We start from the raw sequence: 72089 nt of genomic DNA on the forward strand, positions 1-72089 counted from the left end.
CATCACGCACAAACTGAACCATCAACCCAAACTCACCCATCACACTCAAACTGATCCATCATTCAAACTGACCCATCACCCACAAACTGACCCATCACCCAAAACTGTCTCATCATCCCAAATTGACCCATCACCCCAAAATGAGCCATCACCCCAAACTGACTCATCACCCCAAACTGACCCATCACGCCAAACTGACTCATCACCCCAAATCGACCTATCACGCAAACTGACCCATCACCCTCAAACTGACGCAGCACCCCCAAACTGATCCATCACCCCCAAAATGACCCATCACCCCAAATTGAACCCTCACCCCAAACTGACTCATCACCCCAAACAGACCCATCGCCCGAAACTGACCCATCACATCAAACTGACTCATCACCCAAACCGAACTATCACCCCCAAACTGACCCATCACCCTAAAGTGACCCATCACCCACAAACTGACCCATCACCAACAAACAGACTCATCACCCCAATCTGAACCATTGCACAAACTGAACGATCACCTCCAAACTGACCGATCAGCCACAAACTGACCCATCACGCACAAACTGACCCATCACCCCAAACTCACCCACCACACACAAACTGAACCATTACTCAAACTGATCCATCAACCACAAACTGACCCATCACCCCAAACTGTACATCATCCCAAATTGACCCATCACCCCAAACTGACCCATCACCCCAAACTGATACACCACCCAAAACTGACTCATCACTCGAAACTGACTTTCATGCCAAACTGACCAATCATGCCAAACTGACCCAACACTCCAAACTGACCCATCACTCCTAAACTGACGCATCACCCCAAGCTGACCCACTACCCCAAACTGACCAATTACCACCAACTAACCCATCACCCCAAACTGACCCATCACCCCAAACTGACCCATCACCCCAAACTGACCCATCACCCCAAACTGACTCATCACGCCAAACTGACCCATCACCCCAAACTGAACCACCACTCCAAACTGACAGATCACCCCCAAACTGACCCATCTCCCGAAACTGATCCATCACCCCAAACTGATTCATCACAGCAAACTGACTCCACCAAAAACTGACCCATCACCACATGATGACTCATCACCCAAAACTGACATCATCACCCCATACTGACTCATCTCCCAAAACTGACCCATCAGCCCAAACTGACTCATCATCCCTAACTGACCCATCACCCCAAAACTGAAACATCACCCACAAACTGAGGCATCGCCCCAAACTGATTCATCACCGTAAACTGACTCATCACCCCAAACTGACTGATCACCCCAAACTGACCCATCACCAAAATCCGAACCAGCACCCTAAACTGACCCATCACCCCAAATTGACCCTTCACCCGAAACAAATCCATCACACCATGCAGACTCATCACCCCAAACTGACCCATCACCCCATACTGACCAATCACCGCAAACTGACTCATCACGACAAACTGACCCATTACCCGAAACTGACCCATCACCCCAAACTGACTCAACACCCCAAACTGAATCGTCACCAAAAACTAACCCATAACCCCAAACTGACTCATCACCCATAACTGACCCATCACACCAAACTGACTCATCACCGCAAACTAAGCCATCACACACAAACTGATGCATCACCACAAACTGATTCATCAAGTAAATCTGAGCCATCGCCGCAAGCTGACTCATCACCCCAAACAGACCAATCAACCCAAACCGATACAGCACCCTAAACTGACTCATTACTCCAAACTAAGCCATCACCACCAAACTGACCTATCTCCCACAAACTGATGCTTCACCCCAAACTGATTAATCAGCAAAAACTGATTCATCATCCCAAACTGACCCATAACCCCAAACTGACCCATTACGCCCAAACTGACCCATCACTTCAAACTGATCCATCACGCACTCATTGAGCCATCACCAACAAACTGTCCCATCACCCCAAATCGACCCATCACCCAAACTGACCCATCACGCTCAAACTGACGCATCACCGGCAAACTGATCCATCACCCCTAAAATGACCAATCACCACAAACTGAACCATCACCCCAAACTGACTCATCAGCCCAAACTGACCCTTCACCCCAAACTGACTCATCAGCCCAAACTGACCCATCACCCCAACCTGACCCATCACACCAAACTGACCCATTACCCAAACTGAACGATCACCTCCAAACTGACGGATCAGCTACAAACTGACCCATCACGCACAAACTGACCCATCACCCCAAACTCACCCACCAGACCCAAGCTGAACCATTACTAAAACTGACCCATCACCCACAAACTGACCCATCACCCCAAAGTGTACCATCATCCCAAATTGACCCATCACCCCAAACTGACCCATCACCCCAAACTGACACACCACCAAAAACTGACTCATCACCGCAAACTGATTCATCACCCCAAATCGACCCATCACGCAAACTGACCCATTACCCTCAAACTGACGCATCACCCCCAAACTGATCCATCACCCCTAAAATGACCCATCACCCCAAACTGAGCCCTCACCCCAAACTGACTCATCACCCCAAACTGACCCATCAACCGAAACTGACCCATCACATCAAACTGACTCACCGCCCAAACCGAACTATCACTCCCAAACTGACCCATCACCCTAAAGTGACCCATCACCCACAAACTGACCCATCACCAACAAACAGACTCATCACCCCAATCTGACCCATTGTACAAACTGAACGATCACCTCCAAACTGGCCGATCAGCCACAAACTGACCCATCACGCAAAAACTGACCCATCACCCAAAACTCACCCATCGCACCCAAACTGACCCATCACTCAAACTGACCCATCACCGACAAAGTGACCCATCACCCCACACTGTACCATCATCCTAAATTGAACCACCACCCCAAAATGACCCATCAACCGAAACTGAACCATCACCCCAAACTGAACCATCACCGAAAACTGACCCATCACCCCAAACTGACTCATCACCAAAAACTGACCCATCATCCAAAACTTACCCATCACCCCCAACTTACCAATCACCCAAAATGACTCATCACCCCAAATTAACCCATCACCCCAAACAGATCCATGACACACAAACTGACCCATTATCAAAAAACTGACCCATCACCCCAAACTGACTCAGCACGCAAACTACCCATCTCCCTCAAACTGACCCACCACCACAAACTGACCCATCACCACAAACTGACTCATCATGCCAAACTGACCCTTCACTCTCAAACTGACGCATCACCCCCAAACTGTTCCATCACCCCCAAACTGACCCATCGCACCAATCTGAACCATCACCCCAAACTGACTCATCACCCCAAACTGAGCCATTACCCCAAATGGATCCATCACAGAAAACTGATCCATCACCCAAACCGACGTATCACCCCAAACTGACCCATCACCCTAAAGTGACCCATCACGCACAAACTGACCCATCAACCCAAACTCACCCATCACACCCAAACTGATCCATCACTCAAACTGACCCATCACCCACAAACTGACCCATTACCCCAAACTGTACCATCATCCAAAATTGACCCATCACTCCAAAATGAGCCATCACCCCAAACTGACTCATCACGCCAAACTGACTCATCACGCCAAACTGACCCATCACCACAAATTGACTCATCACCCAAAACTGACCCATCACCCCAAACTGACTCATCACCCAAAACTGACTCATCTCCACAAACTGACTCATCACTCCAAACTGATCCATCACCCTCAAACTGATCCATCACCCCCAAAATGACCCATCACCCCAAACTGACTCATCACCCCAAACAGACCCATCACCCCAAACTGTACCATCATCCCAAATTGAACCATCACCCAAAATGACCCATCACGCCAAACTGAACCATCACCCCAAACTGAACCATCACCCAAAACTGACCCATTACCCCAAACTGAATCATCACCAAAAACTGACCCATCATCCAAAACTTACCCATCAGCCCAAACTTACCAATCACCCAAAATGACTTATCACACCAAACTAAACCATCACCCCAAAGAGATCCATGACACACAAACTGACCCATCATCAACAAACTGACCCATCACCCCAAACTGACCCAGCACGCAAACTACCCATCACCTTCAAGCTGACCCACCACCCGAGACTGGCCCATCACCGCAAACTGACTGATCATGCCAAACTGATCCATCACCCTCAAACTGACGCATCACCCCCAAACTGATCCATCACCCCCAAACTGACTCATCAACCCAAACTAAATCATCACTCCAAACTGACCCATTACCCCAAACATACCCAGCACCCTAAACTGACTCATTACCGCAAACTGACCCATCACCCCAAAACTGACCCATCTCCCACAAACTGATGCTTCACCCCAATCGGATTCATCAGCAAAAACTGATTCATCACCCCAAACTGACTCATCATCAAAAACTGACCCATCATCCAAAACTTACCCATCACCCCAAACTTACCAATCACCCAAAATGACTTATCACCCCAAACTAACCCATCACCCCAAACTGATCCATGACACACAAACTGACCCATAATCTACAAACTGACACATCACCCCAAACTGAGGCAGCACGCAAACTACCCATCACCCTCAAATTGACCCACCATCGTAAACTGACTCATCACCCCAAACTGACTCATCATGCCAACTAACCCATACATGCCAAACTGACCCAACACTCCAAACTGACCCATCACCCCGAATATGACATAAAACCCCAAACTAACCCATCACCCCAACCAGATCCATGGCACACAAACCGGCCCATCATCAACAAACTGACCCATCATCCCAAACTGACCCAGTACACAAACTACCCATCATCCTCAAACTGACCCACCACCCCAATCTGACCCATCACCCCAAACTGACTCATCATGCCAAACTGACCCATCACCCTCAAACTGATGCATCACCCCTAAACTGATCCATCACCCCCAAAGTGACCCATCACCCCAAACTGAACCATCAAACCAAACTGACTCATCACCCCAAACTGACCCATCACCCCAAACTGACCCATCACACCATATTGACCCATCACCCAAACCGACCTATCACCCCCAAACTGACCCATCACCCTAAAGTAAACCATCACCCAAAAACTGACCCATCACCCACAAACAGACCCATCACCCCAAACTGACCCATTACACAAACTGAACGATCACGTCCAAACTGACCGATCCGCCACAAACTGACCCATCACGCACAAACTGACCCATCACCCCATACTCACCCATCACACCCAAACTCACCCATCACTCAAACTGACCCATCACCCACAAACTGACCCAGCACCCCAAACTGTACCATAATCCCAAATTGACCCAGCACCCCAAAATGACCCATCACCCAAAACTGACTCATCATCCCAAACTGACTCATCACCCCAAACTGACCCATTACCCCAAACTGACAGATCACTGCAAACTGACCTATTACCCCAAACTAACCAATCACCCCGAACTGACTCAACTTCATAAACTGACCCATCACCCCAAACTGACCCATCACCCCAAACTGACCCACCACTATAAACAGACCCATCACGCCAAACAAACAATTCCCTCAAAATGACTCATCACCCAAAACTAACCCACAACCTCAAACTGACCCATTACGCCCAAACTGACCCATCACTCGAAACTGATCCATCACACACAAACTGAGCCATCACCCTCAAACTGACGCATCACCCCCAAACTGATCCATCACCCCCAAAATGACCCATCACCTAAAACTAAACCATCAGCCCAAACTGACTCATCACACAAACCGAGCTATCACCTCCAAACTGACCCATCACCCTAAAGTGACCCATCACCCACAAACTGAACCATCACCCACGAACATACCCATCACCCCAAACTGACCCATTACACAAACTGAACGATCACCTCCAAACTGACCGATCAGCCACAAACTGACCAATCACGCACAAACAGACCCATCACCCCAAACTCACCCATCACACCCAAACTGACCCATGACTCAAACTGACCCATCACCCACAAACCGACCCATCAGCCAAAACTGTACCATCATCCCAAGTTGAACCATCACCCCAAAATGTCCCTTCACCCCAAACTGAACCATCACCCCAAACAGAACCATCACCCAAAACTGACCCATCACCCCAAACTGACCCTTCATCCAAAACTTACCCATCGCCCCAAACTTACCAATCACCCAAAATGACTTATCACCCCAAACTAACCCATCACCCCAACAGATCCATGACACACAAACTGAACCATAATCAACAAAATGACCCATCATCGCAAAGTGACCCAGCACGCAAATTACCCATCACCCTCAAACTGACCCACCACTGCAAACTGACTCATCACTCCAAACTGACTCATCATGCCAAACTGACTCACATTCTAAACTGACCCAACACTCCAAACTGACCCATCACTCCTAAACTGACGCATCAGCCCAAGCAGACCCACTACCCCAAACTGACCCATCACCCTAAAGTGACCCATCTCCGATAAACTGACCCATCACCCACAAATAGACCCATCACCCCAAACTGACCCATTACACAAACTGAACGATCACCTCCAAACTGACCGATCCGCCATAAACTGACCCATCTCGCACAAACTGACCCATCACTCAAACTGAGCCATCACCCACAAACTGACCCAGCACCCAAACTGTACCATCATCCCAAATTGACCCATCACCCCAAAATGACCCATCACCCCAAACTGACTCATCACCCCAAACTGACCCATTACCCCAAACTGACAGATCACTGCAAACTGACCTATTACCCCAAACTAACCCATCACCCCAAACTGACTAAACTTCATAAACTGACCCATCACCCCAAGCTGACAAATCATCCCAAACTGACCCACCACCATAAACAGACCCTTCACGCGAAACTAACAAATCCCCCAAAATGACTCATCACCCCAAACTATCCCATAACCCCAAACTGACCCATTACGCCCAAACTGACCCATCACTCGAAACTGATCCATCACACACAAACTGAGCCATCACCAACAAACTGACCCATCACCTCAAATCGACCCATCACCCAAACTGACCCATCACCCTCAAACTGACGGATCACCCCCAAACTGATCCATCACCCTCAAAATGACCCATCACCCAAAACTGGATCATCAGCCCAAACTGACTCATCACCCAAACCGAGCTATCACGCCCAAACTGACCCATCACTCTAAAGTGACCCATCATCACAAACTGAACCATCACCCACAAACATACCCATCACCCCAAACTCACCCATCACACCCAAACTGACCCATCACTCAAACTGACCCATCACCCACAAACTGACCCATCACCCCAAACTGTACCATCATCCCAAATTGAACCATCACCGCAAAATGACCCATTACACAAACTGAACGATCACCTCCAAACTGACCGATCAGCCACAAACTGACCCATCACGCACAAACAGACCCATCACCCCAAATTCATCCATCACACCCAAACTGACCCATCACTCAAACTGACCCATCACCCACAAACTGACCCATCACCCCAAACTGTACCAACATCCCAAATTGAACCATCACCCCAAAATGACCCTTCACCCAAAACTGCACCATCACCCCAAACTGAACCATCATCCAAAACTGACCCATCACCCCAAACTGACTCATCACCAAAAACTGACCCATCATCCAAAACTTGCCCATCACCCCAAACTTAACAATCACCCAAAATGACTTATCACCCCAAACTAACCCATCACCCCAAACAGACCCATGACACACAAACTGAACCATAATCAACAAACTGACCCATCATCCCAAAGTGACCCAGCACGCAAATTACCCATCACCCTCAAACTGACCCACCACTCCAAACTGACTCATCACTCCAAACTGACTCATCATGGCAAACTGACTCACATTCCAAACTGACCCAACACTCCAAACTGACCCATCACTCCTAAACTGACGCATCACCCCAAGCTGACCCACTACCCCAAACTGACTCATCACCAAAATTGACCCATTACCTCAAACTGACCCATCACCGCAAACTGACCCATTACAACAAACTAACCCATCACCCCAAACTGACCCATCACCCCAAACTGACCCATCACCCCAATCTGACCCATCACCCCAAACTGACTCATCACGCCATACAGACCCATCACCACAAACTGAACCACCACTCCTAAACTGACCGATCACCCCAAACTGACCCATCTCCCGAAACTGATCCATCACCCCAAACTGCTTCATCACGGCAAACTGACTCATCACCAAAAACTGGCCCATCCCCCCATGCTGACTCATCACCCAAAACTGACACATCACCCCAAACTGATTCATCACCAAAAACTGACTCATCACCCCAAATTGACTCATCACCCAGAGCTGACCCATTACCCCAAACTGACCCATCACCGTAAGCTGACTCATCACCCCAAACTGATTGATCACCCCAAACTGACCCATCACCAAAATCCGAACCAGCACCCTAAACTGACCCTTCACCCAAAACTGACCCATCACCAAAAATTGCCCCATCACACCAAACTATCCCACCACTCCAAACTGACCCAGCACCCACAACCTAACCCATCACCCCAACGTGACTCATCACCCCATACTGGCCCATCACCCCAAACAAATCCATCACACAAAACTGATTCATCACCCCAAACTGACCCATTACACAAACTGAACGATCACCTCCAAACTGACCGATCAGCCACAAACTGACCCATCACGCACAAACAGACCCATCACCCCAAACTCACCCATCACACCCAAACTGACCCATCACTCAAACTGACCCATCACCCACAAACTGACCTATCACCCCAAACTGTAACATCATCCCAAATTGAACCATCACCCCAAAATGACCCTTCACCCCAAACTGAACCATCACCCCAAACTGAACCATCACCCTAAACTGACCCATCACCCCAAACTGACTCATCACCAAAAACTGACCCATCATCCAAAACTTACCCATCACCCCAAACTTACCAATCACCCAAAATGTCTTATCACCCCAAACTAACCCATCACCCCAAACAGATCCATGACACACAAACTGAACCATAATCAACAAACTGACCCATCGTCCCAAAGTGACCCAGCACGCAAATTACCCATCACCCTCAAACTGACCCACCACTCCAAACTGACTCATCATGGCAAACGGACTCACATTCCAAACTGACCCAAAACTCCAAACTGACCCATCACTCCTAAACTGACGCATCACCCCAAGCTGACCCACTACCCCAAACTGACTCATCAGCAAAACTGACCCATTACCGAAAACTGACCCATCACCGCAAACTGACCCATTACCACAAACTAACCCATCACCCCAAACTGACCCATCACCCCAAACTGACCCATCACGCCAAACTGACTCATCATCCCTAACTGACCCATCACCCCAAAACTGACACATCACCCACAAACTGAGGCATCACCCCAAACTGATTCATCACCAAAAACTGACACATAACCCCAAATTGACTCATCACTCCAAACTGACCCATTACCCCAAACTGACCCATCACCGTAAACTGACTCATCACCCCAAACTGACTGATCACCCCAAACTGACCCATCACCAAAATCCTAACCAGCACCCTAAACTGTCCCTTCACCCAAAACTGACCCATCACCAAAAATTGCCCCATCACACCAAACTATCCCACCACTCCAAACTGACCCAGCACCAACAACCTAACCCATCACCCCAACGTGACACATCACCCCATACTGGCTCATCACCCCAAACAAATCCATCACACCAAACTGAATCATCACCCCAAACTGACCCATCACCCCATACTGACCCATCACCGCAAACTGACTCATCCGAAACTGACCCATCACCCCAAACTGACTCATCACACCAATCTGAATTATCACCAAAAATTGACCCATTACCCCAAACTGACTCATCACCCAAAACTGACCCATCACACCAAACTGACTCATCACCCAAACTGACCCATCACACAAAAACTTACGAATCACCCCAAACTCATTCATCAAGAAATTCTGAGCCATCTCCGCAAGCTGACTCATCACCCCAAACTGAACCATCATCCCAAACCGATAAAGCACCCTAAACTGACTCAATACTGCAAACTGACCCATCACCACGAAACTGACCCATCTCCCACAAACTGATGCTTCACCCCAAACTGATTAATCAGCAAAAACTGATTCATCACCACAAACTGATTCATTACCCCAAACTGACCCAGTCATCCAAACTGACACATCACTGCAAACTGACAAATTACCCCAAACTAACCCATCACCCCAAACTGACTCAACTTCATAAACTGACCCATCGCCCCAAACTGACCCATCACCCCAAACAGACCCACCACTATAAACAGACCCATCACCCCAAACTAACCAATTCCCCAAAATGACTCATCATCCCAAACTGACCCATAACCCCAAACTGATCCATTACGCCCAAACTGACCCATCACTCCAAACTGATCCATCACACACAAACTAAGCCATCACCAACAAACTGACCCATCACCCCAAATCGACCCATCACGCAACCTGACCCATCACCCTCAAACTGACGCATCATCCCCAAACTGATCCTTCACCCCTAAAACGACCCATCACCCCAAATTGAACCATCACTCAAACTGACCCATCACCCACAACCTGACCCATCACCCCAAACTGTACCATCATCCCAAATTGACCCATCACACCAAAATGACCCATCACCCCAAACTGACACACCACCCAAAACTGACTCATCACCGCAAACTGACTCATCACCCCAAATCGACCCATCACGCAACCTGACGCATCACCCTCAAACTGACGCATCATCCCCAAACTGATCCTTCACCCCAAAATGACCCATCACCCCAAATTGAACCCTCACCCCAAACTGACTCATCACCCAAACCGACCTATCTCCCCCAAACTTACCCCATCACTCTAAAGTGACCCATCACCCACAAACTGACCCATCACCCACAAAGTGACCCATCAAGCCAAACTGAACCATCACCCCAAACTGAACGATCACCCAAAACTGACCCATTACCCCAAACTGACTCATCACCAAAAACTGACCCATCAACCAAAACTTACCCATCACCCCAAACTTACCAATCACCCAAAATGACTTATCACCCCAAATTAACCCATCACCCCAAACAGATCCATTACATACAAACTGACCCATCATCAACAAACTGACCCATCACCCTAAAATGACACAGCACGCAAACTACCCATCACCCTCAAACTGACCCACCACCCCAAACTGACTCATCGCCCCAAACTGACCCAGCACGCAAAGTACCCATCACATTCAAGCTGACCCACCACCCCAAACTGACCCATCACCCCAAACTGATTGATCATGCCAAACTGACCCATCACCCTGAAACTGACGCATCACCCCCAAACTGATCCATCCCCGCCAAACTGACCCATCACCCCAAACTAAAACATCTCCCCAAACAGACCCATCACCCCAAACTGACTCCACACCCAAAACTGACTCATCACTGTAAACTGACTCATCACTCCAAACTGACCCATCAGCCAAAACTGGCCCATTACCCCAAACTGACTCATCACCAAAAACTGACCCATCATCCAAAACTTACCCATCACCCCAAACTTACCAATCACCCAAAATGTCTTATCACCCCAAACTAACCCATCACCCCAAACAGATCCATGACACACAAACTGACCCATCATCAACAAGCTGACCCATCACCCTAAAATGACACAGCACGCAAACTACCCATCACCCTCAAACTGACCCACCACCCCAAACTGACTCATCACCCCAAACTGACCCAGCACGCAAAGTACCCATCACATTCAAGCTGACCCACCACCCCAAACTGACCCATCACCCTAAACTGATTGATCATGCCAAACTGACCCATCACCCTGAAACTGACGCATCACCCCCAAACTGATCCATCCCCGCCAAACTGACCCATCACCCCAAACTAAAACATCTCCCCAAACAGACCCATCACCCCAAACTGACACCACACCCAAAACTGACTCATCACTGTAAACTGACTCATCACTCCAAACTGACCCATCAGCCAAAACTGACCCATTACACCAAATGACTCATCACCAAAAACTGACCCATCATCCAAAACTTACCCATCACCCCAAACTTACCAATCACCCAAAATGACTTATCACACCAAACTAACCCCTCCCCCCAAACAGATCCATGACACACAAACTGACCCATCATCAACAAACTGACCCAACACCCCAAACTGACCCAGCACGCAAACTACCCATAACCTTCAAGCTGACCCACCACCCCAAACTGACCCATCACTGCAAACTGACTGATCATGCCAAACTGACACATCACCCTCAAACTGACGCACAACCCCCAAACTGATCCATCACCCCCAAACTGACCCATCACCCCAAACTAAATTATCACTCCAATCTGACCCATCACCCCAAACCGACCCAGCACCCTAAACTGACTCATTACCGCAAACTGACCCATCACCCCAAAACTGACCCATCTCCCACAAACTGATGCTTCACCCCAAACTGATTCATCAGCAAAAACTGATCCATCACCCCAAACTGACTCATCATCAAAAACTGACCCATCATCCAAAACTTACCCATCAAACCAAACTTACCAATCGCCCAAAATGACTTATCACCCCAAACTAACCCATGACCCCTAACTGCTCCGTGACACTCAAACTGACCCATCATCAACAAACTGACTCATCACCGCAAACTGACCCATCACGCAAACTACCCATCACCCTCAAACGGACCCACCAGCCCAAACTGACTCATCACCCCATACTGACTCATCATGCCAAATGACCCATACCTGCCAAACTGACCCAACACTCCAAACTAACCCATCACCTCAACCAGATCCATGACACACAAACCGTCCCATCATCAACAAACTGACCCATCACCCCAAACTGACCCAGCACGCAAACTACCCATCACCCTCAAACTGACCCACCACCCCAAACTGACCCATCACACCAAAGTGACTCATCATGCCAAACTGACTCATCACCCTCAAACTGACGCATCACCCCCAAATTGATCCATCTCCCCCAAACTGACCCATCACCCCAAACTGAACCATCACCCCAAACTGACTCATCGCACCAAACTGACCCATCACCCCAAACTGACCCATCACACCAAACTGAGACATCATCCAAACCGACCTATCACCCGTAAACTGACCATTCAGCCTAAAGTGACCCATCACCCACAAACTGACTTATCACCCACAAACAGACCCATCACCCAAAACTGACCCATTACACAAACTGAACGATCACCTCCAAACTGACCGATCAGCCACAAACTGACCCATCACGCACAAACTGACCCATCACCCCAAACTCACCCATCACACCCAAACTGACCCATCACTCAAACTGACCCATCACCCACAAACTGACGCAGCACCCCAAATTGTACCATCACCCCAAACTGACCCATCACCCCAAACTGACTCATCACCCAAAACTGACTCATTACCGCAAACTGACCTATCACCCCAAAACTGACCCATCTCCCACAAACTGATGCTTCAACCCAAAGTAATTTATCAGCAAAAACTGATCCATCACCCCAAAATGATTCATCATCAAAAACTGACCCATCATCCAAAACTTACCCATCACCCCAAACTTAACAATCACCCAAAATGACTTATCACCCCAAACTAACACATCACCCCTAAATAATGCATGAAACACGAACTGACCCATCATCAACAAACTGACCCATCACCCCAAATTGACCCATCGCCCCACACTGACCTTGCACCCCAAACTGACTCATCACCGCAAACTGACTCATCACCCACAAACTGACTCATCACCAAAGACTGACCCATCACCACAAACTGACTCATCGCCCCATACTGACCCATCACCCCAAACTGACCCTTCATCCAAAACTGACTCATCACCCCATACTGACACTTCACCAATAACTGACCCATTACACCAAACTGATTCATCACGACAAACTGACCCATTACCACAACTCACCCATCACTCCAAACTGACTCATTGCCCCAAACTGACACATCACTCCAAATTGACTCATCACCCCAAACAGAACCATCACCCCAAACTGAACCATCACCCTAAATTAACTCATCACCAAAAACAGACCCATCATCCCAAACTGAACCATCAGCCCAAATTAAGCCATCACCCCTAAGTAACTCTCCTCACAAACCGACCCATCACCCCAAACTGACGCAACACGCTAAACTGACCCATCAACATAAACTGAACCATGTCCCCACTCTGACTTCACCTCAATCTGACTCATCACCCCAAACTGACACATCAACACAAACTGACTCATCACCCCAAACTGACTCATCACCCCAAACTAACCCATCACCCCAAACATAACCATCACCGCAAACTGACCCATCACCCCAATTGACACATCACAAAAACAGGCCCAGCATCCAAAACTAACCCATCACCGCAAACTGACCCATCACCCGAAACTGAATCATCACACACAAACTCACTCATCACCAAAAACTGACACATCGCCCCAAACTGACTCATCGCCCCAAACTGACACATCACCACAAACTGACCCATTACCCCAAACTGACACTTCACCCCAAACTGACCCTTCAGCCCAAACTGATCCATCACCCCAAAATAAACCATCATTCAAAACTGACTCATCACCCCAAATTGAGTCATCATCTCAAACCAAACCATCACCCCAAACCAAACCATCAGCCCAAACTGACGCATCACCACAAACTGACCCATCACCACAAACAGACTCATCGCCCCAAACTGACTCATCACCACAAACTGAATCATCACGCCTAACTGACCAAACACCCCAAACTGACTCATGACGCGAAACTAAACCAACACTCCAAATTGACCCATCACCCCACACTGACCTTGCACCCCAAACTGACACATCACCACAAACTGACTCATCACCCCAAACTGGCTCATCACCCACAAACTGACTCATCACCAAAAACTGACACATCACCCCAAACTGACTCATCGCCCCAAACTGACTCATCACCAGAAACTGACTCATCACGCCTAACTGACCAAACACCCCAAACTGAAACATCATCCCAAACTGACTCATCACCCCAAATTGGCTCATCACCCCAAACTGACCCATTACCCCAAACTGACCCTTCACCCCAAACTGACCCTTCACCCCAAACTGATCCATCACCCCAAAATGAACCATCATTCAAAACTGACTCATCACCCGAAATTGAGTCATCATCCCAAACCAAACCATCATCCCAAACCAAACCATCAGCCCAAACTGACGCATCACCACAAACTGACCCATCACCCCAAACTGACTCATCGCCCCAAACTGACTCATCACCACAAACGGACTCATCACGCCTAACTGACTAAACACCCCAAACTGACTCATGACGCGAAACTAAACCAAGACTCCAAATTGACCCATCACCCCACACTGACCTTTCACCCCAAACTGACACATCACCACAAACTGACTCATCACCCCAAACTGGCTCATCACCCACAAACTGACTCATCACCAAAAACTGACACATCACCCCAAACTGACTCATCGCCCCAAACTGACTCATCACCACAAACTGACTCATCACGCCTAACTGACCAAACACCCCAACTGAAACATCATCCCAAACTGACTCATCACCCCAAATTGGCTCATCACCCCAAACTGACGCATCAACCAACTAACCCATCACCCCAAACTGACACATCACCACAAACTGACTCATCACCCCAAACTGACTCATCACCCCCAAACTGACTCATCAGCCCAAACTAACCCATTACCCCAAACAAACCCATCACCCCAAACTGACCCATCACCCCAAATTGACTCATCACTAAAAACAGGCCCATCATCAAAAACTGACCCATCACCCCAAACTGACCCATCACCCCAAACTGACTCATCACCCCAAATTGAACCATCATCCCAAACTGATTCATCACCCCAAGTTGACTCATCACCCTAAACTGACGCAGCTCCACAATTAACCCATCACCCAACTGAGGCATCACCCCAAACTGACTTATCATCCCAAACTGAATCATCACGCAAAACTGACCCATGACCCCAAACTGATTCATCAATCCAAACTGACTTATCACCGGCAACTGACCCATGGTCCCAAAATGACCCATCTCCCCAAACTGACTCATCACCCCAAACTGACCCTTCAGCCCAAACTGATCCATCACCCCAAAATGAACCATCATTCAAAACTGACTCATCACACCAAATTGAGTCATCATCCCAAACCAAACCATCACCCCAAACTGACTCATCACACAAAACTGACTCATCCCGCCAAAATGACTCATCGAACCAAACTAATTTATCACCCCAAACTGACACATCACCCCAAACTGCCGCATCACCCACAAACTGACAAATCACCAGAAACTGACCTACCACCCCAAACTGTCTCATCACCCCAAACAGACCCATAACCCCAAACTGACTCATCACCACAAACTGACTCATCACCCCAAACTGAAACATCGCCCCAAAATGACACATCACCCCAAACTGACTCATCACCAAAAACTGAACCCATCACCCCAAACTGACTCATCGCCCCAAACTGACTCATCACCCCAAACTGACTCATCACCCCAAACTTTCAAATCACCCCAAACTGACCCCGCATCCCAAACTGACCTTTCACCCCAAACTGATTCATCATCCGAAACTGCCCATGACCCCTAAATGAACCATCAACTCAAACTGACTCATCACCCGAAACTGACTCATCGCCCCAAACTGACTCATCACCAAAACAGACCCATCATACCAAACTGACTAATCACCCCAAACTGACTCATCACTAAAACTGACCCATCATCCCAAACTGAACCATCACCCCATACTGAAGCATCACCCCATTCTGACCCATCACCCAAAACTGACCCATCATCGCAAAGTGACCCATCACCCCAAACTGACCCATCACCCCCAACTGACTGATCACCCACAAACTGACTAATCACCAAAAATTCAACTACCAGCCCAAACTGACTCATCTCCCCAAACTAACCCATCACCCCGAACTGACCCATCACCCACAAACTGGCCCATCACCCGCAACTGAACCATCACCCCCAACTGAACCGTCACCCCAAACTGACTCATCTTCCCAAACTGAACCATCATCCCAAACTGACTCCTCACCTCAAATTGATTCATCACCCTAAACTGACGCATCACCCCAACTAACCCATCACCCAAACAGATTATCATCCCAAACTGACTCATCATGCAAAACTGACCCATGACCCCAAATTGACCCATCGCCCCACACTGACCTTGCACCCCAAACTGACTCATCACCAAAAACAGACCCATCGTCCCAAATTGACTCATCAACCCAATCTGACTCATCACCCGCAACTGATCCATGATCGCAAAATGATCCATCACCCCAAACTGACTCATCACCCCAAACTGACTCATCGCCCAAAACTGACTCATCGCCCCAAACTGACTCATTGAACCCAACTAATACATCACCCCAAACTGACGCATCACCCTAAACATACTTATCATCTCAAACTGACTCATCACGTGAAACTGACCCATGGCCCCAAATTGACCCATCACCCCACACTGACCTTGCATTCCAAACTGACTCATCACCAAAAACAGAACCATCATCCGAAACTGACTCATCGCGCCAAACTGACTCATCGAACCAAACTAATTCATCACCCCAAACTGACACATCACCCCAAACTGAAGCATCACCCACAAACTGACTCATCACCCACAAACTGACTCATCACCCCAAACTGACCCATAACCCCAACTGAGGCATCACCCACAAACTGAGTCATCACCCCAAACTGAGTCATCACCCCAAACTGAATCATCACCCCAAACTGTGTCATCACCCCAAACTGACCCATCACCCCAAACTGACCCAATACCCCAAACAAACCCATCACCCCAACTGAACCATCACCACTAACTGACTCATCACCACAAACTGACTCATCACCCCAAACAGACCCATCACCCCAAACAGACCCATCACCCCAAACTGACTCATCACCCCAAATTGAAACATCACCCTAAACTGACGCATCACCCCAACTAACCCATCACCCAAACTGACGCATCATCCCAAACTGACTCATCAAACGAAACTGACCCATGACCCCAAATTGACCCATCACCCCACACTGACCATGCACCCCAAACTGACTCATCACCAAAAGCAGACCCATCATACCAAACTGATTCTTCAATCCAAACTGACTCATCACCCGCAACTGAACCATTATCCCAAAATGACCCATCAACCCAAACTGACTCATCACCCAAAACTGACTCATCGCCCCAAACTGACTCAATGAACCAAACTAATTCATCACCCCAAACTGACCCATCACCCCAAACTGAACGTTCACCCTAAACTGACCCATAACCCGCACACTGAACAATCATCCCAAACTGACTCATCACCCCAAATTGACTCATCACCATTAACTGACGCATCACCCCAACTAAACCATCACCCCAAACTGACGCATCACCCCAAACATACTTATCATCCCAAACTGACTCATCAACCCAAACTGACTCATCATCCGCAACTGACCCATGACCCCAAAATGGCCCATCACCCCAAACTGATTCAACACCCACGAACTGACTCATCACCAAAAACTGACCCATCACGCAAAACTGACTTATCGCCCCAAACTAACTCATCGCCCCAAACTGACTCATCACCCCAAACTAACTCATCGCCCCAAACTGACTCATCACCCCAAACTGACCCATCACCCAAAACTGACTCATCACCCCAAACTGACTCTTGACCAATAACTGACACATTACACCAAACTGATTCATCACGACAAACTGACCCATTTCCCCAAACTCACCCATCACTCCAAACTGACTCATTGCCCCAATCTGACACATCACCCCAAATTGACTCATCACCCCAAACAGAACCATCACCCCAAACTGACGCAACACGCTAAACCGACCCATCAACACAAACTGAACCATGTCCCCACTCTGAATCATCACCTCAATCTGACTCATCACCCCAAACTGACACATCAACACAAACTGACACATCACCCCAAACTGACCCATCACCCCAAACTAACCCATCACCCCAAACATAACCATCACCCCAAACTGACCCATCACCCCAATTGACACATTACAAAAACAGGCCCATCATCTCAAACTAACCCATCACCACAAACTGAATCATCACACACAAACTGACTCATCACCAATAATTGACCCATCGCCCCAAACTGCCTCATCGCCCCAAACTGACTCATCACCACAAACTGAACATCAGCCCCAACTGACCATTCAACCGAAACTGATCCATCACCCCAAAATGAACCATCATTCCAAACTGACTCATCACCCCAAATTGAGTCATCATCCCAAACTAACACATCACCCCAAACCAAACCATTACCCCAAACTGACGCATCACCACAAACTGACATATCACCCCAAACTGACTCATGACGCGAAACTAACCCAAGACCCCTATTTGACCCATCACCCCACACTGACGTTGCACCCCAAACTGACTCATCAACAAAAACAGACCCATCATCACAAACTGACTCATCAACCCAAACTGACTCATCATCCGCAACTGACTCATGTCCCCAAAGTGACCCATCACCGCAAACTGACTCATCACCCACAAACTGACTCATCACCAAAAACTGACCCATCACCACAAACTGACTCATCGCCCCATACTGACCAATCACCCCAAACTGACCCTTCATCCAAAACTGACTCATCACCCCATACTGACACTTGACCAATAACTGACCCATTACACCAAACTGATTCATCACGACAAACTGACCCATTACCCCAAACTCACCCATCACCCCAAACTGACTCATTGCCCCAAACTGACACATCACCCCAAATTGACTCATCACCCCAAACAGAACCATCAGCCCAAACTGAACCATCACCCTAAATTAACTCATCACCAAAAACAGACCCATCATCCCAAACTGAACCATCACCCCAAATTAAGCCATCACCCCTAAGTAACTCTCCTCACAAACAGACCCATCACCCCAAACTGACGCAACACGCTAAATTGACCCATCAACACAAACTGAACCATGTCCCCACTCTGACTCATCACCTCAATCTGACTCATCTCCAAACTGACACATCAACGCAAACTGACTCATCGCCCCAAACTGACTCATCACCCCAAACTAACCCATCACCCCAAACATAACCATCACCGCAAACTGACCCATCACCCCAATTGACACATCACAAAAACAGGCCCAGCATCCAAAACTAACCCATCACCGCAAACTGACCCATCACCCGAAACTGAATCATCACACACAAACTCACTCATCACCAAAAACTGACACATCGCCCCAAACTGACTCATCGCCCCAAACTGACACATCACCACAAACTGACCCATTACCCCAAACTGACCCTTCACCCCAAACTGACCCTTCAGCCCAAACTGATCCATCACCCCAAAATGAACCATCATTCAAAACTGACTCATCACACCAAATTGAGTCATCATCCCAAACCAAACCATCACCCCAAACCAAACCATCAGCCCAAACTGACGCATCACCACAAACTGACCCATCACCCCAAACTGACTCATCGCCCCAAACTGACTCATCACCACAACTGACTCATCACGCCTAACTGACCAAACACCCCAAACTGACTCATGACGCGAAACTAAACCAAGACTCAAATTGACCCATCACCCCACACTGACCTTGCACCCCAAACTGACTCATCAACAAAAACAGACCCATCATCTCAAACTGACCCACCAACCCAAACTGACTCATCACCCGCAACTGACCCATGACCCCAAAATGACCCATCGCCCCAAACTGACTCATCAACCACAAACTGACTCATCACCAAAATTTGACCCATCACCCCAAACTGACTCATCGCCCCAAACTGACTCAACACCCCAAACTGACCCATCACCCAAAACTGACTCATCACCCTAAACTGACACTTGACCAAAACTGACCTATTACTCCAAACCGATTCATCACCCCAGCTGACCCATCACCCCAAATTGGTTCATCAACAAAAACAGGCCCATCATCCCAAATTAACGCATCACCCCAAACTGACCCGTCACCCCAAACTGGCTCATCACCCACAAACTGACTCATCACCAAAAACTGACACATCACCTCAAACTGACTCATCGCCCCAAACTGACTCATCACCACAAACTGACTCATCACGCCGAACTGACCAAACACGCCAAACTGAACCATCATCCCAAACTGACTCATCACCCCAAATTGGCTCATCACCCCAAACTGACGCATCACCCCAACTAACCTATCACCCCAAACTGACACATCACCACAAACTGACTCATCACCCCAAACTGGCTCATCACCCACAAACTGACTCATCACCAAAAACTGACACATCACCCCAAACTGACTCATCGCCCCAAACTGACTCATCACCACAAACTGACTCATCACGCCTAACTGACCAAACACCCCAAACTGAAACATCATCCCAAACTGACTCATCACCCAAATTGGCTCTTCACCCCAAACTGACGCATCAATCAACTAATCCATCACCCCAAACTGACACATCACCACAAACTGACTCATCACCCCAAACTGACTCATCACCCCAAACTGACTCATCAGCACAAACTAACCCATCACCCCAAAAAAACCCATCACCTCAAACTGACCCATCAGCCCAAATTGACTCATCACCAAAAACAGGCCCATCATCACAAACTGACCCGTCACCCCAAACTGACCCATCACCCCAAACTTTCCCATCACCCGAAATTGAACCATCATCCCAAACTGACTCATCACCCCAAGTTGACTCATCACCCTAAACTGACGCAGCACCACAACTAACCCATCACCCAAACTGAGGCATCACCCCAAACTGACTTATCATCCCAAACTGAATCATCACGCAAAACTGACCCATGACCCCAAACTGACTCATCAATCCAAACTGACTTATCACCGGCAACTGACCCATGGTCTCAAAATGACTCATCTCCCCAAACTGACTCATCACCCAAAACTGACTCATCCCGCCAAAATGACTCATCGAACCAAACTAATTTATCACCCCAAACTGACACATCACCCCAAACTGACGCATCACCCACAAACTGACAAATCACCAGAAACTGACCTACCACCCCAAACTGTCTCATCACCCCAAACTGACCCATAACCCCAAACTGACACATCACCACAAACTGACTCATCACCCCAAATTAAGCCATCACCCCTAAGTAACTCTCCTCACAAACAGACCCATCACCCCAAACTGACGCAACACGCTAAACTGACCCATCAACACAAACTGAACTATGTCCCCACTCTGACTCATCACCTCAATCGGACTCATCAGCCCAAACTGACACATCAACACAAACTGACTCATCACCCCAAACTAACTCATCACCCCAAACTAACCCATCACGTCAAACATAACCATCACCGCAAACTGACCCATCACCCCAATTGACACATCACAAAAACAGGCCCAGCATCCAAAACTAACCCATCACCGCAAACTGACCCATCACTCCAAACTGAATCATCACACACAAACTCACTCATCACCAAAAACTGACACATCGCCCCAAACTAACCCATCACCCCAAACTGACCCATCGCCCCAAACTGACTCATCACCATAAACTGACCCATTACCCCGAACTGACCCTTCACCCCAAACTGACCCTTCAGCCCAAACTGATCCATCACCCCAAAATGAACCATCATTCAAAACTGACTCATCACACCAAATTGAGTCATCATCCCAAACCAAACCATCACCCCAAACTGACTCATCACACAAAACTGACTCATCCCGCCAAAATGACTCATCGAACCAAACTAATTTATCACCCCAAACTGACACATCACCCCAAACTGACGCATCACCCACAAACTGACAAATCACCAGAAACTGACCAACCACCCCAAACTGTCTCATCACCCCAAACTGACCCATAACCCCAAACTGACTCATCACCACAAACTGACTCATCACCCCAAACTGAAACATCACCCCAAACTGACACATCACCCCAAACTGACTCATCACCAAAAACTGAACCCATCACCCCAAACTGACTCATCGCCCCAAACTGACTCATCACCCCAAACTGACTCATCACCCCAAACTTTCACATCACCCCAAACTGACCCCTCATCCCAAACTGACCTTTCACCCCAAACTGATTCATCACCCGAAACTGCCCATGACCCTTAAATGAACCATCAACTCAAACTGACTCATCACCCGAAACTGACTCATCGCCCCAAACTGACTCATCACCAAAACAGGCCCATCATCCCAAAATGACTAATCACCCCAAACTGACTCATCACTAAAACTGACCCATCATCCCAAACTGAACCATCACCCCATACTGAAGCATCACCCCATTCTGACCCATCACTCAAAACTGACCCATCATCGCAAAGTGACCCATCACCCCAAACTGACCCATCACCCCCAACTGACTGATCACCCACAAACTGACTAATCACCAAAAATTCAACTACCAGCTCAAACTGACTCATCTCCCCAAACTAACCCATCACCCCAAACTGACCCATCACCCACAAACTGGCCCATCACCCGCAACTGAACCATCACCCCCAACTGAACCATCACCCCAAACTGACTCATCACCCCTAACTGACTGAACACCCCTAAATGACGCATCACCCACAAACTGACTCATCACCACAAACTGAACATCACCCCAAACTGACCCATCACTCCATACTGACCTTTCACCCCAAACTGACCCATCACCGCAAAATGAACCATTATCCCAAACTGACTCATCACCGCAAATTGACTCATAACCCTAAACTGACACATTCACCCCAAACTGACTCATCACCCCAAACTGAATCATCACCCCAAACTGACACATCACCACAAACTGACTCATCACCCCAAACTGACTCATTACCCCAAATTAACCCATCACCCCAAATTGAATCATCGCCAAAAACAGGCCCATCATCCCAAACTCACCCATCATCCACAAACTGACTCAACACCAAAAATGACACATCACCGCAAACTGACTCATCGCCCCAAACTGACTCATCGCCACAAACTGACTCATCACCCCGAACTGACCAAACACCCCAAAATGACGCATCACCCACAAACTGACTCATCACCACAAACTGAACATCACCCCAAACTGACCCTTCACCCCAAACTGACCCATCACCGCAAAATGAACCATTATCCCAAACTGACTCATCACCGCAAATTGACTCATCACCACAAACTGACGCATCACCCCAAACTGACTCATCACGCGAAACTGACTCATCACCCCAAACTGACTCATCACGCGAAACTGACCCATGAACCGAAATTGAACCATCACCCCACACTGACTTAGCACCACAAACTGACTCATCACCAAAAACAGACCCATCATCCCAAACTGACTCATCAACCCAAACTGATTCATTATCCTCAACTGACCCATGACCCCACAATGACGCATCATTCCACACATCATTGCACACTTCATTCCACACATCATTCCACACATCATTCCACACATCATTCCACAAATCATTCCACACCTCATTTCACACATCATTCCACACATCACTGCACACTTCATTCCTCACATCATTCCACACATCATTCCACACATCATTCCACACATCATTCCACACATCATTCCACACATCATTCCAAACCTCATTCCAAACCTCATTCCACACATCATACCACACATCTTTCCACACATCATTCCACACATCATTCCATACATCATTCCACACGTCATTCCACACGTCATTCCACACGTCATTCGACACCGCCCTCCACACCTCATTCCATACCTCATTCCACACCTCATTCCACACCTCATTCCACAACTCATTCCACAACTCATTCCACACATCATTCCACACATCATTCCACACATCATTTCACACATCATTCCACACATCATTCCACACATCATTCCACACATCATTCCACACATCATTGCACACATCATTCCAAATATCATTCCACACATCATTGCACACATCATTCCAAATATTATTCCACACATCATTCCACACATCATTCCACACATCATTCCACACACCATTACACACATCATTCCATACATCATTCCACACATCATTCCACACAACATACCACACATCATTCCACACATCATTCCACACATCATTCCACACATCATTCCACACATCATTCCGCACTTCTTTCCGCACGTCATTCCGCGCGTCATTTCGCACGACATTCCTCACATCATTCCTCACCTCATTCCACACCTCATTCCACACCTCATTCCACACCGCATTCCACACCTCATTCCACACCTCATTCCACACCTCATTCCACACCTCATTCCACACATCATTCCACACATCAATCCACACATTATTCTACACTTCATTCCACACATCATTCCGCACAATATTCCAAACATCATTCCATACATCATTCCACACATCATTCAATGCATCATTCCACATATCATTCCACACAACATGCCACACCTCGTTCCACACATCATTCCATAATATTCCACACATCATGACACACATCAATCCACACACCATGCCACTCACCATTCCACGCATCATTCCACATCTCAGTCCACACCACGTTCCACACATCATTCCTCACATTTTCCACACTTCATTCCTCACCTCATTCAACACATCATTCCACACATCATTCCACACATCATTCAATGCATCATTCCACTTCTCATTCCACATCTCATTCCACATCTCATTCCACACATCATTCCACACATCATTCCATACCTCATTCCACAGCTCGTTCCACACATCATTCCTCACATCCTTCCACACACCATTCCACACATCATTCCACACTTCATTCCACACTTCATTACACACATCATTCCACACATCTTTCGACAATTCATTCCACACATCATTCCACACATCATTCCACACATCATTCAACACACCAATCCACACATTATTCTGCACTTCATTCCACACATACTTCCGCACATCATTCCAAACATCATTCCATATCTCATTCCACACATCATTCAATGCATGATTCCACATATCATTCCACACAACATGCCACACCTCATTGCACACATCATTACATAACATTCCACACATCATGACACACATCAATCCACACATCATGCCATACATCATTCCACGCATCATTTCACATCTCAGTCCACACGTCGTTCCACACACCATTCCTCACATCTGTCCACAATTCATTCCTCACCTCATTCCACACATCATTCCACACATCATTCAATACATCATTCAATACATCATTCCACATAACATTCCACATATCATTCCACACATCATTCCACATCTCATTCCACACATTATTACACACATCATTCCAGACCTCATTCCACAACTCGTTCCACACATCATTCCTCACATCCGTCAACGCACCATTCCTCACATCTTTCCACACATCATTCCACACAGCATTCCATACACCATTCCACATTTGATTCCACGCGTCCTTGCATACATCATTCAATACATCATTCCACATAACATTCCACATATCATTCCACACATCAATCCACACCTCATTCCTCATATCATTCCATGCATCATTCCACAAAAATTGCACACATCATTCCAAACCACATTCCAAAGAACATTCCACACCTCATTCCACATAACATTCTACAACTCAGTCCACAATTCATTCCACACATCATTCCACACATCATTCAATGCATCATTCCACATTTCATTCCACACATCATTCCACACATCAATAAACACATCATTCCACACCTCATACTACATAACATTCCACACCTCATACTACATAACATTCCACACATCGTTCCACACATCATTCCACACATCCTTCCACACATCATTCCACACATAATTCCACACATCATTCCACACATCATTCCACACATCATTTCACACATCATTCCACAACATTTCACACATTATTCCACACTTCATTCCACACCATATTCCACACCTCATTCCACACCTCATTCCAGACCTCATTCCACACCTCATTCCACACATCATTCCACACATCATTCCACACATCATTCCACACATCATTCCACAATTCATTCCACACCTCATTCCACACCTCATTCCACACCTCATTCCACATCTCATTCCACACATCATTCCACACAGCATTCCACACATCATTCCGAACATCATTCCACACCTCATTCCACACATCATTCCACACATCAATAAACACATCATTCCACACCTCATACTACATAACATTCCACACATCAGTCCACACATCAATCCACACATCATTCCACACATCATTCCACATATCATTCCACACATCATTCCACACGTCATTCCACACATCATTCATCACATCATTCCACTCATCATTCCACATCACATTCCACAACTCATTCCACACCTCATTCCACACCTCATTCCATACGTCATTCCACACCTCATTCCACAACGCATTCCACAACTCATTCCACATATCATTCCACACATCATTCCACACATCATTCCACACAACATTCCAAACTTCATTCCACACTTCATTCCACATGTCATTCCAAACCTCATTCCACACATTATTCCAAACGTCATTCCACACATCATTCCACAACACATTCCACACATCATTCCTCACGTCATTCTATACATCATTTCACACATGCTTCCACGCATCATTCCACACATCATTCCACACATCATTCCACACATCATTCCACACATCATTCCACACATCATTCCACACATCATTCCACACATCATTCCACACATCATTCCACAATTCATTCCACACCTCATTCCACACCTCATTCCACACCTCATTCCACACCTCATTCCACACATCATTCCACACATCATTCCACACATCATTCCGAACATCATTCCACACCTCATTCCACACATCATTCCACACATCATTCCACACATCAATAAACACATCATTCCACACCTCATACTACATAACATTCCACACATCAGTCCACACATCAATCCACACATCATTCCACACATCAATCCACACCTCATTCCACATATCATTTCTCACCTCATTCCACATATCATTCCATGCATCATTCCACAAAAATTCCACACATCATTCCACACATCATTCCTCACCTCATTACACATATCATTCCACACATCATTCAATGCATCATTCCACATTTCATTCCACACATCATTCCACACATCAATAAACACATCATTCCACACCTCATACTACATAACATTCCACACCTCATACTACATAACATTCCACACATCATTCCACACATCATTCCACACATCCTTCCACACATCATTCCACACATAATTCCACACATCATTCCACACATCATTCCACACATCATTTCACACATCATTCCACAACATTTCACACGTTATTCCACACTTCATTCCACACCTTATTCCACACCTCATTCCACACCTCATTCCAGACCTCATTCCACACCTCATTCCACACCTCATTCCACTACTCATTCCACACATCATTCCAAACATCATTCCACACATCATTCCACACATCATTCCACACATCATTCCACACATCATTCCACACATCATTCCACACATCATTCCACAATTCATTCCACACCTCATTCCACACCTCATTCCACACCTCATTCCACACCTCATTCCACACATCATTCCACACATCATTCCACACATCATTCCGAACATCATTCCACACCTCATTCCACACATCATTCCACACATCAATAAACACATCATTCCACACCTCATACTACATAATATTCCACACATCAGTCCACACATCATTCCACACATCATTCCTCACATCATTCCACATATCATTCCACACATCATTCCACACGTCATTCCACACATCATTCATCACATAATTCCACACATCATTCCACATCACATTCCACAACTCATTCCACACCTCATTCCACACCTCATTCCACACGTCATTCCACACCTCATTCCACAACTCATTCCACAACTCATTCCACATATCATTCCACACATCATTCCACACATCATTCCACACAACATTCCAAACTTCATTCCACACTTCATTCCACATTTCATTCCAAACCTCATTCCACACATTATTCCAAACGTCATTCCACACATCATTCCACATCACATTCCACAACTCATTCCACACCTCATTCCACACCTCATTCCACACGTCATTCCACACCTCATTCCACAACTCATTCCACAACTCAATCCACACATCATTCCACACATCATTCCACACATCATTCCACACAACATTCCAAACTTCATTCCACATGTCATTCCAAACCTCATTCCACACATTATTCCAAACGTCATTCCACACATCATTCCACAACACATTCCACACATCATTCCTCACGTCATTCTAAACATCACTTCACACATGATTCCACGCATCATTCCACACATCATTCCACACATCATTCCACACATCATTCCACACATCATTCCACACATCATTCCACACAGCATTCCACACATCATTGCACACAACATTCCACACACCATTCCACACCACATTCCACACATCATTTACATTTCATTCCACACATCATTCCACAGATCTTTCCACACATCATTCAACACAACATTCCACACATCATTCCACACCTCATTACACACATCATTCCATATCTTCATTCCACACATCATTCCACACATCTTCCCGCACATCATTTACACCTCATTCCACACCTCATTCCACACATGATTCGACACGTCATTCTCCACAACATTCCACACATGATTCCACACATCATTCCACACATCATTCCACAACTCATTCCACACATCATTCCACACATCATTCCACACATAATTCCACACATCATTCCACACATCATTCCACACATCATTCCACACATCATTCCACACACCATTCCACACATCATTCCACACATCATTCCACACATCATTCCTCACGTCATTCCTCACATCATTCCACACATCATTCCACACATCATTCCTCACATCATTCCACACATCATTCCACATATCATTCCACACATCATTCCACACATCATTCCACACATCATTCCACACATCATTCCACACATCGTTCCACTCATCATTCCACACATCATTCCACACATCATTCCACACATCATTCCACACATCATTCCACACAGCATTCCACACATCATTCCACACCTCATTCCACATCTCATTCCACACCTCATTCCAGACATCATTCCATAACATTCCACACATCATTACACACATCGATCCACACATCATTCCAAACAACATTCCAAATTTAATCCACTCATTATTCCACAATTCATTCCACCCATCATTCCACATCTCATTCCACAGATCATTCCACACAGAATTTCAAACATCATTGCACACATCATTCGACACATCATTCCACACATCATTCCTCACCTCATTCCACACATCATTCCACACATCATTCAATACATCATTCCATATTTCATTCCACAAATCATTCAACACATCATTCCACACATGCCACACATCATTCCACACAGCATTCCACACATCATTGCACACATCATTCCACACATCATTCCACACATCTTTCCACGCATCATTCCACACATCGTTCCACACAGCATTCCAGACCTCAGTCCACACCTCATTCCACACCTCATTCCACATGTCATTCCACGTTTCATTCCACGCATCATTCCACGCATCATTCCAAGCATCATTCCACACATCATTCCAAACCTCATTCCAAAGATCATTCCACACCTCATTTCATCATAACATTCCACAACTCATTCCACGCATCATTCCACGCATCATTCCACGCATCATTCCAAACCTCATTCCAAAGATCATTCCACACCTCATTCCACATAACATTCCACACATCATTCCACACCTCATTCCACACCTCATTCCACACCTCATTCCACACCTCATTCCAAACCTCATTCCACACATCATTCCACACATCATTCCACGCATCATTCCACACATCATACCACACATCATTCCTCACATCATTTCACATCTCATTCCACACAGCATTCCACACATCATTGCACACAACATTCCACACATCATTTCACATCTCATTCCACACATCTTTCCACACATGATTCAATACATCATTCAACACCACATTCCACACCACATTCCACTCATAATTCCAAACATCATTACATACATCATTCCACACATCATTCCACACATCATTCCACACATCATTCCACACCTCATTCCACACTTCATTCCACATCTCATTCGATAGCTAATTCCATAGCTCATTGGACAGCTCATTCGAAAGCTCATTCCACACAACATTCTACACATCATTACACACATCATTCCACACATCATTCCACAAATCATTCCACAAATCATTGCACACATCATTGCACACATCATTGCCCACATCATTGCACACATCATTGCACACATAATTGCACACATCATTGCACACATCATTCCACACATCATTCCACACATCATTCCACACATCATTCCACACGTCATTTCACACATCATTCCATACGTCATTCCACACAGCATTCCACACAGCATTCCACACATCATTCCACACATCATTCCACACATCATGCCACACATCATTCCACACCTCATTCCACACATCATTCCACATATCATTCCACGCATCATTCCACACCTCATTCCACATCTCATTCCACATTTCATTCCGCACCTCATTCCACACATCATTCCACGCATCATTCCACAACATTCCACACATCATTCCGAACCTCATTCCACATCTCATTCCACATTTCATTCCACACCTCATTCCACACATCATTCCACGCATCATTCCACGCATCATTCCACACATCATTCCGAACCTCATTCCAAAGATCATTCCATACCTCATTCCACACAACATTCCACAACACATTCCACAACTCATTCCACAACTCATTCCACAACTCATTCCACAAATCATTCCACAAATCATTCCACACATCATTCCACACATCGTTCTACACCACATTCCACACATAATTCCAAACATCATTACATATATCATTCCACACATCATTCCACACTTCATTCCACACATCATTCCACACCTCATTCCACACATCATTCCACACATCATTCCACACATCATTCCACACATCATTCCACAACATTTCACACATCATTCCACACATCATTCCACACTTCATTCCACACTTCATTCCACGCATCATTCCAGACATTCCACACATCAGTCCACACATCAGTCCACACCTCATTTCACACCTCATTCCACCCCTCATTCCACACCTCATTCCACACCTCATTCCACACCTCATTCCACACCTCATTCCACACATCATTCCACACATCCTACCACACATCATTCCACAATTCATTCCACACATCATTTCACACAACATTGCATACATCATTGCATACATCATAACACACATCATTCCACACATCATTCCAAATATCATTCCAAAACTCATTCCACACATCATTCCACAACTCATTCCACAACTCATTCCACAACTCATTCCACACATCATTCAACACATCATTCCAAACCTCATTCCACACATCATTAAACAACATTCCACACATCATTCCACACATCAATCCACACGTTAGTCCACACCTCATTCCACACCTCATTCCACAACTCATTCCACACATCATTCCACACAGCATTCCACACATCATTGCACACATCATTCCACACCTCATTCAACACCACATTCCACACATCATTCCACACAGCATTCCACACATCATTCCACACATCATTGCAAACATTAGTCCACATCTGATTCCACAACTCATTCCACAAATAATTCCAAATATCATTCCACACATCATTCCACACATCATTCCACACAGCATTCCACACATCATTGACACATCATTCCACACGTCATTCCACACGTCAATCCACACATCATTCCACATATCATTCCACACATCATTCCACACATCATTCCACACAGCATTCCACATATCATTCCACACCTCATTCCACATAACATTCCACGCATCATTCCACATTCTCACTCTAAACCTCATTCCACACATATTTCCACACATCATTGCACACAACATTGCACACATCATTGCACATATCATTCCACACGTCATTCCACACCTCATTCCACACCACATTCCACACAACATTCCACACATCAATCCACACATCATTCCACACATCATTCCACACATCATTCCACACATCATTCCACACATCATTCCACACATCATTCCACACATCATTCCACACATCATTCCACACATCATTCCAAACTTCATTCCACACATCATTCCACACATCATTCCACACATCATTGCACACCACATTCCAAACCTCATTCCACACCTCATTCCGCACCTCATTCCACACCTCATTCCACACCTCATTCCACCCATCATTCCACACATCAATCCACACATCATTCAATACATAATTCCACATATCATTCTACACATGTGTCCACACATCATTGCACACCTCATTCCACATGTCATTCCACACGTCATTCCACACATCATTCCACACATCATTTCACACAGCATTCCACACATAATTACACACATCATTCCATACCTCATTCCACATCTGATCCAACACCTCATTCCACACCTCATTCCACACATCATTCCACACATCATTGCAAACATCATTGCAAACATCATTCCACACATCATTCCACACCTCATTCCACACCTCATTCCACAACATTCCACACATCATTCCACACATCAATCCACACATCACTCCACACATTAGTCCACACCTCATTCCACACCTCATTCCACAACTCTTTCCACACATCATTCCACACATCATTGCACACACCATTGCAAACATCATTCCACACAGCATTCCATACATCATTGCACACATCATTCCACATATCATTCCACACATCATTCCACACCTCATTCCACACATCATTTCACACATCATTCCACACAGCATTCCAAATATCATTCCACACCTCATTCCACATAACATTCCACGCATCATTCCACATTCTCACTCTAAACCTCATTCCACACATCATTCCACACATCATTGCACACACCATGGCACACATCATTGCACATATCATTCCACACGTCATTCTACACCTCATTCAACACCACATTCCACACAACATTCCACACATCAATCCACACATCATTCCACACATCATTCCACACATCATTCCACACATCATTCCACACATAATTCCACACATCATTCCACACATCATTCCACACATCATTCCAAACTTCATTCCACACATCATTCCACACATCATTCCACACCTCATTGCACACCTCATTCCACACCTCATTCCACACCTCATTCCACACCTCATTCCACACCTCATTCCACACCTCATTCCACCCATAATTCCACACATCATTCCACACATCATTCAATACATAATTCCACATATCATTCTACACATGAGTCCACACATCATTGCACACCTCATTCCACATGTCATTCCACACGTCATTCCACACATCATTCCACACATCATTTCACACAGCATTCCACACATAATTACACACATCATTCCATACCTCATTCCACATCTGATCCAACACCTCATTCCACACATCATTCCACACATCATTGCAAACTTCATTGCAAACATCATTCCACACATCATTCCACACATCATTCCACACCTCATTCCACACATCATTCCACAACATTCCACACATTATTCCACACATCAATCCACACATCACTCCACACATTAGTCCACACCTCATTCCACACCTCATTCCACAACTCGTTCCACACATCATTCCACACATCATTGCACACACCATTGCACACATCATTCCACACAGCATTCCATACATCATTGCACACATCATTCCACATATCATTCCACACATCATTCCACACATCATTCCACACATCATTCCGAACAGCATTCCACACCTCATTCCACACATCATTCCACACATCATTCCACACATCAATAAACACATCATTCCACACCTCATACTACATAACATTCCACACATCAGTCCACACATCAATCCACACATCATTGCACACATCATTCCACATATCATTCCACACATCATTCCACACGTCATTCCACACATCATTCATCACATCATTCCACACATCATTCCACATCACATTCCATAACTCAATCTACACCTCATTCCACACCTCATTCCACACGTCATTCCACACCTCATTCCACAACTCATTCCACAACTCATTCCACATATCATTCCACACATCATTCCACACATCATTCCACACAACATTCCAAACTTCATTCCACACTTCATTCCACATGTCATTCCAAACCTCATTCCACACATTATTCCAAACGTCATTCCACACATCATTCCACAACACATTCCACACATCATTCCTCACGTCAATCTATACATCATTTCACACATGATTCCACGCATCATTCCACACATCATTCCACACATCATTCCACACATAATTCCACACATCATTCCACACATCATTCCACACATCATTCCACACAACATTCCGCAATTCATTCCACACCTCATTCCACACCTCATTCCAAACCTCATTCCACACCTCATTCCACACATCATTCCACACATCATTCCACACATCATTCCGAACATCATTCCACACCTCATTCCACACATCATTCCACACATCATTCCACACATCAATAAACACATCATTCCACACCTCATACTACATAACATTCCACACATCAGTCCACACATCAATCCACACATCATTCCACACATCATTCCACATATCATTCCACACAACATTCCACACGTCATTCCACACGTCATTCATCACATCATTCCACACATCATTCCACACATCATTGCAAACATTAGTCCACATCTGATTCCACAACTCATTCCACAACTCATTCCAAATATCATTCCACGCATCATTCCACACATCATTCCACACATCATTCCACACAGCATTCCACACATCATTGACACATCATTCCACACGTCATTCCACACGTCATTCCACACATCATTCCACATATCATTCCACACATCATTCCACACATCATTCCACACAGCATTCCAAATATCATTCCACACCTCATTCCACATAACATTCCACGCATCATTCCACATTCTCACTCTAAACCTCATTCCACACATCATTCCACACATCATTGCACACATCATTGCACACATCATTGCACATATCATTCCACACGTCATTCCACACCTCATTCCACACCACATTCCACACAACATTCCACACATCAATCCACACATCATTCCATACATCATTCTACGCAACATTACACACATCATTCCACACATCATTCCACACATCATTCCACACATCATTCCACAGATCATTCCAAACTTCATTCCACACATCATTCCACACATCATTCCACACCTCATTGCACACCTCATTCCACACCTCATTCCACACCTCATTACACACCTCATTCCAAACCTCATTCCACACCTCATTCCACCCATCATTCCACACATCAATCCACACATCATTCAATACATAATTCCACATATCATTCTACACATGAGTCCACACATCATTGCACACCTCATTCCACATGTCATTCCACACTTCATTCCACACATCATTCCACACATCATTTCACACAGCATTCCACACATAATTACACACATCATTCCATACCTCATTCCACATCTGATCCAACACCTCATTCCACACCTCATTCCACACATCATTCCACACATCATTGCAAACATCATTGCAAACATCATTCCACACATCATTCCACACCTCATTCCACACCTCATTCCACAACATTCCACACATCATTCCACACATCAATGCACACATCACTCCACACATTAGTCCACACCTCATTCCACACCTCATTCCACAACTCTTTCCACACATCATTCCACACATCATTGCACACACGATTGCACACATCATTCCACACTGCATTCCATACATCATTGCACACATCATTCCACATATCATTCCACACATCATTCCACACCTCATTCCACACATCATTTCACACATCATTCCACACAGCATTCCAAATATCATTCCACACCTCATTCCACATAACATTCCACGCATCATTCCACATTCTCACTCTAAACCTCATTCCACACATCATTCCACACATCATTGCACACATCATTGCACACATCATTGCACATATCATTCCACACGTCATTCTACACCTCATTCAACACCACATTCCACACAACATTCCACACATCAATCCACACATCATTCCACACATCATTCCACACATCATTCCACACATCATTCCACACATCATTCCACACATCATTCCACACATCATTCCACACATCATTCCACGCATCATTCCAAACTTCATTCCACACATCATTGCAAACATCATTGCAAACATCATTCCACACATCATTCCACACCTCATTCCACACCTCATTCCACAACATTCCACACATCATTCCACACATCAATCCACACATCACTCCACACATTAGTCCACACCTCATTCCACACCTCATTCCACAACTCTTTCCACACATCATTCCACACATCATTGCACACACCATTGCACACATCATTCCACACAGCATTCAACACCACATTCCACACAACATTCCACACATCATTCCGCACATCATTCCACACATCATTCCACACATCATTCCACACATCATTCCAAACTTTATTCCACACATCATTCCACACATCATTCCACAACTCATTGCACACCTCATTCCACACCTCATTCCACACCTCATTCCACACCTCATTCCACACCTCATTCCACACCTCATTCCACCCATTATTCCACACATCAATCCACACATCATTCAATACATAATTCCACATATCATTCTACACATGAGTCCACACATCATTGCACACCTCATTCCACATGTCATTCCACACGTCATTCCACACATCATTCCACACATCATTTCACGCAGCATTCCACACATAATTACACACATCATTCCATACCTCATTCCACATCTGATCCAACACCTCATTCCACACATCATTCCACACATCATTGCAAACATCATTGCAAACATCATTCCACACATCATTCCACACATCATTCCACACCTCATTCCACACATCATTCCACAACATTCCACACATCATTCCACACATCAATCCACACATCACTCCACACATCAGTCCACACCTCATTCCACACCTCATTCCACAACTCATTCCACACATCATTCCACACATCATTGCACACACCATTGCACACATCATTCCACACAGCATTCCATACATCATTGCACACATCATTCCACATATCATTCCACACATCATTCCACACATCATTCCACACATCATTCAGAACAGCATTCCACACCTCATTCCACACATCATTCCACACATCATTCCACACATCAATAAACACATCATTCCACACCTCATTCCACATATCATTCCACACATCATTCCACACATCATTCCACACAACATTCCAAACTTCATTCCACACTTCATTCCACATGTCATTCCAAACCTCATTCCACACATTATTCCAAACGTCATTCCACATATCATTCCACAACACATTCCACACATCATTCCTCACGTCATTCTACACATCATTTCACACATGATTCCACGCATCATTCCACACATCATTCCACACATCATTCCACACATCATTCCACACATCATTCCACACATCATTCCACACATCATTCCACACATCATTCCACACATCATTCCGCAATTCATTCCACACCTCATTCCACACCTCATTCCACACCTCATTCTACACCTCATTCCAAACATCATTCCACACATCATTCCACACATCATTCCGAACATCATTCCACACCTCATTCCACACATCATTCCACACATCATTCCACACATCAATAAACACATCATTCCACACCTCATACTATATAACATTCCACACATCAGTCCACACATCAATCCACACATCATTCCACACATCATTCCACATATCATTCCAAACATCATTCCACACGTAATTCCACACATCATTCATCACATCATTCCACACTTCATTCCACATCACATTCCACAACTCATTCCACACCTCATTCCACACCTCATTCCACACGTCATTCCACACCTCATTCCACAACTCATTACGCAACTCATTCCACATATCATTCCACACATCATTCCACACATCATTCCACAACACATTCCACACATCATTCCTCACGTCATTCTACACATCATTTGACACATGATTCCACGCATCTTTCCACACATCACTCCACACATTAGTCCACACCTCATTCCACACCTCATTCCACAACTCATTCCACACATCATTCCACGCATCATTGCACACACCATTGCACACATCATTCCACACAGCATTCCATACATCATTGCACACATCATTCCACATATCATTCCACACATCATTCCACACATCATTCCACACATCATTCAGAACAGCATTCCACACCTCATTCCACACATCATTCCACACATCATTCCACACATCAATAAACACATCATTCCACACCTCATACTACATAACATTCCACACATCAGTCCACACATTAATCCACACATCATTCCACACATCATTCCACATATCATTCCACACATCATTCCACACGTCATTCCACACATCATTCATCACATCATTCCACACATCATTCCACATCACATTCCACAACTCAATCCACACCTCATTCCACACCTCATTCCACACGTCATTCCACACCTCATTCCACAACTCATTCCACAACTCATTCCACATATCATTCCACACATCATTCCACACATCATTCCACACAACATTCCAAACTTCATTCCACACTTCATTCCACATGTCATTCCAAACCTCATTCCACACATTATTCCAAACGTCATTCCACACATCATTCCACAACATATTCCACACATCATTCCTCACGTCATTCTACACATCATTTCACACATGATTCCACGCATCATTCCACACATCATTCCACACATCATTCCACACATAATTCCACACATCATTCCACACATCATACCACACATCATTCCATACATCATTCCACACATCTTTACGCAATTCATTCCACACCTCATTCCACACCTCATTCCACACCTCATTCTATACCTCATTCCACACATCATTCCACACGTCATTCCACTCATCATTCCGAACATCATTCCACACCTCATTCCACACATCATTCCACATATCATTCCACACATCAATAAACACATCATTCCACACCTCATACTACATAACATTCCACACATCAGTCCACACATCAATCCACACATCATTCCACACATCATTCCACATATCATTCCAAACATCATTCCACACGTAATTCCACACATCATTCATCACATCATTCCACACTTCATTCCACATCACATTCCACAACTCATTCCACACCTCATTCCACACCTCATTCCACACGTCATTCCACACCTCATTCCACAACTCATTCCACAACTCATTCCACATATCATTCCACACATCATTCCACACATCATTCCACACAACATTCCACACTTCATTCCACACTTCATTCCACATGTCATTCCAAATCTCATTCCACACATTATTCCAAACGTCATTCCACACATCATTCCACAACACATTCCACACATCATTCCTCACGTCATTCTACACATCATTTCACACATGATTCCACGCATCTTTCCACACATCATTCCACACATCATTCCACACATCATTCCACACAGCATTCCACACATCATTGCACACAACATTCCACACACCATTCCACACCACATTCCACACATCATTTACATTTCATTCCACACATCATTCCACAGATCTTTCCACACATCATTCAACACAACATTCCACACATCATTCCACACCTCATTACACACATCATTCCATGTCTTCATTCCACACATCATTCCACACATCTTTCCGCACATCATTTACACCTCATTCCACACCTCATTCCACACATGATTCGACACGTCATTCTCCACAACATTCCACACATGATTCCACACATGATTCCACACATCATTCCACAACTCATTCCACACATCATTCCACACATCATTCCACACATAATTCCACACATCATTCCACACATCATTCCACACATCATTCCACACATCATTCCACACACCATTCCACATATCATTCCACACATCATTCCACACATCATTTATCTCGTCATTCCTCACATCATTCCACACATCATTCCACACATCATTCCTCACATCATTCCACACATCATTCCACACATCATTCCACACATCATTCCACACATCATTCCACACATCATTCCACACAACATTCCACACATCATTCCACTCATCATTCCACACATCATTCCACACATCTTTCCACACATCATTCCACAAATCATTCCACACATCATTCCACACATCATTCCACACATCATTCCACACATCATTCCAAACAGCATTCCACACATCATTGCACACAACATTACACACAGCATTCCACATCTCATTCCACACATCATTCAACACAACATTGCACACATCATTCCACACCTCATTCCACACATCATTCCACATCTTCATTCCACACATCATTCCACACATCTTTCCACACATCATTTACACATCATTCCACACATGATTCGACACGTCATTCTCCACATCATTCCACATATGATTCCACACATGATTCCACACATGATTCCACAACTCATTCCAGACATCATTCCACACATCACTCCACACATCATTCCACACATCATTCCAAACATCATTCCACACATCATTCCACACATCGTTCAATACATCATTCCACATATCATTCCACACAACATACCAAATATCATTCCACACCTCATTCCACACATCATTCCATAACATTCCACACCTCATTACACAGATCAATCCACACATCGTGCCACACATCATTCCGCACAGCATTCCACACATCATTCCACACCTCATTCCACATCTCATTCCACACCTCATTCCACACAGCATTCCACACATCATTGCACACATCATTCCACACATCATTCCACACATCGTTCCACACAACATTCCACACATCATTGCACACAACATTCCACACACCATTCCACACCACATTCCACACAACATTCCACACTTCATTCCACACTTCATTCCACATGTCATTCCAAACCTCATTCCACACATTATTCCAAACGTCATTCCACACATCATTCCACATCACATTCCACACATCATTCCTCACGTCATTCTACACATCATTTCACACATGATTCCACGCATCATTCCACACATCATTCCACACATCATTCCACACATCATTCCACACATCATTCCACACATCATTCCACACAGCATTCCACACATCATTGCACACAACATTCCACACACCATTCCACACCACATTCCACACATCATTTACATTTCATTCCACACATCATTCCACAGATCTTTCCACACATCATTCAACACAACATTCCACACATCATTCCACACCTCATTACACACATTATTCCATGTCTTCATTCCACACATCATTCCACACATCTTTCCGCACATCATTTACACCTCATTCCACACCTCATTCCACACATGATTCGACACGTCATTCTCCACAACATTCCACACATTATTCCACACATCATTCCACACATCATTCCACAACTCATTCCACACATCATTCCACACATCATTCCACACATCATTCCACACATCATTGCACACACCATTCCACACATCATTCCACACATCATTCCACACATCATTCCTCACGTCATTCCTCACATCATTCCACACATCATTCCACACATCATTCCTCACATCATTCCACACATCATTCCGCACATCATTCCACACATCATTCGACACATCATTCCACGCATCATTCCACACATCATTCCACACATCATTCCACTCATCATTCCACACATCATTCCACACATCATTCCACACATCATTCCACAAATCATTCCACACATCATTCCACACATCATTCCACACATCATTCCACACATCATTCCAAACAGCATTCCACACATCATTCCACACCTCATTCCTCACCTCATTACACACATCATTCCACACATCATTCAATGCATCATTCCACATTTCATTCCACACATCATTCCACACATCAATAAACACATCATTCCACACCTCATACTACATAACATTCCACACCTCATACTACATAACATTCCACACATCGTTCCACACATCATTCCACACATCCTTCCACACATCATTCCACACATAATTCCACACATCATTCCACACTTCATTCCACACCTTATTCCACACCTCATTCCACACCTCATTCCAGACCTCATTCCACACCTCATTCCACACATCATTCCACACATCATTCCACACATCATTCCACACATCATTCCACACATCATTCCACAATTCATTCCACACCTCATTCCACACCTCATTCCACACCTCATTCCACATCTCATTCCACACATCATTCCACACAGCATTCCACACATCATTCCGAACATCATTCCACACCTCATTCCACACATCATTCCACACATCAATAAACACATCATTCCACACCTCATACTACATAACATTCCACACATCAGTCCACACATCAATCCACACATCATTCCACACATCATTCCACATATCATTCCACACATCATTCCACACGTCATTCCACACATCATTCATCACATCATTCCACACATCATTCCACATCACATTCCACAACTCATTCCACACCTCATTCCACACCTCATTCCACACGTCATTCCACACCTCATTCCACAACGCATTCCACAACTCATTCCACATATCATTCCACACATCATTCCACACATCATTCCACACAACATTCCAAACTTCATTCCAAACTTCATTCCACATGTCATTCCAAACCTCATTCCACACATTATTCCAAACGTCATTCCACACATCATTCCACAACTCATTTCACACATCATTCCTCACGTCATTCTACACATCATTTCACACATGCTTCCACGCATCATTCCACACATCATTCCACACATCATTCCACACATTATTCCACACATCATTCCACACATCATTCTACACATCATTCCACAATTCATTCCACACCTCATTCCACACCTCATTCCACACCTCATTCCACACCTCATTCCACACATCATTCCACACATCATTCCACACATCATTCCGAACATCATTCCACACCTCATTCCACACATCATTCCACACATCATTCCGAACATCATTCCACACCTCATTCCACACATCATTCCACACATCAATCCACACATCATTCCACACATCAATCCACACATCATTCCACATATCATTCCACACATCATTCCACACATCAATCCACACATCATTCCACACATCAATCCACACATCATTCCACATATCATTCCACACATCATTCCACACATCAATCCACACATCATTCCACACATCAATCCACACATCATTCCACACATCAATCCACACATCATTCCACATATCATTCCACAAATCATTCCACACCTCATTCCACATAACATTCTACAACTCAGTCCACACATCATTCCACACATCATTCCTCACCTCATTACACACATCATTCCACACATCATTCAATGCATCATTCCACATTTCATTCCACACATCATTCCACACATCAATAAACACATCATTCCACACCTCATACTACATAACATTCCACACCTCATACTACATAACATTCCACACATCATTCCACACATCATTCCACACATCGTTACACACATCATTCCACACATAATTCCACACATCATTCCACACATCATTCCACACATCATTTCACACATCATTCCACAACATTTCACACATTATTCCACACTTCATTCCACACCTTATTCCACACCTCATTCCACACCTCATTCCAGACCTCATTCCACACCTCATTCCACACCTCATTCCACTACTCATTCCACACATCATTCCAAACATCATTCCACACATCATTCCACACATCATTCCACACATCATTCCACAACTCATTCCACACATCATTCCACACATCATTCCACAATTCATTCCACACCTCATTCCACACCTCATTCCACACCTCATTCCACACCTCATTCCACACATCATTCCACACATCATTCCACACATCATTCCGAACATCATTCCACACCTCATTCCACACATCATTCCACACATCAATAAACACATCATTCCACACCTCATACTACATAATATTCCACACATCAGTCCACACATCAATCCACACATCATTCCTCACATCATTCCACATATCATTCCACACATCATTCCACACGTCATTCCACACATCATTCATCACATAATTCCACACATCATTCCACATCACATTCCACAACTCATTCCACACCTCATTCCACACCTCATTCCACACGTCATTCCACACCTCATTCCACAACTCATTCCACAACTCATTCCACATATCATTCCACACAACATTCCACACATCATTCCACACAACATTCCAAACTTCATTCCACACTTCATTCCACATGTCATTCCAAACCTCATTCCACACATTATTCCAAACGTCATTCCACACATCATTCCACAACACATTCCACACATCATTCCTCACGTCATTCTACACATCATTTCACACATGATTCCACGCATCATTCCACACATCATTCCACACATCATTCCACACATCATTCCACACATCATTCCACACATCATTCCACACATCATTCCACACATCATTCCACACATCATTCCACAATTCATTCCACACCTCATTCCACACCTCATTCCACACCTCATTCCACACCTCATTCCACACATCATTCCACACATCATTCCACACATCATTCCGAACATCATTCCACACCTCATTCCACACATCATTCCACACATCATTCCACACATCAATAAACACATCATTCCACACCTCATACTACGTAACATTCCACACATCAGTCCACACATCAATCCACACATCATTCCACACATCATTCCACATATCATTCGACACATCATTCCACACGTCATTCCACACATCATTCATCACATCAGTCCACACATCATTCCACATCACATTCCACAACTCATTCCACACCTCATTCCAAACCTCATTCCACACGTCATTCCACACCTCATTCCACAACTCATTCCACAACTCATTCCACATATCATTCCACACATCATTCCACACATCATTCCACACAACATTCCAAACTTCATTCCACATGACATTCCAAACCTCATTCCACACATTATTCCAAACGTCATTCCACACATCATTCCACAACACATTCCACACATCATTCCTCACGTCATTCTACACATCATTTCACACATGATTCCACGCATCATTCCACACATCATTCCACACATCATTCCACACATCATTCCACACATCATTCCACACATCATTCCACACAGCATTCCACACATCATTGCACACAACATTCCACACACCATTCCACACCACATTCCACACATCATTCCACACATCATTCCACACCTCATTCCACACCTCATTCCACACATCATTCCACACATCATTCCACACATCATTCCACACATCATTCCACACATCATTCCACACATCATTCCACACCTCATTACACACATCATTCCATATCTTCATTCCACACATCATTCCACACATCTTCCCGCACATCATTTACACCTCATTCCACACCTCATTCCACACATGATTCGGCACGTCATTCTCCACAACATTCCACACATCATTCCACACATCATTCCACACACCATTGCACACATCATTCCACACATCATTCCACACATCATTCCTCACGTCATTCCTCACATCATTCCACACATCATTCCACACATCATTCCTCACATCATTCCACACATCATTCCACACATCATTCCACACATCATTCCACACATCATTCCACACATCATTCCACACATCATTCCACACATCGTTCCACTCATCATTCCACACATCATTCCACACATCATTCCACACATCATTCCACAAATCATTCCACGCATCATTCCACACATCATTCCACACATCATTCCACATCTTATTCCACACATCATTCAACACAACATTGCACACATCATTCCACACCTCATTCCACACATCATTCCACATCTTCATTCCACACATCATTCCACACATCTTTCCACACATCATTTACACATCATTCCACACCTCATTCCACACATGATTCGACACGTCATTCCCCACATCATTCCACACATGATTCCACACATGATTCCACACATGATTCCACACATGATTCCACAACTCATTCCACACATCATTCCACACATCATTCTACACATCATTCCACACATCATTCCACACATCATTCCACACATCATTCCACACATCATTCCACACCATATTCCACAGCTCATTCAACACCTCATTCCACACCTCATTCCACACATCACTCCACACATCATTCCACACATCATTCCACACATCATTCCACACATCATTCCACACCATATTCCACAGCTCATTCAACACCTCATTCCACACCTCATTCCACACATCACTCCACACATCACTCCACACATCATTCAATACATCATTCCACACATCATTCCAAACATCATTCCAAACATCATTCCACACATCATTCCACACATCATTCCACACATTATTCCACACATCATTCCACACATCATTCCACTCATTCCACACATCATTCCACACATCACTCCACACATCATTCCACACATAGTTCAATACATCATTCCACATATCATTCCACACAACATACCAAATATCATTCCACACCTCATTCCACACATCATCCCATAACATTCCACACCTCATTACACAGATCAATCCACACATCGTGCCACACATCATTCCACACAGCATTCCACACATCATTCCACACCTCATTCCATATCTCATTCCACACCTCATTCCAGACATCATTCCATAACATGCCACACATCATTACACACATCGATCCACACATCATTCCAAACAACATTCCAAATTTCATCCACTCATTATTCCACAATTCATTCCACCCATCATTCCACATCTCATTCCACAGATCATTCCACACAGAATTTCAAACATCATTGCACACATCATTCGACACATCATTCCACACATCATTCCTCACCTCATTCCACACATCATTCCACACATCATTCAATACATCATTCCATATTTCATTCCACAAATCATTCCACACATCATTCCACACATTCCACACATCATTCCACACAGCATTCCACACATCATTGCACACATCATTCCACACATCATTCCACACATCTTTCCACACAGCATTGCAGACCTCAGTCCACACCTCATTCCACACCTCATTCCACATATCATTCCACGTGTTATTCCACGCATCATTCCACGCATCATTCCAAGCATCATTCCACACATCATTCCAAACCTCATTCCAAAGATCATTCCACACCTCATTTCATCATAACATTCCACAACTCATTCCACGCATCATTCCACGCATCATTCCATGCATCATTCCAAACCTCATTCCAAAGATCATTCCACACCTCATTCCACATAACATTCCACACATCATTCCACACCTCATTCCACACCTCATTCCACACCTCATTCCACACCTCATTCCAAACCTCATTCCACACATCATTCCACACATCATTCCACGCATCATTCCACACATCATACCACACATCATTCCCCACATCATTTCACATCTCATTCCACACAGCATTCCACACATCATTGCACACAACATTCCACACATCATTTCACATCTCATTCCACACATAGTTCAATACATCATTCCACATATCATTCCACACAACATACCAAATATCATTCCACACCTCATTCCACACATCATCCCATAACATTCCACACCTCATTATACAGATCAATCCACACATCGTGCCACACATCATTCCACACAGCATTCCACACATCATTCCACACCTCATTCCACATCTCATTCCACACCTCATTCCAGACATCATTCCATAACATTCCACACATCATTACACACATCGATCCACACATCATTCCAAACAACATTCCAAATTTAATCCACTCATTATTCCACAATTCATTCCACCCATCATTCCACATCTCATTCCACAGATCATTCCACACAGAATTTCAAACATCATTGCACACATCATTCGACACATCATTCCACACATCATTCCTCACCTCATTCCACACATCATTCCACACATCATTCAATACATCATTCCATATTTCATTCCACAAATCATTCCACACATCATTCCACACATTCCACACATCATTCCACACAGAATTCCACACATCATTGCACACATCATTCCACACATCATTCCACACACTTTCCACGCATCATTCCACACATCGTTCCACACAGCATTCCAGACCTCAGTCCACACCTCATTCCACACCTCATTCCACATATCATTCCACGTTTCATTCCACGCATCATTCCACGCATCATTCCAAGCATCATTCCACACATCATTCCAAACCTCATTCCAAAGATCATTCCACACCTCATTTCATCATAACATTCCACAACTCATTCCATGCATCATTCCACGCATCATTCCACGCATCATTCCAAACCTCATTCCAAAGATCATTCCACACCTCATTCCACATAACATTCCACACATCATTCCACACCTCATTCCACACCTCATTCCACACCTCATTCCACACCTCATTCCAAACCTCATTCCACACATCATTCCACACATCATTCCACGCATCATTCCACACATCATACCACACATCATTCCCCACATCATTTCACATCTCATTCCACACAGCATTCCACACATCATTGCACACAACATTCCACACATCATTTCACATCTCATTCCACACATCTTTCCACACATGATTCAATACATCATTCAACACCACATTCCACACCACATTCCACTCATAATTCCAAACATCATTACATACATCATTCCACACATCATTCCACACATCATTCCACACATCATTCCACACCTCATTCCACACTTCATTCCACATCTCATTCGATAGCTAATTCCATAGCTCATTCGACAGCTCATTCGAAAGCTCATTCCACACAACATTCTACACATCATTACACACATCATTCCACACATCATTCCACAAATCATTCCACAAATCATTGCACACATCATTGCACACATCATTGCACACATCATTGCACACATCATTGCACACATAATTGCACACATCATTGCACACATCATTCCACACATGATTCCACACATCATTCCACACATCATTCCACACGTCATTTCACACATCATTCCATACGTCATTCCACACAGCATTCCACACAGCATTCCACACATCATTCCACACATCATTCCACACATCATGCCACACATCATTCCACACCTCATTCCACACATCATTCCACATATCATTCCACGCATCGTTCCACACCTCATTCCACATCTCATTCCACATTTCATTCCGCACCTCATTCCACACATCATTCCACGCATCATTCCACAACATTCCACACATCATTCCGAACCTCATTCCACATCTCATTCCACATTTCATTCCACACCTCATTCCACACATCATTCCACGCATCATTCCATGCATCATTCCACACATCATTCCGAACCTCATTCCAAAGATCATTCCATACCTCATTCCACACAACATTCCACAACACTTTCCACAACTCATTCCACAACTCATTTCACAACTCATTCCACAAATCATTCCACAAATCATTCCACACATCATTCCACACATCGTTCTACACCACATTCCACACATAATTCCAAACATCATTACATATATCATTCCACACATCATTGCACACTTCATTCCACACATCATTCCACACCTCATTCCACACATCATTCCACACATCATTCCACACTTCATTCCACATCTCATTCGATAGCTAATTCCATAGCTCATTCGACAGCTCATTCGAAAGCTCATTCCACACAACATTCTACACATCATTACACACATCATTCCACACATCATTCCACAAATCATTCCACAAATCATTGCACACATCATTGCACACATCATTGCACACATCATTGCACACATCATTGCACACATAATTGCACACATCATTGCACACATCATTCCACACATCATTCCACACATCATTCCACACATCATTCCACACGTCATTTCACACATCATTCCATACGTCATTCCACACAGCATTCCACACAGCATTCCACACATCATTCCACACATCATTCCACACATCATGCCACACATCATTCCACACCTCATTCCACACATCATTCCACATATCATTCCACGCATCGTTCCACACCTCATTCCACATCTCATTCCACATTTCATTCCGCACCTCATTCCACACATCATTCCACGCATCATTCCACAACATTCCACACATCATTCCGAACCTCATTCCACATCTCATTCCACATTTCATTCCACACCTCATTCCACACATCATTCCACGCATCATTCCACGCATCATTCCACACATCATTCCGAACCTCATTCCAAAGATCATTCCATACCTCATTCCACACAACATTCCACAACACTTTCCACAACTCATTCCACAACTCATTCCACAACTCATTCCACAAATCATTCCACAAATCATTCCACACATCATTCCACACATCGTTCTACACCACATTCCACACATAATTCCAAACATCATTACATATATCATTCCACACATCATTCCACACTTCATTCCACACATCATTCCACACCTCATTCCACACATCATTCCACACATCATTCCACACATCATTCCACACATCATTCCACAACATTTCACACATCATTCCACACAACATTCCACACTTCATTCCACACTTCATTCCACGCATCATTCCAGACATTCCACACATCAGTCCACACATCAGTCCACACCTCATTTCACACCTCATTCCACCCCTCATTCCACACCTCATTCCACACCTCATTCCACACCTCATTCCACACCTCATTCCACACCTCATTCCACACATCCTACCACACATCATTCCACAACTCATTCCACACATCATTCCACACAACATTGCATACATCATTGCATACATCATAACACACATCATTCCACACATCATTCCAAATATCATTCCAAAACTCATTCCACACATCATTCCACAACTCATTCCACAACTCATTCCACAACTCATTCCACACATCATTCAACACATCATTCCAAACCTCATTCCACACATCATTAAACAACATTTCACATATCATTCCACACATCAATCCACACATTAGTCCACACCTCATTCCACACCTCATTCCACAACTCATTCCACACATCATTCCACACAGCATTCCACACATCATTGCACACATCATTCCACACCTCATTCAACACCACATTCCACACATCATTCCACACAGCATTCCACACATCATTCCACACATCATTGCAAACATTAGTCCACATCTGATTCCACAACTCATTCCACAACTCATTCCAAATATCATTCCACGCATCATTCCACACTGCATTCCACACATCATTGACACATCATTCCACACATCATTCCACACGTCATTCCAGACATCATTCCACATATCATTCCACAAATCATTCCACACATCATTCCACACAGCATTCCACATATCATTCCACACCTCATTCCACATAACATTCCACGCATCATTCCACATTCTCACTCTAAACCTCATTCCACACATCATTCCACACATCATTGCACACAACATTGCACACATCATTGCACATATCATTCCACACGTCATTACACACCTCATTCCACACCACATTCCACACAACATTCCACACATCAATCCACACATCATTCCACACATCATTCCACACATCATTCCACACATCATTCCACACATCATTCCACACATCATTCCACACATCATTCCACACATCATTCCACACATCATTCCAAACTTCATTCCACACCTCATTCCACACCTCATTCCCCACCTCATTCCACACCTCATTCCACCCATCATTCCACACATCAATCCACACATCATTCAATACATAATTCCACATATCATTCTACACATGAGTCCACACATCATTGCACACCTCATTCCACATGTCATTCCACACGTCATTCCACACATCATTCCACACATCATTTCACACAGCATTCCACACATAATTACACACATCATTCCATACCTCATTCCACATCTGATCCAACACCTCATTCCACACCTCATTCCACACATCATTCCACACATCATTGCAAACATCATTGCAAACATCATTCCACACATCATTCCACACCTCATTCCACACCTCATTCCACAACATTCCACACATCATTCCACACATCAATCCACACATCACTCCACACATTAGTCCACACCTCATTCCACACCTCATTCCACAACTCTTTCCACACATCATTCCACACATCATTGCACACACCATTGCACACATCATTCCACACAGCATTCCATACATTATTGCACACATCATTCCACATATCATTCCACACATCATTCCACACCTCATTCCTCACATCATTTCACACATCATTCCACACAGCATTCCAAATATCATTCCACACCTCATTCCACATAACATTCCACGCATCATTCCACATTCTCACTCTAAACCTCATTCCACACATCATTCCACACATCATTGCACACACCATTGCACAAATCATTGCACATATCATTCCACACGTCATTCTACACCTCATTCAACACCACATTCCACACAACATTCCACACATCAATCCACACATCATTCCACACATCATTCCACACATCATTCCACACATCATTCAACACATCATTCCACACATCATTCCACACATCATTCCACACATAATTCCAAACTTCATTCCACACATCATTCCACACATCATTCCACACTTCATTGCATACCTCATTCCACACCTCATTCCACACCTCATTCCACACCTCATTCCACACCTCATTCCACACCTCATTCCACCCATCATTCCACACATCATTCCACACATCATTCAATACATAATTCCACATATCATTCTACACATGAGTCCACACATCATTGCACACCTCATTCCACATGTCATTCCACACGTCATTCCACACATCATTCCACACATCATTTCACACAGCATTCCACACATAATTACACACATCATTCCATACCTCATTCCACATCTGATCCAACACCTCATTCCACACATCATTCCACACATCATTGCAAACATCATTGCAAACATCATTCCACACATCATTCCACACATCATTCCACACCTCATTCCACACATCATTCCACAACATTCCACACATCATTCCACACATCAATCCACACATCACTCCACACATTAGTCCACACCTCATTCTACACCTCATTCCACAACTCATTCCACACATCATTCCACACATCATTGCACACACCATTGCACACATCATTCCACACAGCATTCCATACATCATTGCACACATCATTCCACATATCATTCCACACATCATTCCACACATCATTCCACACATCATTCCGAACAGCATTCCACACCTCATTCCACACATCATTCCACACATCATTCCACACATCAATAAACACATCATTCCACACCTCATACTACATAACATTCCACACATCAGTCCGCACATCAATCCACACATCATTCCACACATCATTCCACATATCATTCCACACATCATTCCATACGTCATTCCACACATCATTCATCACATCATCTCCACACATCATTCCACATCACATTCCACAACTCAATCTACACCTCATTCCACACCTCATTCCACACCTCATTCCACACCTCATTCCACACCTCATTCCACACCTCATTCCACCCATCATTCCACACATCAATCCACACATCATTCAATACATAATTCCACATATCATTCTACACATGAGTCCACACATCATTGCACACCTCATTCCACATGTCATTCCACACGTCATTCCACACATCATTCCACACATCATTTCACACAGCATTCCACACATAATTACACACATCATTCCATACCTCATTCCACATCTGATCCAACACCTCATTCCACACCTCATTCCACACATCATTCCACACATCATTGCAAACATCATTGCAAACATCATTCCACACATCATTCCACACCTCATTCCACACCTCATTCCACAACATTCCACACATCATTCCACACATCAATCCACACATCACTCCACACATTAGTCCACACCTCATTCAACACCTCATTCCACAACTCTTTCCACACATCATTCCACACATCATTGCACACACCATTGCACACATCATTCCACACAGCATTCCATACATCATTGCACACATCATTCCACATATCATTCCACACATCATTCCACACCTCATTCCTCACAACATTTCACACATCATTCCACACAGCATTCCAAATATCATTCCACACCTCATTCCACATAACATTCCACGCATCATTCCACATTCTCACTCTAAACCTCATTCCACACATCATTCCACACATCATTGCACACACCATGGCACACATCATTGCACATATCATTCCACACGTCATTCTACACCTCATTCAACACCACATTCCACACAACATTCCACACATCAATCCACACATCATTCCACACATCATTCCACACATCATTCCACACATCATTCCACACATCATTCCACACATCATTCCAAACTTCATTCCACACATCATTCCACACATCATTCCACACCTCATTACACACCTCATTCCACACCTCATTCCACACCTCATTCCACACCTCATTCCACACCTCATTCCACACCTCATTCCACCCATCATTCCACACATCATTCCACACATCATTAAATACATAATTCCACATATCATTATAAACATGAGTCCACACATCATTGCACACCTCATTCCACATGTCATTCCACACGTCATTCCACACATCATTCCACACATCATTTCACACAGCATTCCACACATAATTACACACATCATTCCATACCTCATTCCACATCTGATCCAACACCTCATTCCACACATCATTCCACACATCATTGCAAACATCATTGCAAACATCATTCCACACATCATTCCACACATCATTCCACACCTCATTCCACACATCATTCCACAACATTCCACACATCATTCCACACATCAATCCACACATCACTCCACACATTAGTCCACACCTCATTCCACACCTCATTCCACAACTCATTCCACACATCATTCCACACATCATTGCACACACCATTGCACACATCATTCCACACAGCATTCCATACATCATTGCACACATCATTCCACATATCATTCCACACATCATTCCACACATCATTCCACACATCATTCCGAACAGCATTCCACACCTCATTCCACACATCATTCCACACATCATTCCACACATCAATAAACACATCATTCCACACCTCATACTACATAACATTCCACACATCAGTCCACACATCAATCCACACATCATTCCACACATCATTCCACATATCATTCCACACATCATTCCACACGTCATTCCACACATCATTCATCACATCATTCCACACATCATTCCACATCACATTCCACAACTCAATCTACACCTCATTCCACACCTCATTCCACACGTCATTCCACACTTCATTCCACAACTCATTCCACAACTCATTCCACAAAACATTCCAAACTTCATTCCACACTTCATTCCACATGTCATTCCAAACCTCATTCCACACATTATTCCAAACGTCATTCCACGCATCATTCCACAACACATTCCACACATCATTCCTCACGTCAATCTACACATCATTTCACACATGATTCCACGCATCATTCCACACATCATTCCACACATCATTCCACACATCATTCCACACATCATTCCACACATCATTCCACACATCATTCCACACATCATTCCGCAATTCATTCCACACCTCATTCCACACCTCATTCCACACCTCATTCCACACCTCGTTCCACACATCATTCCACACATCATTCCACACATCATTCCGAACATCATTCCACACCTCATTCCACACATCATTCCACACATCATTCCACACATCAATAAACACATCATTCCACACCTCATACTACATAACATTCCACACATCAGTCCACACATCAATCCACACATCATTCCACACATCATTCCACATATCATTCCACACAACATTCCACACGTCATTCATCACATCATTCCACACATCATTCCACACATCATTGCAAACATTAGTCCACATCTGATTCCACAACTCATTCCACAACTCATTCCAAATATCATTCCACGCATCATTCCACACATCATTCCACACATCATTCCACACAGCATTCCACACATCATTGACACATCATTCCACACGTCATTCCACACAGCATTCCAAATATCATTCCACACCTCATTCCACATACCATTCCATGCATCATTCCACATTCTCACTCTAAACCTCATTCCACACATCATTCCACACATCATTGCACACATCATTGCACACATCATTGCACATATCATTACACACGTCATTCCACACCTCATTCCACACCACATTCCACACAACATTCCACACATCATTCCACACATCATTCCACAGATCATTCCAAACTTCATTCCACACATCATTCCACACATCATTCCACACCTCATTGCACACCTCATTCCACACCTCATTCCACACCTCATTCCACACCTCATTCCACACCTCATTCCACACCTCATTCCACCCATCATTCCACACATCAATCCACACATCATTCAATACATAATTCCACATATCATTCTACACATGAGTCCACACATCATTGCACACCTCATTCCACATGTCATTCCACACTTCATTCCACACATCATTATACACATCATTTCACACAGCATTCCACACATAATTACACACATCATTCCATACCTCATTCCACATCTGATCCAACACCTCATTCCACACCTCATTCCACACCTCATTCCACACATCATTCCACACATCATTGCACACCTCATTCCACACCTCATTCCACAACATTCCACACATCATTCCACACATCAATCCACACATCACTCCACACATTAGTCCACACCTCATTCCACACCTCATTCCACAACTCTTTCCACACATCATTCCACACATCATTGCACACACTATTGCACACATCATTCCACACTGCATTCCATACATCATTGCACACATCATTCCACATATCATTCCACACATCATTCCACACCTCATTCCACACATCATTTCACACATCATTCCACACAGCATTCCAAATATCATTCCACACCTCATTCCACATAACATTCCACGCATCATTCCACATTCTCACTCTAAACCTCATTCCACATATCATTCCACACATCATTCCACACCTCATTCCTCACAACATTTCACACATCATTCCACACAGCATTCCAAATATCATTCCACACCTCATTCCACATAACATTCCACGCATCATTCCACATTCTCACTCTAAACCTCATTCCACACATCATTCCACACATCATTGCACACACCATGGCACACATCATTGCACATATCATTCCACACGTCATTCTACACCTCATTCAACACCACATTCCACACAACATTCCACACATCAATCCACACATCATTCCACACATCATTCCACACATCATTCCACACATCATTCCACACATCATTCCACACATCATTCCAAACTTCATTCCACACATCATTCCACACATCATTCCACACCTCATTACACACCTCATTCCACACCTCATTCCACACCTCATTCCACACCTCATTCCACACCTCATTCCACACCTCATTCCACCCATCATTCCACACATCATTCCACACATCATTAAATACATAATTCCACATATCATTATAAACATGAGTCCACACATCATTGCACACCTCATTCCACATGTCATTCCACACGTCATTCCACACATCATTCCACACATCATTTCACACAGCATTCCACACATAATTACACACATCATTCCATACCTCATTCCACATCTGATCCAACACCTCATTCCACACATCATTCCACACATCATTGCAAACATCATTGCAAACATCATTCCACACATCATTCCACACATCATTCCACACCTCATTCCACACATCATTCCACAACATTCCACACATCATTCCACACATCAATCCACACATCACTCCACACATTAGTCCACACCTCATTCCACACCTCATTCCACAACTCATTCCACACATCATTCCACACATCATTGCACACACCATTGCACACATCATTCCACACAGCATTCCATACATCATTGCACACATCATTCCACATATCATTCCACACATCATTCCACACATCATTCCACACATCATTCCGAACAGCATTCCACACCTCATTCCACACATCATTCCACACATCATTCCACACATCAATAAACACATCATTCCACACCTCATACTACATAACATTCCACACATCAGTCCACACATCAATCCACACATCATTCCACACATCATTCCACATATCATTCCACACATCATTCCACACGTCATTCCACACATCATTCATCACATCATTCCACACATCATTCCACATCACATTCCACAACTCAATCTACACCTCATTCCACACCTCATTCCACACGTCATTCCACACTTCATTCCACAACTCATTCCACAACTCATTCCACAAAACATTCCAAACTTCATTCCACACTTCATTCCACATGTCATTCCAAACCTCATTCCACACATTATTCCAAACGTCATTCCACGCATCATTCCACAACACATTCCACACATCATTCCTCACGTCAATCTACACATCATTTCACACATGATTCCACGCATCATTCCACACATCATTCCACACATCATTCCACACATCATTCCACACATCATTCCACACATCATTCCACACATCATTCCACACATCATTCCGCAATTCATTCCACACCTCATTCCACACCTCATTCCACACCTCATTCCACACCTCGTTCCACACATCATTCCACACATCATTCCACACATCATTCCGAACATCATTCCACACCTCATTCCACACATCATTCCACACATCATTCCACACATCAATAAACACATCATTCCACACCTCATACTACATAACATTCCACACATCAGTCCACACATCAATCCACACATCATTCCACACATCATTCCACATATCATTCCACACAACATTCCACACGTCATTCATCACATCATTCCACACATCATTCCACACATCATTGCAAACATTAGTCCACATCTGATTCCACAACTCATTCCACAACTCATTCCAAATATCATTCCACGCATCATTCCACACATCATTCCACACATCATTCCACACAGCATTCCACACATCATTGACACATCATTCCACACGTCATTCCACACAGCATTCCAAATATCATTCCACACCTCATTCCACATACCATTCCATGCATCATTCCACATTCTCACTCTAAACCTCATTCCACACATCATTCCACACATCATTGCACACATCATTGCACACATCATTGCACATATCATTACACACGTCATTCCACACCTCATTCCACACCACATTCCACACAACATTCCACACATCATTCCACACATCATTCCACAGATCATTCCAAACTTCATTCCACACATCATTCCACACATCATTCCACACCTCATTGCACACCTCATTCCACACCTCATTCCACACCTCATTCCACACCTCATTCCACACCTCATTCCACACCTCATTCCACCCATCATTCCACACATCAATCCACACATCATTCAATACATAATTCCACATATCATTCTACACATGAGTCCACACATCATTGCACACCTCATTCCACATGTCATTCCACACTTCATTCCACACATCATTATACACATCATTTCACACAGCATTCCACACATAATTACACACATCATTCCATACCTCATTCCACATCTGATCCAACACCTCATTCCACACCTCATTCCACACCTCATTCCACACATCATTCCACACATCATTGCACACCTCATTCCACACCTCATTCCACAACATTCCACACATCATTCCACACATCAATCCACACATCACTCCACACATTAGTCCACACCTCATTCCACACCTCATTCCACAACTCTTTCCACACATCATTCCACACATCATTGCACACACTATTGCACACATCATTCCACACTGCATTCCATACATCATTGCACACATCATTCCACATATCATTCCACACATCATTCCACACCTCATTCCACACATCATTTCACACATCATTCCACACAGCATTCCAAATATCATTCCACACCTCATTCCACATAACATTCCACGCATCATTCCACATTCTCACTCTAAACCTCATTCCACACATCATTCCACACATCATTGCACACATCATTGCACACATCATTGCACATTTCATTCCACACGTCATTCTACACCTCATTCAACACCACATTCCACACAACATTCCACACATCAATCCACACATCATTCCACACATCATTCCACATATCATTCCACACATTATTCCACACATCATTCCACACATCATTCCACACATCATTCCACACATCATTCCACACATCATTCCAAACTTCATTCCACACATCATTGCAAACATCATTGCAAACATCATTCCACACATCATTCCACACCTCATTCCACACCACATTCCACAACATTCCACACATCATTCCACACATCAATCCACACATCACTCCACACATTAGTCCACACCTCATTCCACACCTCATTCCACAACTCTTTCCACACATCATTCCACACATCATTGCACACACCATTGCACATATCATTCCACACAGCATTCCATACATCATTGCACACATCATTCCACATATCATTCCACACATCAATCCACACCTCATTCCACACATCATTTCACACATCATTCCACACAGCATTCCAAATATCATTCCGCACCTCATTCCACATAACATTCCACGCATCATTCCACATTCTCACTCTAAACCTCATTCCACACATCATTCCACACATCATTGCACACATCATTGCACACATCATTGCACATATCATTCCACACGTCATTCTACACCTCATTCAACAACACATTCCACACAACATTCCACACATCAATCCACACATCATTCCACACATCATTCCACACATCATTCCACACATCATTCCACACATCATTCCACACATCATTCCACACATCATTCCACACATCATTCCACACTTCATTCCAAACTTCATTCCACACATCATTCCACACATCATTCCACACCTCATTGCACACCTCATTCCACACCTCATTCCACACCTCATTCCACACCTCATTCCACACCTCATTCCACACCTCATTCCACCCATTATTCCACACATCAATCCACACATCATTCAATACATAATTCCACATATCATTCTACACATGAGTCCACACATCATTGCACACCTCATTCCACATGTCATTCCACACGTCATTCCACACATCATTCCACAAATCATTTCACGCAGCATTCCAGACATAATTACACACATCATTCCATACCTCATTCCACATCTGATCCAACACCTCATTCCACACATCATTCCACACATCATTGCAAACATCATTGCAAACATCATTCCACATATCATTCCACACATCATTCCACACCTCATTCCATACATCATTCCACAACATTCCACACATCATTCCACACATCAATCCACACATCACTCCACACATTAGTCCACACCTCATTCCACACTTCATTCCACAACTCATTCCACACATCATTCCACACATCATTGCACACATCATTGCACACATCATTCCACACAGCATTCCATACAACATTGCACACATCATTCCACATATCATTCCACACATCATTCCACACATCATTCCACACATCAATAAACACATCATTCCACACCTCATACTACATTACATTCCACACATCAGTCCACACATTAATCCACACATCATTCCACACATCATTCCACATATCATTCCACAAATCATTCCACACGTCATTCCACACATCATTCATCACATCATTCCACACATCATTCCACATCACATTCCACAACTCAATCCACACCTCATTCCACACCTCATTCCACACGTCATTCCACACCTCATTCCACAACTCATTCCACAACTCATTCCACATATCATTCCACACATCATTCCACACATCATTCCACACAACATTCCAAACTTCATTCCACACTTCATTCCACATGTCATTCCAAACCTCATTCCACACATCATTCCAAACGTCATTCCACACATCATTCCACAACACATTCCACACATCATTCCTCACGTCATTCTACACATCATTTCACACATGATTCCACGCATCATTCCACACATCATTCCACACATCATTCCACACATCATTCCACACATCATTCCACACATCATTCCACACATCATTCCACACATCATTCCGCAATTCATTCCACACCTCATTCCACACCTCATTCCACACCTTATTCCACACATCATTCCACACATCATTCCACACATCATTCCACACATCATTCCGAACATCATTCCACACCTCATTCCACACATCATTCCACACATCATTCCACACATCAATAAACACATCATTCCACACCTCATACTACATAACATTCCACACATCAGTCCACACATCAATCCACACATCATTCCACACATCATTCCACATATTATTCCAAACATCATTCCACACGTAATTCCACACATCATTCATCACATCATTCCACACATCATTCCACATCACATTCCACAACTCATTCCACACCTCATTCCACACCTCATTCCACACGTCATTCCACACCTCATTCCACAACTCAATCCACAACTCATTCCACATATCATTCCACACATCATTCCACACATCATTCCACACAACATTCCACACTTCATTCCAAACTTCATTCCACATGTCATTCCAAACCACATTCCACACATTATTCCAAACGTCATTCCACACATCATTCCACAACACATTCCACACATCATTGCTCACGTCATTCTACACATCATTTCACACATGATTCCACGCATCTTTCCACACATCATTCCACACATCATTCCACACATCATTCCACACAGCATTCCACACATCATTGCACACAACATTCCACACACCATTCCACACCACATTCCACACATCATTTACATTTCATTCCACACATCATTCCACAGATCTTTCCACACATCATTCAACACAACATTCCACACATCATTCCACACCTCATTACACACATCATTCCATGTCTTCATTCCACACATCATTCCACACATCTTTCCGCACATCATTTACACCTCATTCCACACCTCATTCCACACATGATTCGACACGTCATTCTCCACAACATTCCACACATGATTCCATACATGATTCCACACATCATTCCACAACTCATTCCACACATCATTCCACACATCATTCCACACATAATTCCACACATCATTCCATACATCATTCCACACATCATTTACATTTCATTCCACACATCATTCCACAGATCTTTCCACACATCATTCAACACAACATTCCACATATCATTCCACACCTCATTACACACATCATTCCATGTCTTCATTCCACACATCATTCCACACATCTTTCCGCACATCATTTACACCTCATTCCACACCTCATTCCACACATGATTCGACACGTCATTCTCCACAACATTCCACACATGATTCCACACATCATTCCACACATCATTCCACAACTCATTCCACACATCATTCCACACATCATTCCACACATAATTCCACACATCATTCCACACATCATTCCACACATCAACATCATTCCACACACCATTCCACACATCATTCCACACATCATTCCACACATCATTCCTCACGTCATTCCTCACATCATTCCACACATCATTCCACACATCATTCCTCACATCATTCCACACATCATTCCACACATCATTCCACACATCATTCCACACATCATTCCACACATCATTCCACACATCATTCCACACATCATTCCACTCATCATTCCACACATCATTCCACACATCATTCCACACATCATTCCACAAATCATTCCACACATCATTCCACACATCATTCCACACATCATTCCACACATCATTCCACACATCATTCCACACAGCATTCCACACATCATTGCACACAACATTGCACACATCATTCCACACCTCATTCCACACATCATTCCACATCTTCATTCCACACATCATTCCACACATCTTTCCACACATCATTTACACATCATTCCACACATGATTCGACACGTCATTCTCCACATCATTCCACATATGTTTCCACACATGATTCCACACATGATTCCACAACTCATTCCAGACATCATTCCACACATCATTCCACATATCATTCCACACAACATACCAAATATCATTCCACACCTCATTCCACACATCATTCCATAACATTCCACACCTTATTACACAGATCAATCCACACATCGTGCCACACATCATTCCGCACAGCATTCCACACATCATTCCACACCTCATTCCACATCTCATTCCACACCTCATTCCACACATCATTCCATAACATTCCACACATCATTACACACATCGATCCACACATCATTCCAAACAACATTCCAAATTTGATCCACTCCTTGTTCCACAAATTATTCCACGCATCATTCCACATCTCATTCCACAGATAATTCCACACAGCATTCCAAACATCATTGCACACATCATTCGACACATCATTCCACACATCATTCCTCACCTAATTCCACACATCATTCCACACATCATTCAATACATCATTCCATATTTCATTCCACACATCATTCCATACATCATTCCACACATTCCACACATCATTCCACACAGCATTCCACACATCATTGCACACATCATTCCACACATCATTCCACACATCTTTCCACACAACATTCCACACATCGTTCCACACAACATTCCAGACCTCATTCCACACCTCATTCCACACCTCATTCCACATATCATTCCACGTTTCATTCCACGCATCATTCCACGCATCATTTCAAGCATCATTCCACACATCTTTCCAAACCTCATTCCAAAGGTCATTCCACACCTCATTTCATCATAACATTCCACAACTCATTCCACGCATCATTCCACGCATCATTCCATGCATCATTCCAAACCTCATTCCAAAGATCATTCCACACCTCATTCCACATAACATTCCACACATCATTCCACACCTCATTCCACACCTCATTCCACACATCATTCAACACCTCATTCCAAACCTCATTCCACACATCATTCCACACATCATTCCACGCATCATTCCACACATCATTCCACACATCATTCCCCACATCATTTCACATCTCATTCCACACAGCATTCCACACATCATTGCACACAACATTCCACACATCATTTCACATATCATTCCACACATCTTTCCACACATAATTCAATACATCATTCAACACCACATTCCACACCTCATTCCACTCATAATTCCAAACATCATTACATACATCATTCCACACATCATTCCACACATCATTCCACACATCATTCCACACCTCATTCCACACTTCATTCCACATCTCATTCGATAGCTAATTCCACAGCTCATTCGACAGCTCATTCGAAAGCTCAATCCACACAACATTCTACACATCATTACACACATCATTCCACACATCATTGCACACATAATTGCACACATCATTGCACACATCATTGCGCACATCATTGCACACATCATTCCACACGTCATTTCACACATCATTCCATACGTCGTTCCACACAGCATTCCACACAGCATTCCACACATCATTCCACACATCATTCCACACATCATGCCACACATCATTGCACACCTCATTCCACACATCATTCCACATATCATTCCACGCATCATTCCACACCTCATTCCACATCTCATTCCACATTTCATTCCGCACCTCATTCCACACATCATTCCACACATCATTCCACAACATTCCACACATCATTCCGAACCTCATTCCACATCTCATTCCACATTTCATTCCACACCTCATTCCACACATCATTCCACGCATCATTCCACGCATCATTCCACACATCATTCCGAACCTCATTCCAAAGATCATTCCATACCTCATTCCACACAACATTCCACAACACATTCCACAACTCATTCCACAACTCATTCCACAGCTCATTCCACAAATCATTCCACAAATCATTCCACACATCATTCCACACATCGTTCTACACCTCATTCCACACATAATTCCAAACATCATTACATATATCATTCCACACATCATTCCACACCTCAATCCACACATCATTCCACACATCATTCTACACATCATTCCACACATCATTCCACACATCATTCCACACCTCATTCCACACATCATTCCACACATCATTCCACACATCATTCCACACATCATTCCACAACATTTCGCACATCATTCCACACATCATTCCACACTTCATTGCACACTTCATTCCACCCCTCATTCCACACCTCATTCCACACCTCATTCCACACCTCATTCCACACCTCATTCCATACCTCATTCCACACCTCATTCCACATATCATTCTACACATCATTCCACACATCATTTCACACAGCATTCCACACATAATTACACACATCATTCCATACCTCATTCCACATCAGATCCAACACCTCATTCCACACATCATTCCACACATCATTGCAAACATCATTGCAAACATGATTCCACACATCATTCCACACATCATTCCACACCTCATTCCACACATCATTCCACAACATTCCACACATCATTCCACACATCAATCCACACATCACTCCACACATTAGTCCACACCTCATTCCACACCTCATTCCACAACTCATTCCACACATCATTCCACACATCATTGCACACACCATTGCACACATCATTCCACACAGCATTCCATACATCATTGCACACATCATTCCACATATCATTCCACACATCATTCCACACATCATTCCACACATCATTCCGAACAGCATTCCACACCTCATTCCACACATCATTCCACACATCATTCCACACATCAATAAACACATCATTCCACACCACATACTACATAACATTCCACACATCAGTCCACACATCAATCCACACATCATTCCACACATCATTCCACATATCATTCCACACATCATTCCACACGTCATTCCACACATCATTCATCACATCATTCCACACATCATTCCACATCACATTCCACAACTCAATCTACACCTCATTCCACACCTCATTCCACACGTCATTCCACACCTCATTCCACAACTCATTCCACAACTCATTCCACAAAACATTCCAAACTTCATTCCACACTTCATTCCACATGTCATTCCAAACCTCATTCCACACATTATTCCAAACGTCATTCCACACATCATTCCACAACACATTCCACACATCATTCCTCACGTCAATCTACACATCATTTCACACATGATTCCACGCATCATTCCACACATCATTCCACACATCATTCCACACATCATTCCACACATCATTCCACACATCATTCCACACATCATTCCACACATCATTCCGCAATTCATTCCACACCTCATTCCACACCTCATTCCACACCTCATTCCACACCTCATTCCACACATCATTCCACACATCATTCCACACATCATTCCGAACATCATTCCACACCTCATTCCACACATCATTCCACACATCATTCCACACATCAATAAACACATCATTCCACACCTCATACTACATAACATTCCACACATCAGTCCACACATCATTCCACACATCATTCCACACATCATTCCACATATCATTCCACACAACATTCCACACGTCATTCATCACATCATTCCACACATCATTCCACACATCATTGCAAACATTAGTCCACATCTGATTCCACAACTCATTCCACAACTCATTCCAAATATCATTCCACGCATCATTCCACACATCATTCCACACATCATTCCACACAGCATTCCACACATCATTGACACATCATTCCACACGTCATTCCACACAGCATTCCAAATATCATTCCACACCTCATTCCACATAACATTCCATGCATCATTCCACATTCTCACTCTAAACCTCATTCCACACATCATTCCACACATCATTGCACACATCATTGCACACATCATTGCACATATCATTACACACGTCATTCCACACCTCATTCCACACCACATTCCACACAACATTCCACACATCAATCCACACATCATTCCACAGATCATTCCAAACTTCATTCCACACATCATTCCACACATCATTCCACACCTCATTGCACACCTCATTCCACACCTCATTCCACACCTCATTCCACACCTCATTCCACACCTCATTCCACACCTCATTCCACCCATCATTCCACACATCAATCCACACATCATTCAATACATAATTCCACATATCATTCTACACATGAGTCCACACATCATTGCACACCTCATTCCACATGTCATTCCACACTTCATTCCACACATCATTATACACATCATTTCACACAGCATTCCACACATAATTACACACATCATTCCATACCTCATTCCACATCTGATCCAACACCTCATTCCACACCTCATTCCACACCTCATTCCACACATCATTCCACACATCATTGCACACCTCATTCCACACCTCATTCCACAACATTCCACACATCATTCCACACATCAATCCACACATCACTCCACACATTAGTCCACACCTCATTCCACACCTCATTCCACAACTCGTTCCACACATCATTCCACACATCATTGCACACACTATTGCACACATCATTCCACACTGCATTCCATACATCATTGCACACATCATTCCACATATCATTCCACACATCATTCCACACCTCATTCCACACATCATTTCACACATCATTCCACACAGCATTCCAAATATCATTCCACACCTCATTCCACATAACATTCCACGCATCATTCCACATTCTCACTCTAAACCTCATTCCACACATCATTCCACACAACATTGCAAACATCATTGCACACATCATTGCACATTTCATTCCACACGTCATTCTACACCTCATTCAACACCACATTCCACACAACATTCCACACATCAATCCACACATCATTCCACACATCATTCCACATATCATTCCACACATTATTCCACACATCATTCCACACATCATTCCACACATCATTCCACACATCATTCCACACATCATTCCAAACTTCATTCCACACATCATTGCAAACATCATTGCAAACATCATTCCACACATCATTCCACACCTCATTCCACACCACATTCCACAACATTCCACACATCATTCCACACATCAATCCACACATCACTCCACACATTAGTCCACACCTCATTCCACACCTCATTCCACAACTCTTTCCACACATCATTCCACACATCATTGCACACACCATTGCACATATCATTCCACACAGCATTCCATACATCATTGCACACATCATTCCACATATCATTCCACACATCAATCCACACCTCATTCCACACATCATTTCACACATCATTCCACACAGCATTCCAAATATCATTCCGCACCTCATTCCACATAACATTCCACGCATCATTCCACATTCTCACTCTAAACCTCATTCCACACATCATTCCACACATCATTGCACACATCATTGCACACATCATTGCACATATCATTCCACACGTCATTCTACACCTCATTCAACAACACATTCCACACAACATTCCACACATCAATCCACACATCATTCCACACATCATTCCACACATCATTCCACACATCATTCCACACATCATTCCACACATCATTCCACACATCATTCCACACATCATTCCACACCTCATTGCACACCTCATTCCACACCTCATTCCACACCTCATTCCACACCTCATTCCACACCTCATTCCACACCTCATTCCACCCATTATTCCACACATCAATCCACACATCATTCAATACATAATTCCACATATCATTCTACACATGAGTCCACACATCATTGCACACCTCATTCCACATGTCATTCCACACGTCATTCCACACATCATTCCACACATCATTTCACGCAGCATTCCAGACATAATTACACACATCATTCCATACCTCATTCCACATCTGATCCAACACCTCATTCCACACATCATTCCACACATCATTGCAAACATCATTGCAAACATCATTCCACATATCATTCCACACATCATTCCACACCTCATTCCATACATCATTCCACAACATTCCACACATCATTCCACACATCAATCCACACATCACTCCACACATTAGTCCACACATCATTCCACACAGCATTCCATACAACATTGCACACATCATTCCACATATCATTCCACACATCATTCCAAACATCATTCCACACATCATTCAGAACAGCATTCCACACCTCATTCCACACATCATTCCACACATCATTCCACACATCAATAAACACATCATTCCACACCTCATACTACATAACATTCCACACATCAGTCCACACATTAATCCACACATCATTCCACACATCATTCCACATATCATTCCACACATCATTCCACACGTCATTCCACACATCATTCATCACATCATTCCACACATCATTCCACATCACATTCCACAACTCAATCCACACCTCATTCCACACCTCATTCCACACGTCATTCCACACCTCATTCCACAACTCATTCCACAACTCATTCCACATATCATTCCACACATCATTCCACACATCATTCCACACAACATTCCAAACTTCATTCCACACTTCATTCCACATGTCATTCCAAACCTCATTCCACACATCATTCCAAACGTCATTCCACACATCATTCCACAACACATTCCACACATCATTCCTCACGTCATTCTACACATCATTTCACACATGATTCCACGCATCATTCCACAAATCATTCCACACATCATTCCACACATCATTCCACACATCATTCCACACATCATTCCACACATCATTCCACACATCATTCCGCAATTCATTCCACACCTCATTCCACACCTCATTCCACACCTCATTCCACACATCATTCCACACATCATTCCACACATCATTCCACACATCATTCCGAACATCATTCCACACCTCATTCCACACATCATTCCACACATCATTCCACACATCAATAAACACATCATTCCACACCTCATACTACATAACATTCCACACATCAGTCCACACATCAATCCACACATCATTCCACACATCATTCCACATATTATTCCAAACATCATTCCACACGTAATTCCACACATCATTCATCACATCATTCCACACATCATTCCACATCACATTCCAC

The sequence above is a fragment of the Pristiophorus japonicus genome, unplaced genomic scaffold (assembly GCF_044704955.1).
Source record: "Pristiophorus japonicus isolate sPriJap1 unplaced genomic scaffold, sPriJap1.hap1 HAP1_SCAFFOLD_30, whole genome shotgun sequence".
NCBI lineage: Eukaryota > Metazoa > Chordata > Chondrichthyes > Pristiophoridae > Pristiophorus > Pristiophorus japonicus.